The 53,489-nt window shown below is 48.8% G+C and overlaps 1 protein-coding gene across 2 annotated transcripts; it reads right to left on the reverse strand.

Annotated features, from left to right (window-relative positions):
• Window positions 1–510: 510 nt before the first annotated feature.
• mlx (MAX dimerization protein MLX) lies at window positions 511–51,418 on the reverse strand. Of its 2 annotated transcripts, none has more exons than XM_078224300.1 (8): window positions 51,350–51,418; window positions 43,706–43,742; window positions 24,298–24,399; window positions 21,053–21,162; window positions 20,839–20,938; window positions 18,940–19,039; window positions 1,961–2,162; window positions 511–734 (listed from the first exon to the last, which is right to left on the reverse strand). In XM_078224300.1, the coding sequence occupies exons 1-8, from the start codon at window positions 51,389–51,391 to the stop codon at window positions 678–680; spliced, it is 750 nt and encodes a 249-aa protein (XP_078080426.1). In that variant the 5' UTR covers window positions 51,392–51,418; the 3' UTR covers window positions 511–677. The 2 variants fall into 2 exon arrangements, with proteins under 2 accessions (XP_078080426.1, XP_078080425.1); XM_078224299.1 differs by having other exon boundaries at window positions 21,053–21,201.
• Window positions 51,419–53,489: the final 2,071 nt, after the last annotated feature.

Here is a 53,489-nt window from a genome sequence, read left to right on the forward strand (position 1 = left end):
CTTCTTACGATGTTGATTTTAGTTGGTTTGTTAAAAGTTTTGATAACTGAAATCTTGTCCTTTCTTTTTATTGGGGATTTTTAATCTCAATGGGTATTGTCTCAACATACACTAACAGAGTTCAGGAGAACGAGAAGTGATCACTCAGTGAAAGGAGATTCTGCCAGTGCTAAATCAGGTAAATGCTGAGAGATTGTTCCCCTGAACAAGAGTATAGTTTCAGTATAAGGTGAGAGTTTGGACTGATGAGAAATTTCTCCATTCAAAGGATTGACTCTTTGGAATTCTAAAGCCCAGAGGATTCTGGATGCCCTTTTATTGAATGTATTCAAGGGTGAGATTGCTAGATTATAGAACTCTAAGGAAATCATGGTATATGGGGATCTGGTAAGAAAGTGAAATGGAGAGCAAGTATCAGCCATGATCCTATTAAATGGCAGAGCAGGCTCAAGGGCCATAAGGCCTACTGCTGATCCTATTATATTATTATGAACCTTTTCAATACCAAAATTATAAACAATCCACAGCTTTAATTAACAAAAAAGTGCAACAAATCCTTTAAGCCATTTGCTTCACTATTAATATTTCTGTTGATAACAGAGTTCATATAACACTTCTGGAAATTTCCAGTGTATAAGCCTGCTCATGGTCCAGCAAGGCTAAATCATTCCGGCAACTCAATTCAGCTGACTGTTTAACTGCCGCAGTACACCAACCACGGTCTCTCGCAGAGTCTGAAACAGCAGAGAAAACAAACATTTTACATCCCAATGAAAGCTCATTCAAGACCATTGTTCGCACATTATCAAATCCACTTAGTAAACCCAACCCTTCCACAATAAACATCGAAATGTAGCAAGTCTGAAACTATGTTCTAATTGCAGTAGGTGACACAAAGACACGTGGATTCAGGTGGAATCTCACATGGTGGCATGAGTCACGTCACTGTTCTGAATCAACTGCAAGAGTCTTTTTCTACCTCTTACTGTGCCTCACCATCAAGTTGAGGTTGAAATTTTTAATTGTCAGCAAAACAAATCTAACATCATGCTGGCACCACAGATATAAATAAATATATCATAGTTTTCGGATAGAAAACAAGAGCTGCAAACTGAGCTTATTTTCTCCCTCTCTGATCTGTGGACAATAAGGCCAGTTGATTTCTTGTAGTAAAGATCAGGGATGAAAGCAGAGAGTTTTGTGTTCTGCCCTGAATCAATGACTCATTGAGATAGTGGGGGGTAGGGAAACATACCATACCACAGTGATAGTGGATAATTTAATTGAAAACAGTTTAAACCACTGATGTAATGGGTTAATTTAACAGGAGACAGGTTCCTTTTCTAAAATACATAGAATAGAATCCCTACAAAGCAGGAGGAGGCCATGCGGCCCATCGAGTCTGCACCGACCACAATCCTACCTAGGCCCCATCCTCATAACCCCATGCATTTACCCTACCTATTCCCCCTGACACTACGGGGCAATTTAGCTTGGTCAATCCACCTAATCAGCACATCTTTGGACTGTGGGAGGAAACCCATGCAGTCACGGGGAGAACATGCAGACTCCACACAGACATGCTCTCCCTCAGTTCCTGAGCAGAAGCAGCCAAATGTGGATCATGTCACTCAGTGTCCAAATCTGATTTTTGATTTCAGCTGATTACTAGTTGAGCATTAGATGATTATGGGATGTCGCTCGGTCATCACTTCATACCTGCATTTACTGACAGCACCACTGGTGCAAATAAAGGAAAGGTTTATTCTCACCCCTGGGAAATGGAAGGACAACAAATGTGAAACACTACCTGAAATGTGTAATTCAATCCAATTATTGCCAAGCGGTTTCCAATTTCAAAGGGCGGACAGCACTAACACAACCAATTCCACAGAGCACTAACACACTGACTAAGACAACTATCAGTCTCTCAAACTTGTGGATTGTGCTGGGCTCTGACCTGTGGTTTGCAATGTTCCTCAATCCAGCTGAAGACACAAGCTGACAACTCCTGGAAACTGGTCACAGAGATGCAAGCATTGAAGGTCTGAAATAGGGAGTCCATAACATTCTGAAATATACTGAATTTGACCTGGTCAGTCACCTGATCCTTGCCTTGGTGAGGATTATTCCGATGGACTTTTACAATTGCTTCATAATTCCTGAAAACAGAAAATTATTTTAATTCAAATTGCCATTATCTGCAACCCCACCATAGTCAGAATCACCTCCAGTGGCTTTCATTCCCACTCTTGCATCATTACCTCTGGTGTCTCCCAAGGATCCACACTTGGCTCCTTCTATTTCTCATCTATGGGATTCCCCAAATCATTAAAACATGTCAGTTTTCACACACAGATGGACAACACTACTTCATAGCATAAGAACTAGGAGCAGAGACTGAGCAGACTGGGACTATACTCATTGGAATTTAGAACAATGAGGGGGGATCTTATAGAAACATAAAATTATGAAGGTAATAGATAAGACAGAAATGGTTGTTTCCACTGGTAGGTGAAACTAGAACTAGGGGGCATGGCCTCAAAATAAAGGGGGAGCAGATTTAGGACTGAGTTGGGGAGGAACTTCTTCACCCAAAGGGTTGTGAATCTATGGAATTCTCTGCCCAATGAAGCAGTTGAGACTACCTCGTTGAATGTTTTTAAGGCAGTGATAGATAGATTTTTGAATAGTAATGGAATTAAGGGTTATGGTGAGCGGGCGGGTAAGTGGAGCCGAGTCCATGAAAAGATCAGCCATGATCTTGTTGAATGGTGGGGCAGGCTCAAGGGGCCAGATGGCCTATTCTTGCTCCTAGTTCTTATGTTCTTTACCTTGGCCATTCTTTCTCTTCACCACCTGGCGAAATGCTCTCTCAATCCCTCCACAAATGAGCAGAAATTTCCTTAAAGATTAGATTATGGTCCCTGTCACAAACTCCATTCTCTCACCCTGACTCTATCCCTCACCCATCCCACTGTCTGAGGCTGAACCAAGCTTCATAATCTGGTGCAATATTTCAATTCGAGATGAGCTTCTGACAACATTGAGAAACATTAATGTAGACAAGTCCCCAGGGTCTGATGGGATATACTCCAGAATACTGAGAGGCGCAAGGGAGGAAATTGCTGGGGCCTTGAGAGAAATCTTTGTATCCTCACTGGCTACAGGGGAGGTCCCAGAGGATTGGAGAATAGCCAATGTAGTTCCTTTGTTTAAGAAGGGTAGCAAGGATAATCCAGGTAATTACAGGCCAGTCAGCCTCACATCAGTGGTAGGGAAATTATTGGAGAGGATTCTTCGAGACAGGGTTTATTCCCAATTGGAAATAAGTGGACGTATTAGTGAGAGACAACATGATTTTGTGAAGGGGAGGTCGTGTCTCACTAACTTGATTGAGTTTTTCAAGGAAGTGACAAAGATGATTGATGAGGATGTTGCAGTGGATGTGGTCCATATGGACTTCAGTAAGGCCTTTGACAAGGTCCCTCATGGCAGACTGGTGTAGAAGGTGAAGTCGCATGGGATCAGAGGTGAGCTGGCAAGGTGGATACAAAACTGGCTCGGTCAAAGAAGACAGAGGGTAGCAGTGGAAGGGTGCATTTCTGAATGGAGGGCTGTGACAAGTGGCATTCCTCAGGAATCAGTGCTGGGACCTTTGCTGTTTGGAGGAAAATGTAACTGGTTGATTAGTAAGTTTGCGGACGACAGAAAGGTTGGTGGATTTGCGGATAGCGATGAAGACCATCAGAGGATATGGCAGGATATAGATCGGTTGGAGACTTGGGCGGAGAAATGGCAGATGGCGTTTAATCCGGACAAATGTGAGGTAATGCATTTTGGAAGGTCTAATACAGATAGGAAATATACAGTAAATGGCAAAACCCTTAAGAGTATTGACAGGCAAAGGGATCTGAGTGTACAGGTACACAGGTCACAAAGTGGCAACGCAGGTGGAGAAGGTAATCAAGAAGGCATACGGCATGCTTGCCTTCATCGGTCGGGGCACTGAGTTTAAAAATTGGCAAGTCATGTTGCAGCTTTATAGAACCTTAGTTAGGCCGCACTTGGAATATAGTGTTCAATTCTGGTCGCCACACTACCAGAAAGATGTGGAGGCTTTGGAGAGGTACAGAAAAGATTTGCCAGGATGTTGCCTGGTCTGGAGGGCATTAGCTATGAGGAGAGGTTGGAGAAACTTGGTTTGTTCTCACTGGAACGACGGAGGTTGAGGGGGCGACTTGATAGAAGTCTACAAGTCTTTCCACTTAGAAAGGAAACTAGAACTAGAGGGCACAGCCTCAAAATAAAGGGGGGTCAGTTTAGGACAGAGTTGAGGAGGAACTTCTTCTCTCAGAGGGTGGTGAATCTCTGGAATTCTCTGCCCACTGAAGTGGTGCAGGCTACCTCGTTGAATATGTTTAAATCACGGATACTTGGATTCCTGATCGGTAAGGGAATTAGGGGTTATAGGGATCAGGCGGGCAAGTGGAACTGATCCACTTCAGATCAGCCATGATCTTATTGAATGACGGGGCAGGCTCGAGGGGCTAGATGGCCTACTCCTGCTCCTATTTCTTATGTTCTTACAAGATTATGAGTGGCATGGACAGACTGGATAGTCAGAAGCTTTTTCCCAGGGAGGAAGAGCCAATTACTAGGGGGCACAGGTTTAAGGTGCGAGGGGCAAGGTTTAAAGGAGATGTACGAGGCAGATTTTTTACACAGAGGGCGGTGGGTGCCTGGAACGCGTTGCTGGGGGAGGTAGTGGAAACGGATACTTTTAAGGGGCATCTTGACAAATACATGAATAAGATGGGAATAGAGGGATACGGTCCCTGGAAGGATAGGGGGTTTTAGTTAATTCAGGTAGCATGGTCAGTGCAGGCTTGGAGGGCCAAAGGGCCATTTCCTGTGCTGTAATTTTCTTTGTTCTAACACCATAACCACATACTTCCACTTTCATAACATCTCCCAACTCTGGCCCTGTCTCAGCTCATCTGCTTTTGAAACCTTTGTTCATGCCTTTCTTACCACCAGACTTGATGATTCCAGTGTACTTCCACCCCTCTGTAAACTTACCACCTGTGCTCTGCACCAAGGTCCATTTATTTATCACCTATGGGAATTGTGGGAGATGTTAAACCCAAGAACAATGTCTAAAGCGGTAGTTCTCAAATTGTGGTTTGACAGAGCACTCCAGGTGTCCTGTTCCAAAATGCTGACATCCCACTGACACTGATGCACAATGTCCTGACCAAGACCAGAAACCTCATTGCACTACACTTGTGACATTACACAACCAGACCTCTCCTGCATGCATTGCACAAGTTGTTATAAATACAAGCAACAACAATGTAATTTTATAAGCAAGATTAATATTCCTGTCAATTTTGCTTGATCAATATTGATGCAAGATAATTTTGTTTCTCATATTATGATTTTATAACATGGTAGAATATTTTAGATAAACGTGTTCTCGCAGTATTACTGTTTATAATGTGAAAATGTCTATGCTTTGGGATGAATTAAGTTAAAGCGCATTAAGGTGGATAAATCCCCTGGGCCTGATCAAGTGCATCCTCGGTTCTTGTGGCAGGCTGGGGAAGAAATTGTAGAGACATTGCAGAGATATTTGATTCATCTCTTTCCACTGGCAAAATTCCAGAAGACTGGAGGGTGGTTAATGTTGTTCCATTGTGTAAGAAGAGTAGCAAAGAGCCAGGGAATTACAGACCGGTGAGCCCAAATTCAGTGGTGGGTAAGTTACTGGAGGGGATTCTGAAGGACAAGATCTACCAGTATTTGGATAGTCAAGGTCTGATTAGTCAGCACAGCCTTGTGCGTGGGAAGTCATGCCTGACAAATCTCTTGAGAGTTTTTTGCAGAGGTAACCAAGAGGATGGATTAGGGTAGGGCAGTAGATGTTGTTTATATGGACTTTAGCAAGGCCTTTAACAAAATCCCACATGACAGGCTAGTCTGGAAGGTTAGGTCTCATGGGATCCAGGGAGAGCTAGCAAATTGGATTCAAAATTGACTCAATGGTAGAAAGCAAAGGGTGATGGTCAAAGGTTATTTCTCAAACTGAAGGCCTGTGACCAGTGGTGTGCCTCAGGGGTTGGTGTTGGGATCCTTGTTGTTCGTTGTTGATATAAATGATTTGGATGTGAATGTACAAGGCATGGTTAGTAAGTTTGTGGATGATACTGAATTAGGAAGTATCGTTGATAGCGAAGAAAGTTATCAAAATTACAGGGGGAAGCACCAATTTCAACTTTTTTAAGCTGATAAATTTCTGTGGGATTGAGTGATTCCACTTTTCAAACATTAGCAAGAGATAACTTTGCATCCTTTACCACAGTTACTAATAGACATTGTAGCACTCAGCATTTTGTAAAGTTCCTCCTTGTGGTTGTGCCACTGATCAGGTATTTACTTCTTTTCCTTATGGTGGTCATCAGCCATTTGTTATAAATCTAAATGGGACCCCTGCTCTAAGTGTGGACTTTTCCATTCATTCAATACCATTGTGTTCCACTCTCACCATGCTTTCCCATGCAACTGTTTATATTGATCAGATTTATTCCAGTATGTAGCATTCCTCATTTTCTCTCCCATGGGAATGTTTGGTTCCAGTACAGCAGTGCTGTGATAATGGAGAATTATTTTCACCAGGTTACTAAAATCTGTAGAAACCTGAATGAACTTTTCATTAAGGTTAATTGCTTCTTTCTTCCTTTGTACCATTTTTAGAATTCAGCTTTTTCTTTTACTCTTTAGGAAAGCCTCCATTTACAAATCACAATATGGCACGGTTGCAGTCTCCTGGAAGCTTTGCAACCAATTACTAATGTTATTTTTAAAAAACATTCTCTGGTGGCTTAGTGAATTTGTCCAGTGAATAACTGAATCATCCAGACTGAAGTGCCTTGATTCCATCCACAGCTTTTGCTGCATTAGTCAGTTGCAGGCAGGGCACTGAATGTGGCTGGAATTGACTTCATTGTTTTGTCACTGTACTGCAAAGTGGATGTTTGGAGGTCAGTGGAACATAGGTAGTGTACCTATGGGATCAGACTCAGTTTTGATATCCCCAAGGCAGGGCTACCTGCTGACACATTCAAAGTTCACGTGTGAATGTTAAGCAGTTTTTAAAAATTCATTTATGAAATGTGGGCATTGCTGGCTGGGCCAGCATTTACTGACTGTCCCTAACAACCCTCAATTTCAGAGGGCATTTGAGAGTCGACATTGCGGTGGCTCTGGAGTCACATGTAGTCCAGACCAGGTAATGACAGCAGATTTCCTTCCTCTAAGGGACACAGGATCCCTTAGCGGAAGGAAGCCAGAGGGTGGTTGTAGAGGGTTGTTTTTCAAACTGGAGGCCTGTAACCAGCGGTGTGCCTCAGGGATCAGTGTTGGGTCCACTGTTGTTTGTCATTTATATTAATGATTTGAATGGGAATATAGGAGACATGGTTAGCAAGTTTGCAGATGACACCAAGATTGGTGGCATAGTGGACAGTGAAGAAAGTTATCTCGAATTGCAACGGGATCTTGACCAATTGGGCCAGTGGGCTGACAAAAGACAGATGGAGCTTAATTTAGATAAATGCGAGGTGATGCATTTTGGTAGATTGAACCAGGGCAGGACTTACTCAGTTAATAGAACATAGAACATAGAAAGTCACAGCACAAACAGGCCCTTCGGCCCACAAGTTGCGCCGATCACATCCCCACCTCTAGGCCTATCTATAGCCCTCAATCCCATTAAATCCCATGTACTCATCCAGAAGTCTCTTAAAAGACCCCAACGAGTTTGCCTCCACCACCACCGACGTCAGCCGATTCCACTCACCCACCACCCTCTGAGTGAAAAACTTACCCCTGACATCCCCCCTGTACCTACCCCCCAGCACCTTAAACCTGTGTCCTCTCGTAGCAACCATTTCAGCCCTTGGAAATAGCCTCTGAGAGTCCACCCTATCCAGACCCCTCAACATCTTGTAAACCTCTATCAGGTCACCTCTCATCCTTCGTCTCTCCAGGGAGAAGAGACCAAGCTCCCTCAACCTATCCTCATAAGGCATGCCCCCCAATCCAGGCAACATCCTTGTAAATCTCCTCTGCACCCTTTCAATGGCTTCAACATCTTTCCTGTAATGAGGTGACCAGAACTGCGCGCAGTACTCCAAGTGGGGTCTAACCAGGGTCCTATAAAGCTGCAGCATTATCTCCCGACTCCTAAACTCAATCCCTCGATTAATGAAGGCTAGTACGCCATACGCCTTCTTGACCGCATCCTCCACCTGCGAGGCCGATTTAAGAGTCCTATGGACCCGGACCCCAAGGTCCTTCTGATCCTCTACACTGCTAAGAATGGTACCCTTCATTTTATACTGCTGCTCCATCCCATTGGATCTGCCAAAATGGATCACTACACACTTATCCGGGTTGAAGTCCATCTGCCACTTCTCCGCCCAGTCTTGCATTCTATCTATGTCTCGCTGCAACTTCTGACATCCCTCCAAACTATCCACAACACCACCTACCTTGGTGTCGTCAGCAAACTTACCAACCCATCCCTCCACTTCCTCATCCAGGTCATTTATGAAAATGACAAACAGCAAGGGTCCCAGAACAGATCCCTGGGGCACTCCACTGGTCACTGACCTCCATGCAGAGAAAGACCCCTCCACAGCCACTCTCTGCCTTCTGCAGGCAAGCCAGTTCTGGATCCACAAGGCAACAGCCCCTTGGATCCCATGCCCTCTCACTTTCTCAAGAAGTCTTGCATGGGGGACCTTATCGAACGCTTTGCTGAAGTCCATATAGACCACATCCACCGCTCTTCCTTCGTCAATGTGCTTGGTCACATTTTCAAAGAACTCAACCAGGCTCGTAAGGCACGACCTGCCCCTGACAAAGCCGTGCTGACTACTTTTGATCATACTAAACTTCTCTAGATGATCATAAATCCTGTCTCTCAGGATCCTCTCCATCAACTTACCAACCACTGAGGTTAGACTCACCGGTCGGTAATTTCCCGGGCTGTCCCTGTTCCCTTTCTTGAATATAGGGACCACATCCGCAATCCTCCAATCCTCCGGAACCTCTCCCGTCTCCATCGACGATGCAAAGATCATCGCCAAAGGCTCCGCAATCTCCTCCCTCGCCTCCCACAGTAACCTGGGGTACATCCCATCCGGTCCCGGCGACTTACCAACCTTGATGCCATTCAATAGTTCCAACACATCCTCTTTCTTTATGTCCACATGCTCGATCCTTTCTGTCCTCCGCAATCCAGCAGTACAACCACCCAGATCCCTTTCCACCGTGAATACCGAGGTAAAGTATTCATTAAGCACCTCCGCCATTTCTAACGGTTCCGCACAAACTTTTCCCCCTTCACCTTTTAAGGGTCCTATGCCTTCACATCTCATCCTTTTACTCTTGACATATTTGTAGAAAGCCTTGGGATTCTCCTTAATCTTACCCGCCAAGGTCTTCTCATGACCCCTTCTCGCTCTCCTAATTTCCTTCTTAAGCTCCTTCCTACATCGCGTATACTCCTCTAAATCCTTAATGGTAGGGCATTGGGGAGAGTTACAGAACAAAGAGATCCAGGGGTACATGTTCATAGCTCCTTGAAAGTGGAGTCACAGGTGGACAGAGTGGTGAAGAAGGCATTAGCATGCTTGGTTTCATTGGTCAGAACATTGAATACAGGAGTTGGGACATCCTGTTGAAGTCTTACAACGTAAGAGTTTTAACAACACCAGGTTAAAGTCCAACAGGTTTATTTGGTAGCAAATACCATAAGCTTTCGGAGCGCTGCTCCTTCGTCAGATGGAGTGGAAATGTGCTCTCAAACAGTGCACAGAGACACAAAATCAAGTTACAGAATACTGATTAGAATGCGAATCCCTACAACCAGCCAGGTCTTAAAGATACAGACACTGTGGGGGGAGGAAGCATTAAGCACAGGTTAAAGAGATGTGTATTGTCTCCAGACAGGACAGCCTGAAAGTCCAGGAGGCAAGCTGTGGGGGTTACTGATAATGTGACATAAATCCAACATCCCGGTTTAGGCCGTCCTCATGTGTGGGGAACTTGGCTATCAGTTTCTGCTCAGCGACTCTGCGCTGTCGTGTGTCGTGAAGGCCGCCTTGGAGAACGCTTACCTGAAGATCCGAGGCTGAATGCCCGTGACTGCTGAAGTGCTCCCCCACAGGAAGAGAACAGTTTTGCCTGGTGATTGTCGAGCAGTGTTCATTCATCCGTTGTCGTAGCGTCTGCATGGTTTCCCCAATGTACCATGCCTCGGGACATCCTTTCCTGCAGCGTATCAGGTAGACAACGTTGGCCGAGTTGCAAGAGTAGGTACTGTGTACCTGGTAGATGGTGTTCTCACGTGAGATGATGGCATCCGTGTCGATGATCCGGCACGTCTTGCAGAGGTTGCTGTGGCAGGGTTGTGTGGTGTCGTGGTCACTGTTCTCCTGAAGGCTGGGTAGTTTGCTGCGGACAAAGGTCTGTTTGAGGTTGCGCGGTTGTTTGAAGGCAAGAAGTGGGGGTGTGGGGATGGCCTTGGCGAGATGTTCGTCTTCATCAATGACCTGTTGAAGGCTCCGGAGGAGATGCCGTAGCTTCTCCGCTCCGGGGAAGTACTGGACAACGAAGGGTACTCTGTCCACTGTGTCCCGTGTTTGTCTTCTGAGGAGGTCGGTGCGGTTTTTCGCTGTGGCGCGTTGGAACTGTTGATCAATGAGTCGAGCGCCATATCCTGTTCTTATGAGGGCATCTTTCAGCGTCTGGAGGTGTCTGTTGCGATCCTCCTCATCCGAGCAGATCCTTTGTATTCGGATGGCTTCTTTAACGTGTTTAGGGTGGAAGCTGGAGAAGTGGAGCATCGTGAGGTTATCCGTGGGCTTGCGGTAGAGTGAGGTGCTGAGGTGACCGTCCTTAATGGAGATGCGTGTGTCCAAGAATGCAACCGATTCCGGAGAGTAGTCCATGGTGAGTCTGATGGTGGGATGGAACTTGTTGATGTCATCATATAGTTGTTTCAGTGATTGCTCACCATGACTCCAAAGGAAGAAAATATCATCGATGTATCTAGTGTATAGCATTGGTTGAAGGTCCTGTGCGGTGAAGAAGTCTTGTTCAAACCTGTGCATGAAGAAGTTGGCATATTGAGGTGCGAATTTGGTCCCCATGGCTGTTCCGTGTGTCTAGATGAAGAACTGGTTGTTGAAGGTGAAGACATTGTGGTCCAGGATGAAGCAGATGAGTTGTAAAATTGCATCTGGAAACTGGCAGTTGACGGCATTGAGTACTGAGGCCGTTGCAGCAATGCCATCATCGTGGGGGATGCTGGTGTAGAGTGCCGAGACATCCATTGTGACGAGGAGTGCTCCTGGTTCAACTGCTCCACGTGCGTTGAGTTTCTGTAGGAAGTCCGTAGTGTCGCGACAAAAGCTGGGGGTTCTTTGTACAATGGGTTTCAAGATGCCCTCGACAAAGCCGGAGAGGTTCTCGCACAGGGTTCCATTGCCTGAAACGATGGGACGGTCGGTCTTACAAGACATCTTACAAGACGGTCTTACCAGTCTTACAAGACATTGTTAAGGCCACACTTGGAATACTATGTACAGTTCTGGTCACCCTATTATAGAAAGGATATTATTAAACTAAAAAGTGTGCAGAAAAGATTTACTAGAATGCTACCGGGACTTGATGGTTTGAGTTATAAGGAGAACATAAGAACATAAGAAATAGGAGCAGGAGTAGGCCATCCGGCCCTTCGAGCCTGCCCCGCCATTCAACAAGATCATGGCTGATCTGAAGCGAATCAGTTCCACTTACCCGTCTGCTCCCCATATCCCCTAATTCCCTTATCGATCAGAAAACTATCTACCCGTGATTTAAACATATTCAACGAGGAAGCCTCCACCACTTCAATGGGCAGAGAATTCCAGAGATTCACTACCCTCTGAGAGAAGAAGTTCCCCCTCAACTCTGTTCTGAACCGGCCCCCCCTTATTTTGAGGCTGTGCCCTCTAGTTCTGGTTTCCCTTCTAAGTGGAAAGAATCTCTCCACCTCTACCCTATCCAGCCCCTTCATTATCTTGGAGAGGCTGGATAGACTGGCACTTTTTTCCCTGGAGCGTAGGAGGCTGAGGAGTGATCTTATAGAGGTCTATAAAATAATGAGGGGCACAGATCAGCTAGATAGTCGATATCTTTTCCCAAAGGTAGGGGAGTTTAAAACTAGAGAGCATAGGTTTACGGTGAGAGGGGAGAGATACAAAAGTGTCCAGAGGGGCAATTTTTTCACACAGACGATGGTGAGTGTCTGGAACAAGCTGCCAGAGGTAGTAATAGAGGCGGGTACAATTTTGTCTTTTAAAAAGCATTTAGACAGTTACATGGGTAAGATGGGTACAGAGGGATATGGGCCAAATGCAGGCAATTGGGACTAGCTTCGGGGTTTAAAAAAAAAGGGTGGCATGGACAAGTTGGGCCGAAGGGCCTGTTTCCATGCTGTAAATCTCTATAACTTTAAATATTGATGTCTTGAGGCGTGTACGTACTATAGAGGAGGAGGTGCTGGAAGTCTTAAAGCGCATAAAGGTAGATAAATCCCCAGGACCTGATGAAGTGTATCCCAGGATATTGTGGGAGGCTAGGGAGGAAATTGCGGATCCTCTAGCAGAGATATTTGAATCATCGATAGTCACAGGTGAGGTGCCTGAAGATTGGAGGGTGGCAAATGTTGTGCCTTTGTTTAAAAAGAGCTGCAGGAAAAAGCCTGGGAACTACAGGCCAGTGAGCCTCACATCTGTAGTGGGTAAGTTGTTGGAAGGTATTTTGAGAGCCAGGATCTACGGGCATTTAGAGGACTGGTTCGAGGCAGTCAGCACGGCTTTGTGAGTGGAAAATCATGTCTCACAAATTTGATTGAGTTTTTTTGAAGTGTAAACGAAGAAGGTAGATGAGGACAGTGCAGTTGATGTTGTCTACGTGGACTTTAGCAAGGCCTTTAACAAGTTACCGCATCGTAGGTTGTTGCCTAAGGTTTAAAATCTTGATCAGTTAGGGAAGTGGGCCGAAGATTGGCAAATGGGTTTCAATACAGAACAGTGTGAAGTGTTGCATTTTGGAAAGTCAAACCAGGCTAAGATTTGTACAGTGAATGGAGTACAAGTACATGGTTTGTTGAAAGCGGCGTCACATACATGACGTTGCTCAATTGTGTGGTAGGCAGAATTACTTTTTGGACTGATGGCAGCATCCTATTAGTGGAAAGTACCAATTGTGTTCCCAATGCACAGTAGCAGCATTCAACTGCTTGCTTAACCTGTTATTTAAATTTTTGAGATACTGTGCCTTTCCAAGGGAGACCAGTTGCTTTTCAGGTCCAATAACAGATGTGTTGAGTATAGGGCTAACGGGAGGACTTTGAATAGTGTGGAGGAGCAGAGGGATCTAGGTGTATGTGTGCATAGATCCCTGAAAGTTGGGAATCAAGTAGATAAGGTTGTTAAGAAGGCATATGGTGTCTTGGCGTTTATTGGTAGGGGGATTGAATTTAGGAGTCGTAGCGTTATGTTGCAACTGTACACAACTCTGGTGCGGCCGCACTTGGAGTACTGTGTGCAGTTCTGGTCCCCACATTACAGGAAGGATGTGGAGGCTTTGGAGAGGGTGCAGAGGAGGTTTACCAGGATGTTGCCTGGTATGGAGGGGAGATCCTATGAGGAGAGGCTGAGGGATTTGGGATTGTTTTCGCTGGAAAGGCGGCGGCTAAGAGGGGATCTTATTGAAACATATAAGATGATTAGAGGTTTAGATAGGGTGGATAGTGATAGCCTTTTTCCTCTGATGGAGAAATCCAGCACGAGGGGGCATGGCTTTAAATTGAGGGGGGGTAGTTATAGAACCGATGTCAGGGGTAGGTTCTTTACCCAGAGGGTGGTGAGGGATTGGAATGCCCTGCCAGCATCAGTAGTAAATGCGCCTAGTTTGGGGGCGTTTAAGAGATCCGTAGATAGGTTCATGGACGAAAAGAAATTGGTTTAGGTTGGAGGGTCACAGTTTTTTTTTTAACTGGTCGGTGCAACATCGTGGGCCGAAGGGCCTGTTCTGCGCTGTAATGTTCTATGTTCTATGTTCTAAAAGTGGCAGCCTTTGAGCCGTTGGTGAGTTACACGTGATACACAGCGAACAATGACCTGATCAAGATCGCCCCTATCTTGTAAGATAACTTTGGTGTACTCTAATTCTGCATCAAACTTTCAAGGTGAACAAATGGGTGGGGTCCTACTTACAATAGTACTGGTAAGGTTAATTTTTAAGGAGTCGCGTATATCAAAGTTTGCAGATGACACAATGTTAGGAGCTTGGATTGATAAATGACACGCGATATTCATAGAAACTAGAAGCCATTCGATCCTTCGAACCTGCTCCGCCATTCATTTTGATTATGGCTGATCATTGAATTAAATATCCTGATCCTCCCTTCGTCCCATATCCCTTGATCCCTTTAGCTCCAAGAACTATATCTAATTTCTTCTTGAAATCAGACAACGTTTTGGCCTCAACTACATTCTGTGGTAACGAATTCCACACATTCACCACCCTCTGGGTGAAGAAATTTCTCCTCACCTCAGTTCTAAAGGGTTTACCCCTTATCTTCATACTATGACCCCTAATTTTGGACTCCCCCACTATTGGGAACATTCTTTCTGAATCTACCCTGTCTAACCCTGTTAGATTTTTATAAGTTTCTATGAGATCCCCTTTCACTCTTCTAAACACCAGTGAATATAATCCTAACCAACTTAGTCTCTCCTCATATGACAGACCTGCCATCCCAGGAATCAGCCTCGTAAATCTTCGCTGTACTCCCTCTATAGCAAGGACATCCTTCCTCAGATAAGGACACCAAAACTGCACACAATACTCCAGGTTTGGCCTCACCAATGCCCTGTACAATTGCAGCAAAACATCCCTATTCCTATACTCAAATCCTCTCACTATGAAGGCCAACATACCATTTGCCTCCTTTACTGCCTGCTGTACCTGCGCGCTTACTTTCAATGACCGGTGCACGAGGATTCCAAGGTCTCACTGAGTATCCACTTCTCTCAATTTACACCTATTCAAGTAATAATCTGTCTTCCTATTATTGCTACCGAAGTGGATAACCTCACATTATTCTGCATCTGCCATGCATATAAAGAACAAAGAACAGTACAGCACAGGAACAGGCCCTTTGGCCCTCCAAGCCTGTGACGATCATGATGCCTGTCTAAACTAAAACCATATGCACTTACGGAGTCCATATCCTTCCATTCCCATCCTATTCATGTATTCGTTGTCCCTTAAATGCCGCTATCATATCTGCTCCCACCACCTCCCTGGCCAGCACATTCCAGACACTCACCACCCTCTGTGTAAAAAAAACTTGCCTTGCACATCTCCTCTAAACTTTTCCCCATGCGCCTTAAACCTATGTCCCCTAGTACTAGACTTTCCACTCTGTCCATGCCACTCAATCTTGTAAACCTCTATCAGGTCACCCCCTCAACCTTCGTCATTCCAGTGAGAACAAACCGAGTTTATTCAACCTCTCCTCATAGCTAATACCCTCCAGACCGGCAACATCCTGGTAAACCTCTTCTGTACCCTCTCCAAAGCATCCACATCCTTCTGGTAGTGTGGCGACCAGAATTGTGCACAATATTCTAAATGAGGCCGAACTATGGTTCTGTACAGCTGCAGAATGACCTGCCAATTTTTATACTCAGTGCCCCGACTGATGAATGCAAGCATGCCGTATGCCTTCTCGACCACCTTCTCCACCTGAGTTGCCACTTTCAGTGATTGGTGGACATGTACGCCCAGATCTCTCTGCCTGTCAATACTCCTAAGGGTTCTACCATTTACTGTACAATTCCTGCATGCACTGGACCTTCCAAAATGCATTATCTCACACTTGTCCGGATTAAACTCCATCTGCCATTTCCTTGCCCAAGTCTCTAACCGGTCTATATCTTGCTGTATCCTCTGACAATCCTCTTCACTATCTGCAACTCCACCAACTTTAGTGTCGTCTGCGAACTTACTAATCATACCAGCTACATTTTCCTCCAAATCATTTATATATACTACGAACAACAAAGGTCCAGAACTGATCCCTGTGGATCACCGTTAGTCACAGCCTTCCATTCAGAAATGCATCCCTCTACTGCTACCCTCTGTCTTCTATGGCCACGCTAGTTCTGTATCCATCTTGCCAGCTCTCCTCTGATCCCGTGTGACTTCACCTTTCGAACCAGTCTATCATGAGGTACCATTGAGGTAGCTTTACTGAAGTCCATGTATACAATATCTACTGCCTTTCCCTCATCTATCATCTTTGTCACTTCCTCAGAAAACTTGATCAAGTTAGAGAGGCATGACCTCCCCTTCACAAAACCATGCTGTCTATCACTAATAAGTCCATTTGTTTCCAAATGTGAGTAAATGAGTAAAGGCTGATAGAAGTAGGGAACTCTGGATGACTCGGGATAATGAGGCCCTGGTCAAGAAGGAAACATTTGACATGCAAAGGCAGCTGGGGTCAAGTGGATCCCTTGGAGTATAGAGGGTGTCAGAGTAAAGTTAAGAGAGAAATCAGGAGGGCAAAATGGGGACACGAGGTTGCTTTGGCAGATGAGGCAAAGGAGAATCCAAAGAACTCCTACAAATATATAAAGGACATAGAGTAACCAGGGAGACAGTAGGGCCTCTTAAGGATCGACAAGATCATCTATGTGCGGAGCCACAAGAGAAGGATGAATTCCTAAATGAATATTTCTCATCAGTATTTACTGTTGAGAAAGGCATGGATGTTAGGGAACTTGGGGAAAAAATAATGATGTCTTGAGCAGTGTAGACATTACAGAGGTGGTGGTGCTGGAAGTCTTAAAGCACATCAAGATAGATAAATCCCCGGGACCTGATGAAATGGATCCCAGGACGTTGTGGGAGGCTAGGGAGGAAATTGCAGGTCCCCTAGCAGAGATATTTGAATCATTGACAGCCACAGCTGAGGTGCCTGAAGATCGGAGGGTGGCAAGTGTTATGCCTTTGTTTAAAAAGGGCTGCAGGGAAAAGCCTGGGAACTACAGGCCGATGAGCCTAACATCTGTGATGGGTAAGTTGTTAGAAGGTGTTCTGAGAGACAGGATCTACAGGCATTTAGAGAGTCAAGGACTGATTAGGGACAGTCAGCATGGCTTTGAGAGTGGAAAATCATGTCTCACGAATTTGACTGAAGGTGGATGAGGGCAGTGCACTTGATGTTGTCTACATGGACTTTAACAAGGCTTTGACAAGGTGATGCATAGTAGGTTGTTGCATAAGGTTAAATCGCACGGGATCCAGTGTGAGGTAGCCAACTGGATACAAAATTAGCTTGATGACAGAAGACAAGTGGTTGTAGAGGGTTGTTTTTCAAACTGGAGGCCTGTGACCAGCGGTGTGTCTTATGGATCGGTGTTGGGTCCACTGTTATTTGTCATTTATATTAATGATTTGGATGAGAATTCAGAAGGCATGGTTAGTATGTTTGCAGATGACACCAAGATTGGTGGCATAGTGGATAGTGAAGGTTATCTAGGATTGCAACGGGATCTTCATCAATTGGGCCAGTGGGCTGATGAATGGCAAATGGAGTTTAATTTAGATGAATGCGAGGTGATGCATTTTGGTAGACTGAACCAGGGCAGGACTTACTCAGTTAATGGTAGGGCGTTGGGGAAAGTTATAGGACAAAGAGATCATGGGGTACACGTTCATAGTTCCTTGAAAGTGAAGTCATAGGTGGACAGAGTGGTGAAGAAAGCATTTGGAATGCTTGGTTTCATTGGTCAGAACATTGAATACAGGAGTTAGGACGTCTTGAAGTTGCACAGGACCACACTTGGAATACTGTGTACAGTTCTGGTCACCCTATTATAAAGGATATTAAACTAGAAAGTGCAGAAAAAATTTACTAGGATGCTACCGGGACCTGATGGTTTGAATTATAAGGAGAGGCTGGATAGACTGGGACTTTTTTCCTTGGAGCGTAGGGGTGCTGTTATAGAGGTCTATAAAATAATGAGGGGCATAGATAAGGTAGATAGTTAACATATTTTTCCAAAGGTGGGGGAGTCTCAAATTAGAGGGCATAGATTTAAGGTGTAAGGGGAGAGATACCAAAGGGTCCAGTGGGGCAATATTTTTTTTTACATAGAGGGTGGTGAGTGTCTGGAACAAGCTGCCAGAGGTAGTGGTAGAGGCAGGTCTAATTTTGTCTTTTGAAAAGTATTTAGACAGTTACATGGGACTCACCTGAAGGAGCAGTGCTCCGAAAGCTTGCGATTCCAAATAAATCTGTTGGACTTTAACGTGGTGTTGCGAGACTTCTTATGGGTAAGATTGATATAGAGGGATATGGGCCAAGCGCGGGTAATCGAGACTAGCTTAGTGGTTAAAAACTGGGTGGCATGGACAAGTTGGGCGAAAGGGCCTGTTTTCCATGCTGTAAACCTCTGTGACTCTATGGACTTTGAGATGGGCTCAATGTGCACAAATCATCACAGTAAGAAGTGTTACAACACCAGGTTAAAGTCCAACAGGTTTATTTGGAATTCCAAATAAACCTGTTGGACTTTAACCTGGTGTTGTGAGACTTCTTACTGTGCCCATCCCAGTCCAATGCCGGCATCTCCACATCACAAATCATCATGATAGTAACGTTCACTATAATGCAACATTTCTGCTTTCAAGAATATTTAGATATTGTGTTCACAGAAAATTCAACTTGTAGATGTGTAATCGAAAAGGCTCCTGTCCACTGAAGTTAGTCCAGGTAGAAAATATATTGTTATATAATCTTACGCCTTCATGATCTTCAGAGCCATGACATCTTTGCGCAGAGTGGAGAGTTCCTCCTCCTGTTTCTTTTTTTCCTTATGCAAAAACTGGATATAATCAATAGCTGCAAAAAAAAAAAGAACAATTTTAACATTCTATCAAAATAAATGTCCCCTACTAGAGTCACTAACAGTTACAGGTTGGGTGAGTGGGCAAATCAATGGCAGATGCAGTATAATTTGGATAAATGTGAGGTTATTCACTTTGGAAGCAAAAACAAGGAGGCAGATTATTACCTGAATGGCTGTAAATTGGGAGAGGGGAGTGTGCAGCGGGACCTGGTGTCCTTGTGCACCAGTCACTGAAGGTAAGAATGCAGGCAGTAAAGAAGGCAAATGGTATGTTGGCCTTCATTGCGAGAGGTTTCGAGTACAGGAGCAGGGATGTGTTGTTGCAATTATACAGGGCCTGAGTGAGGCCACACCTAGAGTATTGTGTGCAGTTTTGGTCTCCTTTTCTGAGGACGGGTGTTCTTGCTTTCGAGGGAGTGCAGCGAAGGTTTATCAGGCTGATCCCGGGGATGGCAGGACTGATGTATGAGAAGAGATTGACTAGGTTACGATTGTTTTCGCTGGAGTTCAGACAAATGAGGGGGGATCTCATAGAGACTTATAAAATTCTAACAGGACTAGACAGGGTAGATGCAGTGCGGATGTTCCCGATGGTGGGGGAGTCTAGAACCAGGGATCACAATCTGAGGATTCAGGGTAGACCATTTAGGATGGAGGTGAGGAGACATTTCTTCACCCAAAGAGTGGTGAGCCTGTGGAATTCATTACCACAGGAAGTAGTTGATGCCAAAACACTGAATGTATTCAAGAGGCAGCTGCATATATAGCACTTGGGGCGAATGGAATCAAAGGTTATGGGGGAAAAAGCAGATTTAGACTATTGAGTTGGATGATCAGCCATGATCGTAATGGCGGAGCTGGCTCGAAGGGCCAAATGGCCTCATCCTGCTCCTATCTTCTATATTTCTATGTTACCCATCTTCCGAACTCTTGAACTAGGCCTGCTGCTCAAAGGAGACATGACCAGAACTCTATTCTATGAAAACTTTTGTATAAGAACAGAGATGATTTCTTTACTCTGACGAAGGGTCATCCAGACTTGAAACGTTGGCTCTATTTTCTTTCGATGTGGAGATGCCGGCGTTGGACTGGGGTGAACACAGTAAGAAGTCTCACAACACCAGGTTAAAGTCCAACAGGTTTATTTGGTAGCAAATTTATTTGGTAGCTCCGAAAGCTTATGGTATTTGCTACCAAATAAACCTGTTGGACTTTAACCTGGTGTTGTGAGACTTCTTACTGTATTCTATTTTCTTTCCACAGATTCTGTCAGACCTGCTGAGATTTTCCAGCATTTTCTGTTTTGTGGAGAATTTCTTTATGTTCTCCAGATCCAATTTGTAGATGTTAATTTCCACCCAAGTGATGGGACAGGATTGAAACCAAGACAACTTTAAATTCAGAGCTCTACCTCAAGGCCCATTCCTCTTATTTTATTACTTGTTTTGTTGCTAACTGGTTGAATTTAATAATGGGTTTGTGTGCTGTATTTTTTGACAATATTAAATGTGTTCAGTAATGTTTCCTTTCCCATTTGGAAATTGCTAAACTTGAGAATGTGCTTTCATTTTTTTTGTGCCAATTTGTTTAATATTTAGTTCCGTAGGTTTTAGGAATTTGCTGAATAACCGTATCCCACAAAGGAATGAGCAGAGGTCTGAGACAGAAGTAAGCTTCTGATCCATAACAGTGTTGCCAATTAGAGCTGTAGTAATGTTCAGAGGTAGAATATGTTTTCCATCAGGAAATACAGTAATGTCCACTAAACATTAAAAGGCAGAATCATACATACTTTTCTGTAGAACTGTGGCTTTACTCAGTTTCTGGGATCCAATCAAGAAATCTTGTTGTTGGCATGTCGGGACGATTGATTGTAAGTCATCATATCCTTTCTGTGAGACAGTCATTTAAAAATTGTTCAGATAGCCAGCTGATTAATTATAAATTTGCTGTACAAACCTTAGACTGAGCTTCAAAGCTGCAGTTTCTAAATTTAAATCTCGCACCTTAATGGCATCCCGTCTCTTTTGTTCAGCCTGTGTGTGAGCTTGTCTCCTTCGATCTTTATAAGTCTCTTTATACGCAAGTTCCTGCCTGTAGTCACTATCTTCATCATCTGCAGTTGGAGAACAATCATTGTCTGTCATGCATTCGGCTACAAGGAAAGAGAACGTTTCAATCACTTCCATAGAACCATAGAAAATTACAGCTCAGAAACAGGCCTTTTGGCCCTTCTTGTCTGTGCCGAACCATTTTATGCCTAGTCCCACTGACCTGCACTTGGACCATATCCCTCCACACCCCTCTCATCCATGAACCCGTCCAAGTTTTTCTTAAATGTTAAAAGTGACCCACATTTACCACTTTATCCGGCAGCTCATTCCACACTCCCACCACTCTCTGCGTGAAGAAGCCCCACCTAATATTCCCTTTCAACTTTTCTCCTTTCACCCTTAACCCATGCCCTCTGGTCTTTTTCTCCCCTAGCCTCAGCGGAAAAAGCCTGCTTGCATTCACTCTATCTATACCCATCAAAATCTTATACACCTCTATCAAATCTCCCCTCAATCTTCTACGCTCCAGGGAATAAAGTCCCAACCTATTCAATCTCTCTCTGTAACTCAGCTTCTCAAGTCCCGGCAACATCCTTGTGAACCTTCTCTGCACTCTTTCAATCTTATTTACATCCTTCCTGTAACTAGGTGACCAAAACTGTACACAATACTCCAAATTCGTTAACAGTGAAGATGTTTTTAGATCTTCCTCTAATTTTTTATATTTGGGAGTGACAGAAGATCATAAATATTGCTAGAGCCAATTAACTGCAATTAGCCTATCACAGTGTTTGGTCTACATTGTTGAAATCTTCAGTGGTTTACTAGATAAATACTCCACACAGCAGAAGGGTCTTCTGAACTAGCTTGGTGGAAATGAAGACATGACAACAAGTCTGGAGTCATCAACAGTTACCCATCTTCTGAACTCTTCAACTAGGCCTGCTGCTCAAATGAGGCATGACCTGAACTTCATTCTATGAAAGCTTTTATAGACAGAAGAGGACTCCTTTGTTATGTTGCCTAGATCCAATTTGTAGATGTTAATTTCCACCTGAGTGATGGAACAAGATCGAAACCAAGACAACTTAAAAAAAATCCATGCTCTGGTCACCCTATTATAGAAAGGATATTATTGAACTAGAAAGAGTGCAGAAAAGATTTATTAGGCTGCTACCGGGGCTTGATTATCTGAGTTATAAGAAGAGGCTGGATAGACTGGGACTTTTTCCCCTGGAGCGTAGGGGGCTTAGGGGTGATCTTGTAGAGGTCTATAAAATAATGAGGGGAAATAGATAATGTAGATAGTCAACATCTTTTCCCAAAGGTAGGGGAGTCTAAAACTAGAGGGCAAAGGTTTAAGGTGAGAGGGGAGAGATACAAAAGTGTCCAGAGGGGCAATTTTTTCACACAGAGGGTGGCAAGTGTTTGGAACGAGCTGCCAGAAGTAGTAGTGGAGGCGGGTACAATTTTGTCTTTCAAAAAGCATTTAGACAGTTAAATGGATAAGATGGGTATAGAGGGATATGGGCCAAATGGGACTAGCTTAATGGTAAAAACTGGGTGGCATGGACAAGTTGGGCTGAAGAGCCTGTTTCCATGCTGTAAATCTCTGACTCTATGAAAATAAATTTAGACTTCTACCTTGAGGACCCATTCCTCTTATTACTTGTTTTGTTGCTAACTGGTTGGATTGAATAATGGGTTTGTGTGCTGTATCTTTTGACAATATTAAATGTGTTCAGTAATGTTTTCTTTCCCATTTGGAAATCTCTGAACTTGAGAATGGTTCAGAACATCAGCTAGAGTGGCGGAAAGACAAAAATATTGAATCAAACAAGACTCCCACTCATGATCACTGTCTAGTAATCCCTGAGTAAAGTGTACTTGCAGAACAGTATAATCAAATAATCTCCAAGATTTTGGCCTAAATCACCTGCAGAATGATCAGTGTGTGCATGTAATGGGAAACTTTGGCAGCAACAGAAACTCCAAACCCAATACAAAATGATCTGTCGGCTGGTATTTAAAAATGATTAAATGTTATTTATAGTTTAAAATGAACAAAATGTTTTTAAAATTATCTTTCAATTGGATAAATACAGACTGACATAATATAAACACATTAACACCAAGCATCACTGAACCTAACATGTTATCTAATGAAAATACAGCTAAAGCTACCAGTCCCTCAGTCATAGGAAACACACACAGCTGGGGAATTGCCAAGAGTCAAAACACCTGGAAAACCCATCTGGAAAAAAATAGAAAAGCTACCTGGAAAACACTGGAAAAACCACCAGGAGAAAACACTAGATCCCAGAAACTGAATCAATCCCCTGGAGCCAGGTGCCTAACCCCTAAACATCTCTCCGAATAACACGATCTGAGCAGGATTAATCTTGGCATCTGCTCCCTGTGCTCTACTCTGAGGGTCTTTGATGACAGAGTCCAAACTTCTATCCAGAATACTGCTTCTGCTGACCATCATGCACCTCGTGTGTAGCTTCACTGGCACCTCCCCTGACTGCAATGAACAATACTGAAAACACTAACAGAGTAAAAAGAAAGTTTGACATCAGAAAATTGTGGGGGAGGTGGGGCAAAGAAATGAAAAAGAAAGAAGATGCACGGACTGTAAAATTAAGGTAGAAAATATTAAAAACAAAAGAGCTCAACATCCAGAGTGCAGGACAAACCAGCAGACTATACCGAACAGAAGGTTAATTCTACCTCCCCTTTCTCTGAATTCCCAAAATACCCACATCACCAATACCTTGCCCTGAAAAGTTAACAAAGGCCTGAAGTGAGTCAATGTTCCTCTAGCTGGTGTTGATACATTGGAGCTGGTGTAGGGAGTCACAGGCAAAGATCAGAATAGAATTCAAAGATGCAATTATAGTAACAAGTTGCATAAGGTTATTAAACCCCTTGGTTTGACCACCCATTGCTTCTTCCTATCTGTCCTACCCAAAACACCACAGGGCTACTTTATTTTGGGTTTTCAGTTCTGCTGAAGACAAAATTGAAAGAGAAAAGAAATTAACTTTTAAAGAGATTAATTTACTTGTTGTAAATTTCCAGCATTCCTTTTAATTTTTGTAGTAGGCTGGCGTGCAAAGCCCTGACTCTCCTGAACTGCAACCAGCCACCAGAAGAAGCAGCTGCAGAGTGCAATATAATTGTGAATTCATTACCTGTGTTAGGTACAGAGGAGGCACTGGTGGAGCCTGCGTTGGACGTTATGCTGTTTGCTCTTGACACGATGCCTCCTTTTCTAGTGCTGTCAGCAAAGAATCCTGGGAAAACAGATCAAGTTATTGAATACAAGTTGTCAGCTAATATGTCACACATAAAAGAGAACAGTCTGTAGTTAAATCTGACTTTTATATTTATATTATAAATAGCGAGTCAGGTTTACAAAGCACCTTTCACTAGCTTAGGACATTCCAAAAACTTTCCAGCTAATTAAGGCAATTTATTTGAATTGCAGTTACTGTTGTAAAGGAGGAAACATAACATCCAATTTTCAAATAACAATCTCTCACAAATAGCAAGATGATAATAACCATATACTGTGTTTTGGTGATTTGACTGAGGGATAAACATTGGCCAGGCAATGAAGGAAAACGTTACTGATTCTCTTCAAAATAATCTTCAAAGTAGAATTCACAAGTTTCATGCCAGAAATAAACTGTAACCTAGGTGCTAAAAACTCAGGAAATGAATATTAGCAGAGAAAAATTGCTGGAGAAATTGAAGGGATTACAATCAGACAAATCCCTGGGACCTGATGGCTTACACCGAAGGATTCTAAAAGAGAGAACTGCAGAAATAGTGGACGTGCTGGCTATAATTTTCCAAAATTACCTTAGGTCCAGAACGGTGTCATTAGATTGGAACAAAGAACAGCACAGGAACAGGCCCTTCAGCCCACCAGTCTGGGCTGCCACAGATGTCTCTCTAATGTAATATTTTCTTGCGTGGTCCATATCCCTCTAGTCTCTGCCTATTCACATATCTATCCAGATGCCTCTTGAACGTTGTTATAGAATCTGCTTCCATCAACTCCTCCGGCAGCACGTTCCAGGCATTCACCACCCTGTATGTGAAAAACTTGCCCCTTGCATCTTTTAAACTTTCCCCCTCTCACTTTCAACCTATGTCCCCGAGTAATTGACACCTCAACCCTGGTAAAAAGCCTTTGACTATCCACTCTATCCAAGCCTGTCATAATCTTGTAAACCTCTATCAGGTCTCCCCTCATCCTCCGACACTCCAATGAAAACAATCCAAGTTTGTTCAACCTTTCTTCATAGTCCATATCCTCCAAACCAGGCAACATCCTGGTAAATCTCTTCTGCACCCTTTCCAATCCATCAACATCCTTCCAGTAGTGTGGCAACCAGAATGGTAGACAATACTCCAAATGCGGCCTAACCAAGCATGCCGGTTGCCTTCTTCACCACTCTGTCCACCTGTGACTCCACTTTCAAGGAGCTATGAATCTGTACCCCTAGATCTCTTTGTTCTATAACTCTTCTCAACACCCTACCATTAGCTGAGTAGATCCAGCCCTGGTTCAATCTACCAAAATGCATCACCTCGCATTTACCTAATGCCATTCATCGGACCACTGGCCCAATTGATCAAGATCCCGTTGCAATCCTAGATAACCTTCTTCACTGTCCACTATGCCATCAATCTTGGTGTCATCTGCAAAACTTACTAACCATGCCTCCTAAATTCTCATCCAAATCAAAGTTTGTGCGACATGACCTCCCCTTCATAAAAACATGTTGCCTATCGCTAATAAGCCTATTTTCTTCCAGATGTGAGTGCATTCTGTCCCTAAGAATCTCCTCCAATAATTTCCCCACCACTGATGTAAGGCTCACAGGCCTGTAATTTCCCAGATTGTCTCTTCTGCGCTTTTTAAACAGAGGAACAATGTTAGCTACTCTCCAATCCTCTGGTACCTCTCCCGTGGCTAAAGAGGATACAAAGTTTTTGGCCAAGGCCTCAGCAATTTCTTCCCTCGCCTCTCTCAGTATTCTGGGATAGACTTATCTGGCCCTGGGGATTTGTCCACCTTAATGTTTTTCAAATCCTCCAATACCTCCTCCCTTTTTATCTCAATATGTACTAGAATGTCAATATCTTCCTTTCTACATTCACCATCTACCACATCCTTCTCCTTTGTGAATACTGATGCAAAGTACTCGTTAAGGACCTCACCCACCACATCTAGCTCCACACACAAATTCTCTCTACTGTCCTTGAATGGATCCACCCTTTCCTTAGCTAGTCTCTTCCTCCTCACATACGCTTAAAAGCTTTGGGATTCTCCTTAATCCTGCCTGCCAAAGACATTTCATGGCTCCTTTTAACCTTCCTCAGTCCCTGTTTAAGTTCTTTCCTGCTCTCTTTGTATTCCTCAAGAGCCTTATCTGTTTTCAATTTCCTGAAATTTATGTACACCTCCCTCTTTTTCACTAAGCTCACAATCTCTCTTGTCATCCAGCATTCCCGAATCTTGCCATCTTTATCCTTCATTTTTACAGGGACATACTTGTCCTGAATTGTTAACAACTGACTTTTAAAAGACTCCCACACATCAGATGTGGATTTACCCTCAAACAGCCGCCCCCACTCAACATTCCCGAGAGGCATAGATCGGGTGGACTCTCAGAGGCTTTTTCCCAGGGTGGAAATGTCTGCTACGAGAGGACACAGGTTTAAGGTGCTGGGGGGTAGGTACAGGGGAAATGTTAGGGGGAAGTTTTTCACACAGAGGCTGGTGGGCGAGTAGAATCGGCTGCCGTCAGTGGTGGTGGAGGCAAGCTCAATAGGGTCTTTTAAGAGACTCCTGGATGAGTACATGGGACTTAATAGGATGGAGGGTTACAGGTAGGCCTAGAAGGTAGGGATATGTTCGGCACAACTTGTGGGGCCGAAGGGCCTGTTTTGTGCTGTAGTTTTTTCTATGTTTCCTGCCCAATACTGTCGTAATTAGACTTCCCACAGTTTAGTACCTTCACTCTGGGATTAGAAACATAGAAGCAGGAGTAGACCATTCGGCCCTTCGAGCCTGATCCGCCATTCGTTTTGATCATGGCTGATCATCGAATTGAATATCCTGATCCCTCCCCTTCCCCCCATATCTCTTGATCCCCTCAGCCCCAAGAACTATATCTAATTTCTTCTCGAAATCAGACAACATTTTGGCCTCAACGACATTCTGTGATAGTGAATTCCACACATTCACCACCCTCTGGGTGAAGAAATTTCCCCTCACCTCTAAAAAGTTTACCCCTTATCCTCAAACTATGACCCCTAGTTGTGGACTCCCCCACCATTGGGAACATTCTTTCGGAATCTACCCTGTCTAACCCCATTAGAATTTTATACGTTTCTATGAGATCCCCTCTCATCTTCTAAACTCCAATGAATGTAAACCTAACCGACTTAATCTCTCCTCATATGACAGACCTGCCATCCCATGAATCAGCCTGGTAAATCTTCGCTATGCTTCCTCTATAGCAAGGACTTCCTTCCTCAGATAAGGACACCAAAACTGCACACAATACTCCAACACCCTGTACAATTGCAGCAAAACATCCCTATCCCTATGCTCAAATCCTCTCACTATGAAGGCCAACGTACCATTTGCCTTCTTTACTGCCTGCTGTACCTTCTTGCTTACTTTCAGCAACTGATGCACGAGGACACCAAGGTCTCGTTGAGTATCCACCTCTCTCAATTTACACCTATTCAAGTAATAATCTGTCTTCCTATTATTGCTACCGAAGTGGATAATCTCACATTTATCCACATTATGCTGCATCTGCCAGTGCCCACACACACAACCTGTCCAAATCACGCTGAAGCATCTCTGCATCCTCCTCACAGCTCACCCTCCCACCCAACTTTGTATCATCTGCAAATTTGGAGATAATACGTTCAGTTCCCTCATCCAAATCATTAATATATTACGTGAACACTTGAGGTCCTAGCACAGATCCCTGCAGAACTCCACTCGTCACTGACTGCCAAACAGAAAAAGACTCATTTGTGCCAACTTTTTCTTCAAAGAACAATAGAGCACAGGAACAGGCCCTTCGGCCCTCCAAGCCCACGCCGCTCCCTGGTCCAAACTAAACCATTCTTTTGTATCCCTCCATTCCCACACCGTTCATGTGGCTATCTAGATAAGTCTTAAACGTTCCCAGTGTGCCCGCCTCCACCACCTTGCCTGGCAGCGCATTCCAGGCCCCCACCACACTGTGTAAAATATGTCCTTCTGATATCCGTGTTAAACCTCCCCCCCCCCCTCACCTTGAACCTATGACCCCTCGTGAACGTCACCACCGACCTGGGGAAAAGCTTCCCAACGTTCACCCTATCTATGCCTTTCATAATTTTATACACCTCTATTAGGTCTCCCCTCATCCTCCATCTTTCCAGTGAGAACAACCCCAGTTTACCCAATCTCTCCTCATAACTACGCCCCTCCATACCAGGCAACATCCTGGTAAACCTCCTCTGCACTCTCTCTAAAGCCTCCACGTCCTTTTGGTAGTGTGGCGACCAGAACTGGACGCAGCATTCCAAATGCGGCCGAACCAACGTTCTATACATCTGCAACATCAGACCCCAACTTTTATACTCTATGCCCCGTCCTATAAAGGCAAGCATGCCATATGCCTTCTTCACCACCTTCTCCACCTGTGACGTCACCTTCAAGGATCTGTGGACTTGCACACCCAGGTCCCTCTGCGTATCTACACCCTTTATGGTTCTGCCATTTATCGTATAGCTCCCCCCTACATTTGCTCTACCAAAATGCATCACTTCGCATTTATCTGGATTGAATTCCATCTACCATTTCTTTGCCCAAATTTCCAGCCTATCTAAACCTTCTGTAGCCTCTGACAATGTTCCTCACTATCTGCAAGTCCAGCCAATTTCGTGTCGTCTGCAAACTTACTGATCACCCCAGTTACACCTTCTTCCAGATCGATTATATCAATCACAAACAGCAGAAGTCCCAATACAGAGTCCTGCAGAACACCACTAGTCACAGGCCTCCAGCCGGAAAAAGACCCTTCCACTACCACCCTTCTGTCTTCTGTGACCAAGCCAGTTCTCCACCCATCTAGCCACCTCCCCCTTTATCCCATGAAATCCAACCTTTTGCACCAACCAACCATGAGGTACTTTGTCAAACGCTTTACTAAAGTCCATATAGACGATATCCACGGCTCTTCCCTCGTCAACCATTCTAGTCACTTCTTCAAAAAACTCCACCAGGTTAGTGAGGCATGACCTCCCTCTCACAAAACCATGCTGACTATCATTAATGAGTTTATTCCTTTCTAAATGCCCATACATCCTATCTCTAAGAATCCTCTCCAACAACTTCCCTACCACGGACGTCAAGCTCACCGACCTATAATTACCCGGGTTATCCTTCCTACCCTTCTTAAATAACGGGACCACATTAGCTATCCTCCAATCCTCTGGGACCTCACCTGTGTCCAGTGACGAGACAAAGATTTGTGTCAGAAGCCCAGCGATTTCATCTCTCGTCTCCCTGTGCAGCCTTGGATAGATTCCATCAGGCCCTGGGGATTTGTCAGTCTTTATATTCTCTAAAAAACCTAACACTTCCTCCCTTGTAATGGAGATTTTCTCTAACGGTTCAACACTCCCATCCGAGACACTCCCAGTCAACACATCCCTCTCCTTTGTGAACACCGACGCAAAGTATTCATTTAGGATCTCCCCTACTTCTTTGGGCTCTAAGCATAATTCCCCACTTTTGTCCCTGAGAGGTCCGATTTTTTCCCTGACAACCCTTTTGTTCCTAACGTATGAATAAAATGCCTTGGGATTCTCCTTAATCCTGTCTGCCAAGGACATTTCATGACCCCTTTTTGCCCTTCTAATTCCTTGTTTGAGTTCTTTCCTACTTTGTACTCCTCCAGAGCTCCCTCCGTTTTTAGCTGCCTGGATCTAATGTACGCCTCTCTTTTCTTTTTGACCTATCCATCTCAAGACATTACCTGCAATCCCATGTGCTTTACCTTTACATAGTAGCCTGTTATGTGAGACCTTGTTGAAAGCCTTCTGAAAGTCTAAATAAACCACATCCACTGGTTCTCCTTGGTCAACTCTACTAGTTACATCCTCAAAAAATTCCAATAGATTTGTCAAGCATAATTTCCCTTTTGTAAATCCGTGCTGACTTTGTCTGATTGTATCATAGCCTTCCAAATGCTGAGTTATGAAATCCTTGATAATAGACTCCAGCAACTTCCCAATACAGACATTAGGCTCACTGGTCTATAGTTCCCTGTTTTCTTTCTACCTCCCTTTTTGAATAACGGGCTTATATTAGTTACCCTCCAATCTACAGGAACTATTCCAGAGTCCAAAGAATTTTGGAAAATAACCACCAATGGATCTACTATTTCCAGGGCTACTTTCTTAAGTACTCTTGGATGAAGGTTATCAAGACCTGGAGATTTATCCACTTTCACAGAGTCATAGAGGTTTACAGCATGGAAACAGTCTCTTGAGTCCAACTTATTTATTAGTCACAAGGGGTACATTACCCTGCAGTGAAGTTACTGTGAAATTCCCCTCGTTGCCACACTCCAGCCCGTTTGGGTCAATGCACCTAACCAGCACGTCTTTCAGACTGTGGGAGGAAGCCGGAGCACCTGGAGGAAATCCATGCAGACATGGGGAGAACATGCAAACTTCACACAGTGACCTAAGCCGGGAATCGAATCCAGGTCCCTGGTGCTGTAAGGCAGCAGTGCTAACCACTGTGCCACCCTATTTTCTGAGGATGTAACTAGTAGAGTTGAACGAGGAGAGCCAGTGGATGTGGTTTATTTAGACTTTCAGAAAGCTTTCGACAAGCTGTCACATAACTTGTCCATACCGCCACTAGTTTTTACCACTAAGCTAGTCCCAATTGCCCGCATTTGGCCCATATCCCCTCTTTACCCATCTTACCCATGTAACCGTTCAAATGCTTTTTAAAAGTCAAAATTGTACCCGCCTCTACTACTGCCTCTGGCAGCTCGTTCCAGACACTCACCATCCTAAGTGAACAAATTGCCCCTCTGGACCCTTTTGTATCTCTCCCCTCTCACCTTAAACCTATGCCCTTTAGTTTTAGACTTCCCTACCTTTGGGAAAACATCTATAAAGATCACCCCTCAGCCTTCCACGCTCCAGGGAAAAAGTCCCAGTCTATCCAGCCTCTCCTTATAACTCAAACCATCAAGTCTCGGTGGCATCCTAGTAAATCTTTTCTGCACTCTTTCTAGTTTAATAATATCCTTTCTGTAATAGGGTGACCAGAACTGCACACAGTATTCCAAGTGTGGCCTTGTGCAGCTTCAGCAAGACATCCTAACTCCTGTATTCAATGTTCTGACCAACGAAACGAAGCATGCTAAATAACTTCTTCACCACTCTGTCCACCTATGACTCCACTTTCAAGGAGCTATGAACCTGTAACCCTAGATCTCTTTGTTCTATAACTCTCCCCAGCGCCCTACCATTAACTGAGTAAGTCATTACTCTAATGTAATATGTGGGAGGCGAGGGAAGAGATTGCAGAGCCTCTGGTGATGATCTTTGCGTCGTCGATGGAGACGGGAGAGGTGCCGGAGGATTGGGAATGTGGTTCCTATTTTCAAGAAGGGGAATAGGGATAGCCCAGGTAATTACCGACCGGTGAGTTTAACCTCAGTGGTTGGTAAACTGATGGAGAAGATCCTGAGGGACAGGATATATGAGCATTTAGAGAGGTTTAGTATGCTCAAGAATACTCAGCATGGCTTTGTCAAAGGCAGATCGTGCCTTATGAGCCTGGTGAAGTTCTTCGAGAATGTGACTAAACACATTGACGAAGGGAAGGCGGTAGATGTGGTTTATATGGATTTTAGCAAGGCGTTCGATAAGGTCCCCCATGCAAGGCTTCTGGAAAAAGTGAGAGGGCATGGGATCCAAGGGGCTGCTGCTCGGTGGATCCAGAACTGGCTTGCCCAAAGGAGTGGAGATGCCGGCGTTGGACTGGGGTAAACACAGTAAGAAGTTTAACAACACCAGGTTAAAGTCCAACAGGTTTATTTGGTAGCAAAAGCCACACAAGCTTTCGGAGCTGCAAGCCCCTCCACTCACATTGCTGCTCTCTCCACTCACATTGTTTTGTTTCTTAAAGACTTGATTAGTTGTAAGTATTCGCATTCCAACCATTATTCATGTAAATTGAGTTTGTGTCTTTATATGCTCTGTTTGTGAACAGAATTCCCACTCACCTGAAGAAGGGGCTTGCAGCTCCGAAAGCTTGTGTGGCTTTTGCTACCAAATAAACCTGTTGGACTTTAACCTGGTGTTGTTAAACTTCTTACTGTGTTTGCCCAAAGGAAGCAGAGTGTGTGTATAGATGGGTCTTTTTCTAAATGGAGGTCGGTCACCAGTGGTGTGCCCGAGGGATCTGTTCTGGGACCCTTGCTGTTTGTCATTTTCATAAATGACCTGGATGAGGAAGCAGAGGGATGGGTTGGTAAGTTTGCCGACAACACGGGGCGGCACGGTAGCAGTGGTTAGCACTGCTGCTTCACAGCTCCAGGGACCTGGGTTCGATTCCCAACTTGGGTCACTGTCTGTGTGGAGTTTGCACATTCTCCTCGTGTCTGCGTGGGTTTCCTCCAGGTGCTCCGGTTTCCTCCCACAGTCCAAAGATGTGCGGGTTAGGTTGATTGGCCAGGTTAAAAAAATGCCCCTTAGAGTCCTGAGATGCGGAGGTTAGAGGGATTAGTGGGTAAATATGTGGCGGTAGGGTGGGTATGTCGGTGCAGACTCGATGGGCCGAATGGCCTCCTTCTGCACTGTAGGGTTTCTATGATTTCTATGACACGAAGGTTGGTGGGGTTGTGGATAGTCTGGAGGGATGTCAGAAGCTACAGAGGGACATAGATAGGATGCAAGACTGGGCGGACAAGTGGCAGATGGACTTCAACCCAGATAAATGCGTCGTGGTCCATTTTGGTAGGTCAAATGGGATGAAGGAGTACAATATAAAGGGAAAGACTCTTAGTACTGTAGAGGATCAGAAGGACCTTGGGGTTCGGGTCCATAGGACTCTGAAATCAGCCCCGCAGGTGGAGGAGGTGGTTAAGAAGGCATATGGTGTGCTGGCCTTTATCAATCGAGGGATTGAGTTTAGGAGTCCGGGGATAATGATGCAGTTATATAAGACCCTCGTCAGACCCCACTTGGAGTACTGTGCTCAGTTCTGGTCGCCTCACTATAGGAAGGATGTGGAAAAGATTGAAAGGGTGCAGAGGAGATTTACAAGGATGTTACCTGGATTGAGTGGCATGCCTTATGAGGATAGGCTGAGGGAGCTCGGTCTTTTCTCCTTGGAGAGACGAAGGATGAGAGGAGACCTAATAGAGGTGTATAAGATGTTGAGAGGCATAGATCGGGTGGACTCTCAGAGGCTTTTTCCCAGGGTGGAAATGTCGGCTACGAGAGGACACAGGTTTAAGGTGCTGGGGGTAGGTACAGGGGAGATGTTAGGGGTAAGTTTTTCACACAGAAGGTGGTGGGCGAGTGGAATCGGCTGCCGTCAGTGGTGGTGGAGGCGAACTCAATAGGGTCTTTTAAGAGACTCCTGGATGAGTACATAGAGCTTAATAGGATGGTTATAGGTAGGTCTAGAAGGTAGGGATGTGTTCGGCACAACTTGTGGGCTGAAGGGCCTGTTTGTGCTGTTGTTTTTCTATGTTTCTAAGTCCTGCCTTGGTTCAATCTACCAAAATGCATCACCTCGCATTTATCTAAATTAAACTCCATCTGCCATTCGTCAGCCTACTGGCCCAATTGATCAAGATCCCGTTGCAATTGGAGATAACTTTCTTCACTGTCCACTATGCCACCAACCTTGGTGTCATCTGCAAACTTACTAACCATGGCTCCTATATTCTCATCCAAATCATTCATATAAATGACAAATAACAGTGGGCCCAGCACCGATCCCTGAGACACACCACTGGTCACAGGCCTGCAGTTTGAAAAGCACCCCTCTACAACCACCTTCTGGCTTCTGTCATCAATTTTGTATCCAATTGTGACTGTGACGACTTCTCCCAGAATGCTCCTTGGTGAAGGGTCTCTGCCGCCTCTGTGCGACTACTTCTATCCTTTTCTACAAGTATTTTGTAACTTATGGAATTGTGATCCCTGTTCCCAAAATGGTCCCCCACTGAGACATCAATCACCTGACTAGGCTCATTTCCCAGAACCAGGTCTAAGATAGTCCCTTCCCGAGTTGAACTATCTACATATTGCCTCAAGAAGCAATTTGGACACACTGAACAAACTCTGCCCCGTCCAAGCCCCTGGCACTAAAGGAATCCCAGTCTATGTTGGGGAAGTTAAAATCGCCTATCACAACCACCCTGTTGTTTTTACATCTTCCCGTAATCTGCTGACATATCAGTTCCCCCACGTCACGCTGGCTGTTGAGAGGTCTGTAGTACAACCCCAACAGTGTGAGTGCACCGCTCTTGTTCCTGAGTTCTACCCATATGGCCTCACTGCACGACCCCACCAAGGTGTCCTCCCTCTGTATAGCTGCGACATTCTCCCTAATCAGTAAAGCAACACCCCCACCTCTTTTGTCACCCTCTCTAACTTGCCTGAAGCATCTAAATCCTGGAATGCTAAGATGCCAGTCTTGCCCTTCTTCCATCCAAGTCTCCATAATTGCCACATCATAGTTCCATATAGTAATCCAAGCCATCCGCCTTACCTGTCATACTCCTTGCGTTAAAGCAAACACACCTCAGTCCATCTGTCCTGTCACATTTTGTACACTCTCCCTGTATTTTATTTCTTAGCCTCATTTGACCCATTCACTGAGTTCTCCACAGTCTCTGTACTTTGTACTGTGGCCCTTTTTGATTTTTGTCTTTGGTTTCTCTGCCTTCCACTTTTCCCTTACTGCCAAATTGATCCATAGGGATATCATGCGCCAGTCCTGGAATTGGACTTGAACCACAACCTTCTGTTACCCACTGAGCTACAGCAGATATTGAGACAACCAAAATGGTTTTGACAGTTGGCAGGGGGACTGAACAAGATATGGCAAGAAAGGGGAGCAGAGAAGGGTGGAGGAGCCAAAGGGTGGAAAGAAGGACAAGGTGTGAGGGAAGGTATTGGGAGGTGTTGGCAGCCTTAAAAGTGGATAAATCTCAAAGTCCAGTTGAATTGTGCCCTCGGCTGCTGTGGGAGACAAAGGAAGAGATTGCAGGGGCTCTGCCTAAATTTTCAATTCCTCTCTGGTCAGACAATTGGAATAAGAAGTCTAACAACACCAGGTTAAAGTCCAACAGGTTTATTTGGTAGCAAAAGCCACTAGCTTTCGGAACAGGCTGTCCCTTTGTCAGGTGGGTGGAAGTTCTGATTACAAACAGGGCACAAAGACACAAACTCAATTTACAAGAATAATGATTGGAATGTGAGTCTTTACAGTTAATCAAGTCTTAAAGGTACAGATAATGTGAGTGGAGAGAGGGTGAAGCACAGGTTAAAGAGATGTGTATTGTCTCCAGACAGGACAGCTAGTGAGATTTTGCACATCCAGGCAGGTTGTGGGGGTTACAGATAGTGTGACATGAACCCAATATCCCGGTTGAGGCCGTCCTCATGTGTGCGGAACCTGGCTATCAGTCTCTGCTCAGCGACTCTGCGCTGTTGTGTGTCGTGAAGGCCGCCTTGGAGAACGCTTATCCGGAGATCGGCGTTCATAGAATCATAGAAACCCTACAGCACAGAAAGAGGCCATTCGCCCATCAAGTCTACACCGACCACAATCCCACCCAAGCCCTACCCCCATATCCCTACATATTTCCCCACTAATCCCTCTAACCTACACATCTCAGGACACTAAGGGCAATTTTAGCATGGCCAATCAACCTAACCCGCACATCTTTGGACTGTGGGAGGGAACCGGAGCACCCGGAGGAAACCCACGCAGACACGAGGAGAATGTGCAAACTCCACACAGACAGTGACCCAAGCTGGGAATCGAACCCAGGTCCCTGGAGCTGTGAAGCAGCAGTGCTAACCACTGTGCTACCATGACGCCCATGGCATTCTCCAAGGTGGCGAAAAAACTCAAAAGAGGTGCAAGAATAAGAAAAGTTAAAGGTGACAGGGCAGGGCAGGGAGAGAATGTGGCTAAAAAGGCATACAGGATCCTGGGGTTTATAGTGCCAGAGAGTACAAAAGCAGGGAAATTACGATGAACCTTCATAAAACTTTGGTTCATCCTCAAAATATTATTTCCAATTCTAGGACCACACTTGAGACAGGATATGAAGCCTTTAGAAAGGGTTCAGAAAATGTTCACAAAAATTATTCCAAGGCTGAGGAACATCCATTATGTGAATAGATTGGAGGAATTGGGGTTGTTCTCTTTTTGATATTTTGAGGCTGAGAGGAGATTTGATAAAGGTTTTGAAAATTTTGACCAAGTAGATAAAGAGAAACTGTTCCCATTGGCAGTAGGGTTGAAAATCAGAGGCACTAGTTTAAGATGATTGCCAAAAAAAAAAGTATTTTATATGAACTTCCAAAATAAAGTCCCACATAAGAGACTGTTAGCTACAACTGAATTAAATCCAAATCAATAACCTAGTTAGATTGGCTGGAGACAGAGAAAGGAAATAGGCAAATACTCTAATGGGCAGGATGTGACTAAGAGTTCTGCAAGGATTTCAACTACGTGCCTCATGGGAACTATTTATTTGGATTCAGGACCCTAGTTTCAGATTTAACTACTTCACTCTCCATCTTAATGGAGAATTCTATCATAATATAGTCACTCTTCCCCAAGGGACAAGATTGCTTATTAATCCTTTCTCATTGCACAGTACCCAGTCTAGAATAGCCTGTTCTCTGGTTGGTTCCTCAACATATTGGTTTAAAAAAACTATCATGTGCACATTCCAGGAACAACTCCTTCACTATATCATTGCTAGTTTGGTTCATCCAATCTATCAGTAAATTAAAGTCACCCATGATTGCAGTTGTACCCATGAATGTCTGATTCCTTGTTTAATACCTTCCCTTACATGATTTTTATTAATGACTTAGAGGAGGGGGCTGAAGGGTGGATCAGTAAATTTGCTGATGACACCAAGATTGGTGGAGTAGTGGATGAGGTGGAGGGCTGTTGTAGGCTGCAAAGAGACATAGATAGGATGCAAAGCTGGGCTGAAAAATGGCAAATGGAGTTTAACCCTGATAAATGTGAGGTGATTCATTTTGGTAGGACTAATTTAAATGTGGATTACAGGGTCAAAGGTAGGGTTCTGAAGACTGTGGAGGAACAGAGAGATCTTGGGGTCCATATCCACAGATCTCTAAAGGTTGCCACTCAAGTGGATAGAGCTGTGAAGAAGGCCTATAGTGTGTTAGCTTTTATTAACAGGGGGTTGGAGTTTAAGAGCCGTGGGGTTATGCTGCAACTGTACAGGACCTTGGTGAGACCACATTTGGAATATTGTGTGCAGTTCTGGTCACCTCACTACAAGAAGGATGTGGAAGCGCTGGAAAGAGTGCAGAGGAGATTTACCAGGATGCTGCCTGGTTTGGAGGGTAGGTCTTATGAGGAAAGGTTGAGGGAGCTAGGGCTGTTCTCTCTGGAGCGGAGGAGGGTGAGGGGAGACTTAATAGAGGTTTATAAAATGATGAAGGGGATAGATAGAGTGAACGTTGAAAGACTATTTCCTTAGGTGGATGGAGCTATTACAAGGGGGCATAACTATAGGGTTCGTGGTGGGAGATATAGGAAGGATATCAGAGGTAGGTTCTTTACGCAGAGAGTGGTTGGGGTGTGGAATGGACTGCCTGCAGTGATAGTGGAGTCAGACACTTTAGGAACATTTAAGCGGTTATTGGATAGGCACATGGAGCACACCAGGATGATAAGGAGTGGGATCGCTTGATCTTGGTTTCAGATAAAGCTCGGCACAACATCGTGGGCCGAAGGGCCTGTTCTGTGCTGTACTGTTCTAAGTTCTATGAAAGTCAAGAATGATAATGGGAGTTTGTTTATCTTGGTTACAGTCACATAGGATGTGATCTATGAGTTTGATGAGAGCTCTTGCAGTACCTTGTCATAGAGTCATAGTCATACAGTGCAGAAAAGGCCATTCAGCCCATCAAGTCTGCACCGACAAAATCTAAAGGTGCGCCAATCCCATTTTCCTGCACATATCCTTGAATATTATATTTCAAGTGCCCATCCAAATATTTTTTGAATGTTGTAAAGTTTCCAGCCTCCACTACTTTCCCAGGCAGCAGATTCCAGATTCTCACCATCCTCAGTGAAAACATTTTTTCTCTAATCACCTCTGAACCTCCTGCCCCTTACCCTAAACTATGCCCCTTCTTGATTGACCCCTCAACCAAGGAGAACAGCTGTTCCCTACTCTCACGATCCATACTTCTCATAATCTTATACACCTCAATCATATCCCCCCTCCCCCACCACCAGCTTTCTCTGCTCTAAAGACATCCAAGCCTATCTAGTCTTTCCTTATAACTCAAATGCTCCATCTCTGGTGAACCTCCTCTGTACCCCCTCTAGAGAACAAAGAACAGTACTTTCCAGGGAGAACAAGCCCAGTTTACCCAATCTCTCCTCATAGCTAAGACCCTCCATACCAGGCAACATCCTGGTAAACCTTCTCTCCACTCTCTCTAAAGCTTCCACGTCCTTCTGGTAGTGTGGCGACCAGAACTGGACGCAGTACTCCAAATGTGGCCTAACCAGCATTCCATACAGCTGCAACATCAGACTCCAGTTTTTATACTCTATACCCAGTCCTATAAAGGCAAGCATACCATATGCCTTCTTCACCACCTTCTCCACCTGTGCTGCCACCTTCAAGGATTTGTGGACTTGCACACCTAGGTCCCTCTGTGTTTCTATACTCTTGATGGCTCTGCCATTTATTGTATAACTCCCTCCTACATTAGTTCTTCCAAAATGCATCACTTCGCATTTAGAGCTATCACATTTTTGTAGATTGAACCAGGGCAGGACTTACTCAGTTAATGGTAGGGCGTCGGGGAGAGTTACAAAATAAAGAGATCTTGGGGTACAGGCTAAAAGCTCCTTGCAAATGGAGTCACAGGTGGACAGAGTGGTGAAGAAGGCATTCGGCATGCTTGGTTTCATTGGTTAGAACATTGAATACAGGAGTTGGGACATCTTGTGGAAGTTGTACAAGACATTGGTATGGTCACACTTGGAAATCTGTGTACAGTTTTGGTCACCCCATTATAGAAAGAATATTATTAAACTAGAAAGAGTGCAGTAAAGATTTACTAGGATGCTACCGAGATTTGATGGTTTGAGTTATGAGAGGCTGGATAGACTGGGACTTTGTTCCCTGGAGTGTTGGAGGCTTAGGGATGATCTTATAGAGGTCCATAAAATAATGAGGGACATAGATAAGATAGATAGTCAATATCTTTTCCCAAAGGTAGGGGAGTCTAAAACTAGATGGTACAGTTTTAAGATGAGAGGGGAGAGATACAAAAGGGTCCAGAGGGGCAATTTCTTTCACTCAGAGGGTGGTTGGTGAGTGTCTGGAACAAGCTGCCAGAGGTAGTAGTAGAGGCAGGTACAATTTTGTCTTTCAAAAAGCATTTAGACAGTTACATAGATAAGATGGCTAAGAGGGATTTGGACCAAATGTGGGCAATTGGGACTAGCTTAGTGGTAAACACTGGGTGGCATCGACAAGTTGGGCCGAAAGGCCTATTTCCATACTGTAAACCTCTTTGACTCTATCCTTCCTATAGTGAGATGACCAGTCAGGTATGAAAATTCAACTGCAGCAATTTAAACATGTAAGAGGAAAGATGGGCAGTGGAATGTCAATCCCAGGTGATGTCATCAAGTTGCACAATGTAGATAAGGATTAGGAAAATAGAAACATAGAAGATAGAAGAAGGAGGCATTTGGCCCTTTGAGCCTGCTCCGCCATTCATTACGATCATGGCTGATCGCTCAACTCAGTAGCCTAATCCTGCTTTTCCCACATAACCTTTGATCCCATTCGCCCCAAGTGCTATATCCAGCCACTTCTTGAATACATTCAATGTTTTGGCATCAACTACTTAGGGGCGGCACGGTAGCACAGTGGTTAGCACTGCTGCTTCACAGCTCCAGGGACCTGGGTTCGATTCCCGGCTTGGGTCACTGTCTGTGTGGAGTTTGCACATTCTCCTCGTGTCTGCGTGGGTTTCCTCCGGGTGCTCCGGTTTCCTCCCACAGTCCAAAGATGTGCGGGTTAGGTTGATTTGCTATGCTAAAATTGCCCCTTAGTGTCTTGAGATGGGTAGGTTAGAGGGATTAGTGGGTAAATATGTAGGGATATGGGGGTAGGGCCTGGGTGGGATTGTGGTTGGTGTAGACTCGATGGGCCGAATGGCCTCTTTCTACACTGTAGGGTTTCTATGATTCCCTGTGGTAATGAATTCCACAGGCTCACCACTCTTTGGGTGAAGAAATGTCTCCTTACCTCTGTCCTAAATGGTCTACCCTGAAAACCCAGATTGTGACCCCTGGGGTTCTGGACTCCCACCATTGGGAACATCCTCCCTGCAGCTACCCTGTCTAGTCCTGTTAGAATTTTATAAGTCTCTATGAGATCCCCCCTCATTCGCCTGAACCCCAGCGAAAACAATCCTAACCTAGTCAATCTCTCCTCGTACATCAGTCCCGCCATCCCCGGAATCAGCCTGGTAAACCTTCGCTGCACTCCTTCAAGAGCAAGAACATCCTTCCTCAGAAAAGGAGACCAAAACTGCACACAATACTCTAGGCCCTGTATAATTGCAACAACACATCCCTGCTCCTGTACTCAAAACCTCTTGCAAAGAAGGCCAACTTACACTTGCCTTCTTTACCGCCTGCTGCACCTGCATGCTTAACTTCAGTGACTGGTGCACAAGGACACCCAGGTCCTGCTGCACACTCCACTCTCCCAATTTACAGCCATTCAGGTAGTAATCTGCCGCCTTGTTTTTGCTTCCAAAGTGAATGACCTCACATTTATCCCAATTATACTGCATCTGACATTGATTAGCCCACTCACCCAACCTGTCCAGATCATTCTGAAGGATCTCTACATCCTTGTCACAGTTCACCCTTCCACCCAACTTGGTATCATCTGTAAACTTTGAGATGTTATATTTTGTTCCCTCATCCAAATCATTAATATATATTGTGAATAGCTGGGGTCCCAGCACCATCCCTGTGGACCCCACTAGTTATTGCCTGCCAATTTGAAAAGCACCCATTAATTCTTACTTTGTTTCCTCTCTGCCAACCAGTTTTCTATCCATCTCAATACACTTCCCCCAGTCCCATGTGCTTTAATCTTGCACGATCATCTCTTATGCAAGACTTTGTCAAATGCTTTCTGAAAGTCCAAATATACCACATCGACTGGCTCCCCCTTATCAACTCTACTAGTGACATCTTTAAAGAATTCCAACAGATTTGTCAAGCATGATTTCCCCTTCATAAATCCATGCTGACTCTGTCTGATCCTGCCACTGCTTTCTAAATGCTCCGCTATAAAATCCTTGATAATGGATTCGAGAATTTTCCCCACTACCGATGTTAAGCTTACTGGTCTATAATTCCCTGTTTTCTCTCTACCTCCCTTTTTGAATAGTGGAGTGACACTCGCTACCCTCCAATCTACAGGGACTGTTCCCGAGTCTGCAGAATCCTGGAAGATGACCACCGATGCAGCCACTATTTCTCGAGCCACTTCCTTAAGTACTCTGGGATGTAGATTATCAGACTCTGGGGCTTTATTTGCCTTCAATTCCATCAATTTTCCCAGCACCATTTCTCTACTAATATTGATCTCCCTCAGTTCTTCCCTCTCACTAAATCTTGCATTCTCCAACATTTCTGGCATCTGATTTGTGTCCTCATTTGTGAAGACAAAACCAAAGTATGTATTCAGTTGCTCGGCCATTTCTTTGTCCCCGATTATACATTCCCCCGTTTCTGTCTGTAGGGGACCTACATTTGTCTTCACCAACCTCTTTTTTTTCTATAGAAACTCAAGTGTCGATCTTTATGTTCCCTGCAATCTTACTTTCGTACTGTATTTTCCCCTTCTTAATCAATCCCTTGGTCCTTCTTTGCTGAATTCTAACCTGCTCCCAATCCTCAGACCTATTATTTTTCTTGGCCAATCTGTATGCTTCTTCCTTAGATCGGACACTCTCTCTAATTTTCTTTGTAAGCCATGGTTGGCCCTCTTACCCATTTTGCTTTTGTGCCAGACAGGAATAAACAGTTGCTGCAGTTCCCCCATGCGTTCCTTGAATGTTTGCCATTGCCTATCCACTGTCATCCCTTTAAGTAACTCTCCCCAATCTATCAAGGCCAACTTGCGCCTCAGTTTCCTTTATTAAGATTCAGCACCCTAGTCTCCAAATCAACTACTTCACTCTCCATCTTGATAAAAAAATTCTATCATGTTATGGTCGCTCATTCCCAAGGGGTCTCGCACAGCTAGATTGGCAATGTTTCCCTTCTCATTACACAGCACCCAGTCTAAGATGACCTGCTCTCTAGTTGGTTCCTCCACATATTGATCAAAAAAACCATCCCGTAAACACTCCAGGAATTCCTCCTCTACGGCATTGTGGCTAATTTGATTTGCCCAATCTATGTGCAGACTAAAATCACCCATGAGAACTGATATTCCCTGATCACATACACCTCTAATTTCGTGTTAATGCCATTCCCAACATCACCACTGCAGTTTGGGGGTCTATATATGACACCCACTAATGTTTTTTGCTTTCCCCTGGAAGGTCATTCCCCACAACAGTATCCAAAGCGGTATATCTGTTTTGCAGGGGAATGGCCACAGGAGATTCCTGCACTACCTGCCTATCTCTCATGCTCTGTCTGATGGTCACCCATTCCCTTCCTGCCTGCAGAGTCTGAGCCTGCGGTGTGACCATCTCTCTATATGTGCTATCCACATTACTCTCTGACTCACTAATGCTCCACAGTGTCTCCAGCCGCTGCTCCAGCTCTGAAACTCAAGCCTCCAGGATCTCTGGCTGAAGGGGATCAGGAATGGACCCTACAGTAACCCAGTTGCAATAGGTGAAGTCATTGGTGGTAAACCGAGTTTGGATAAGAAGGAGCACAAGTAGTTTAGGAGAATTCTTCCATTTAGCTAAAGCATTGGATGGAACATAACAAAGGCAGCATAAGAGGAAATATGTCGGGGAGCTAGGGAATAAAGACACGCATCTTATAATGAAAGGGGCAATTTGAAAAGGAAGTTAGGATTTCTCAGAGGTGAAACACTGAAGTGGTAGCAGATGATCTGGCTTGTTGAGTTGGCAACGGTAGAAGAGGAGTCAAACATGACATAAACCTTAGGTGGGAGGGTGGGTAACGACACCCTCTCACCCTGCAATGCGTTGTGGAATAGACGCTGCACTCACCAGAATCAAAGCCATTGTCACTGAATGAGGAGTCGGTCTGAGGCCAGGCGAAGATTCAGAAGCAGAGGAAAAAAGGAGATTTACTGAGACATTTTGAGAACACATTCCATACCCCAGGAACAGAATGGTCCCTCCCTCCCTGATTAAACCCACCAGGGAACGGTCACCGTCACTGGACTCCCCCACCGACCCCCCCCACCCCCACCCGCGGGACTCCCTCACACCCCCCAGCCCCCCCCCGGACTCACTCCCACACCGACCCCCCTCCCCGCACTCCCCCCTTCCCTTCCCTCCCCCACCCCCCCCACGCGTGGACTTCCTCCTTCCATCCCCCTCCCCCCCGTTCCTCCCCCTCGCCATTCCTCCCCCTCCTCCCCATTCCTCTCCCCCTCCTCCCCATTCCTCTCCCCCTCCGCCGTTCCTCTCCCTCCCCCCGTTCTTCTCCATCCCTCCCTCACCCTCCCCGTTCCCCCCCCCCGTTCCTCCCACCCCACCCCCGTTCCTCCCCCTCGCCGTTCCTCCCCCCCCGTTCCTCTCCCTCCCCCCCGTTCCTCACTCCCTCCCCCCCGTTCCTCACTCCCTCCCCCCCGTTCCTCACTCCCTACCCCCCGTTCCTCCCCTTCCCCCTCCGCCCCCGTTCCTCCCCTTCCCCTCCTCCCCCACCCCCTCCACCCCCGTTCCTCCCCTCCCCCCCGTTCCTCCCCTTCCCACCCCCAGTTCCTCACCTCCCCCCCCGTTCCTCACCACCCCCCGTTCCGCACTTCCCCCCGTTCCTCACTTTCCCCCCCCCCGTTCCTCACTCCCCCTCCGTTCCTCACTCCCCCTCCGTTCCTCACTCCCCCCCCCGTTCCTCACTCCACCCACGGTTCCTCACTTCCCCCCCCCCGTCGTTCCTCACTCCCCCCCCGCCGTTCCTCACTCCCCTGTCCACCGTTCCTCACTCCCCCCCCGCCGTTCCTCACTCCCCCCCCCCGCCATTCCTCACTCCCCCCCCCTGCCGTTCCTCACTCCCCCCCCCCTGCCGTTCCTCACTCCCCCCCCGCTCCTCAACCCCCCCGCCGTTCCTCACTCCCCCCCCCGCCGTTCCTCACTCCCCCCCCCGCCGTTCCTCACTCCCCCCCCCGCCGTTCCTCACGCTCCCCCCCCCCGCTCCTCACTCCCCCCGCCCGGCCGTTCCTCACTCCCCCCCCCCCCCGCCGTTCCTCACTCCCCTCCCCCGCCGTTCCTCACTCCCCCCCGCCGTTCCTCACTCCCCCCCGCCGCCGTTCCTCACTCCCCCCCCACCGTTCCTCACTCCCCCCCACCGTTCCTCACTCACTCCCCCCCCCACCGCCGTTCCTCACTCCCCCCCCGCCGTTCCTCACCCCCCCCCGCCGTTCCTCACTCCCCCCCCCGCCGTTCCTCACTTCCCTCCCCCCCGTTCCTCACTCCCCCCCCCCCGTTCCTCACTTCCCCCCCCCCGTTCCTCACTTCCCCCCCGTTCCTCACTCCCCCCACGGTTCCTCACTCCCCCCACTGTTCCTCACTTCCCCCACGTTCCTCACTTTCCCCCCACGTTCCTCACTCCCCCCGTTCCTCACCCCCCCCGCCGTTCCTCACTCCCCCCCGCCGTTCCTCACTCCCCCCTCCGCCGTTCCTCACTCCCCCCCCCCGCAGTTCCTCACTCTCCCCCCGCCGTTCCTCACTCCCCCCCCGCCGTTCCTCATTCCCCCCCCCACCGTTCCTCACTCCCCCCCCGCTCCTCAACCCCCCCCGCCGTTCCTCACTCCCGCCCCCGCCGTTCCTCACTCCGCCCCCCCCGCCGTTCCTCACTCCCCGCCCCCCCGCCGTTCCTCACCCCCCCCCCCACGCTCCTCACTCCCCCCGCCCGGCCGTTCCTCACTCCCCCCCCCCCCCGTTCCTCACTCCCCCCACGGTTCCTCACTCCCCCCACTGTTCCTCACTTCCCCCCCGTTCCTCACTTTCCCCCCACGTTCCTCACCCCCCCGCCGTTCCTCACTCCCCCCCGCGCCGTTCCTCACTCCCCCCTCCGCCGTTCCTCACTCTCCCCCCGCTCCTCAACCCCCCCGCCGTTCCTCACCCCCCCCCCGTTCCTCAACCCCACCCGCCGTTCCTCACTCCCCCCCCGTTCCTCACTCCCCCCCTCCCCCCCCCTTCCTCACTCCCCCCCCGTTCCTCACTCCCCCCCCGTTCCTCACTCCCCCCCCCGTACCTCACTCCCCCCCCCGTTCCTCACTCCCCCCCCCCCGTTCCTCACACTCCCCCCCCCGTTCCTCACACTCCCCCCCCGTTCCTCACTCCCCCCTCCCCTCGTTCCTCACCCCCCCCCGTTCCTCACTTCCACCCCCCGTTCCTCACTCCCCCCCCCGTTCCTCACTCCCCCCCCCCCCCGTTCCTCACTCCCCCCCCCGTTCCTCACTTCCCCCCCCGTTCCTCACACCCCCCCCTCACTTCCTCACACCCCCCCCCTCACTTCCTCACTCTCCCCCCGTTCCTCACCCCCCCCGTTCCTCACACCCCCCCCTCACTTCCTCACTCCCCTCCCTCACTCCCCCCCCTCACTTCCTCACTCCCCCCCCCGTTCCTCACTCCCCCCCCGTTCTTCACTCCCCACCCCCCGTTCCTCACTCCCCCCCCGTTCCTCACCCCCCCCCCGTTCCTCTCCGCCCCCCGTTCCTCACTCCCCCCCCCGTTCCTCACTCCCCCCCCCCCGTTCCTCACTCCCCCCCCCCCGTTCCTCACTCCCCCCCCCCGTTCCTCACTGCCCCCCCCCCCCGTTCCTCACTTCCCCCCCCCGTTCCTCACTCCACCCCCCCCCGTTCCTCACTCCCCCCCCCGTTCCTCACTTCCCCCCCCCGTTCCTCACTCCCCCCCCCGTTCCTCACTCCCCCCCCCCGTTCCTCACTCCCCCTCCCCCCCCGTTCCTCACTCCCCCTCCCCCCCCGTTCCTCACTCCCCCCCCGTTCCTCACTTCCCCCCCCCCCCCGTTCCTCACTTCCCCCCCCCCCGTTCCTCACTTCCCCCCCTCCCCCGTTCCTCACTTCCCCCCCCCCCGTTCCTCACTCCCCCTCCCCCCCCGTTCCTCACTTCCCCCCTCCCCCGTTCCTCACTCCCCCCCCCTCCCGTTCCTCACTTCCCCCCCCCCGTTCCTCACTCCCCCCCCCCCGTTCCTCCTTCCCCCTCCCCCGTTCCTCACTCCCCCCCTCCTCACTCCCCCCCCCCCCGTTCCTCACTTCCCCCCCCCCCGTTCCTCACTTCCCCCCCCCCGTTCCTCACTCCCCCCCCCCGTTCCTCACTTCCCCCCCTCCCCCGTTCCTCACTCCCCCCCTCCCCCGTTCCTCACTCCCCCCCCTCCCCCGTTCCTCACTCCCCCCCTCCCCCGTTCCTCACTCCCCCCCTCCCCCGTTCCTCACTCCCCCCCCCCCCGTTCCTCACTCCCCCCCCCCCCGTTCCTCACTTCCCCCCCCCCGTTCCTCACTTCCCCCCCCCCCCGTTCCTCACTCCCCCCCCCCCCCCGTTCCTCACTCTCCCCCCCCCCCCGTTCCTCACTCCCCCCCCCCCCGTTCCTCACTCCCCCCTCCCCCCGTTCCTCACTCCCCCCCCCCCCCGTTCCTCACTTCCCCCCCCCCGTTCCTCACAACCCCCCCCGTTCCTCACAACCCCCTCCCGTTCCTCACTTCCCCCCCCCGTTCCTCACTTCCCCCCCCCCCGTTCCTCTCTTCCCCCCCCGTTCCTCACTCTCCCCCCCCCCCGTTCCTCACTCCCCCCCCCCCCGTTCCTCACCCCCCCCCCCCGGTTCCTCACTTCCCCCCCCCCGTTCCTCACTCCCCCCCCCCCCGTTCCTCACTCCCCCCCCCGTTCCTCACTCCCCCCCCCGTTCCTCACTCCCCCCCCCTCCGTTCCTCACTCCCCCCCCCCTCCGTTCCTCACTCCCCCCCCCCCGTTCCTCACTCCCCCCCCCCCCCGTTCCTCACTCCCCCCCCCCCCCCGTTCCTCACTCCCCCCCCCCCGTTCCTCACTCCCCCCCCCCCCCGTTCCTCACTCCCCCCCCCCCCGTTCCTCACTCCCCCCCCCCCCGTTCCTCACTCCCCCCCCCCCGTTCCTCACTTTCCCCCCCCCCGTTCCTCACTCCCCCCCCCCGTTCCTCACTCCCCCCCCCCCGTTCCTCACTCCCCCCCCCCCGTTCCTCACTCCCCCCCCCCGTTCCTCACTCCCCCCCCCGTTCCTCACTCCCCCCCCCCCCGTTCCTCACTCCCCCCCCGTTCCTCACTCCCCCCCCCCCCCGTTCCTCACTTCCCCCCCCTTTCCTCACTCCCCCCCCCCCCGTTCCTCACTCCCCCCCCCCCGTTCCTCACTCCCCCCCCCCGTTCCTCACTCCCCCCCCCCCGTTCCTCACTCCCCCCCCCCCGTTCCTCACTCCCCCCCCCCCCCGTTCCTCACTCCCCCCCCCCGTTCCTCACTCCCCCCCCCCCGTTCCTCACTCCCCCCCCCCCCGTTCCTCACTTCCCCCCCCCCCCGTTCCTCACTCCCCCCCCCCCCGTTCCTCACTCCCCCCCCCCGTTCCTCACTCCCCCCCCCGTTCCTCACTCCCCCCCCCCCCCGTTCCTCACTCCCCCCCCCCCGTTCCTCACTCCCCCCCCCCCCCGTTCCTCACTCCTCCCCCCCCCCGTTCCTCACTCCTCCCCCCCCCCCGTTCCTCACTCCCCCCCCCCCGTTCCTCACTCCCCCCCCCCCGTTCCTCACTCCCCCCCCCCCGTTCCTCACTCCCCCCCCCGTTCCTCACTCCTCCCCCCCCCGTTCCTCACTCCCCCACCCCCCCCGTTCCTCACTCCCCCCCCCCCGTTCCTCACTCCCCCCCCCCCCCCGTTCCTCACTCCCCCCCCCCGTTCCTCACTCCCCCCCCCCGGTTCCTCACTCCCCCCCCCCCCGTTCCTCACTCCCCCCCCCCCCCCGTTCCTCACTCCCCCCCCCCCCCGTTCCTCACTCCCCCCCCCCCCCGTTCCTCACTCCCCCCCCCCCCCCGTTCCTCACTCCCCCCCCCCCCCCGTTCCTCACTCCCCCCCCCCCTGTTCCTCACTCCCCCCCCCCCCCCCGTTCCTCATTCGACCCCCGTTCCTCACTTCACCCCCCCGTTCCTCACTCCCCCCCCCCCCGTTCCTCACTCCCCCCCCCCCCCCGTTCCTCACTCCCCCCCCCCCCGTTCCTCACTCCCCCCCCCCCCCCGTTCCTCACTCCCCCCCCCCCCCCGTTCCTCACTCCCCCCCCCCCCGTTCCTCACTCCCCCCCCCCTGTTCCTCACTCCCCCCCCCCCCCCGTTCCTCATTCGCCCCCCCGTTCCTCACTTCACCCCCCCGTTCCTCACTCCCCCCCCCCCCGTTCCTCACTCCCCCCCCCCCCGTTCCTCACTCCCCCCCCCCCCCCGTTCCTCACTCCCCCCCCGTTCCTCACTCCCCCCCCCCGTTCCTCACTCCCCCCCCCCGTTCCTCACTCCCCCCCCCCCGTTCCTCACTCCCCCCCCCCCCGTTCCTCACTCCCCCCCCCCCCGTTCCTCACTCCCCCCCCCCCCCCGTTCCTCACTCCCCCCCCCCCCGTTCCTCACTCCCCCCCCCCCCGTTCCTCACTCCCCCCCCCCCCGTTCCTCACTCCCCCCCCCCCCCGTTCCTCACTCCCCCCCCGTTCCTCACTCCCCCCCCCCCGTTCCTCACTCCCCCCCCCCCCCGTTCCTCACTCCCCCCCCCCCCCGTTCCTCACTCCCCCCCCCCCCGTTCCTCACTCCCCCCCCCCCCCGTTCCTCACTCCCCCCCCCCCCCGTTCCTCACTCCCCCCCCCCCCCCGTTCCTCACTCCCCCCCCCCCGTTCCTCACTCCCCCCCCCCCCCCGTTCCTCACTCCCCCCCCCCCCGTTCCTCACTCCCCCCCCCCCCGTTCCTCACTCCTCCCCCCCCCCCCGTTCCTCACTCCCTCCCCCCCCCCCCCGTTCCTCACTCCCTCCCCCCCCCCCCCGTTCCTCACTCCCTCCCCCCCCCCCCCGTTCCTCACTCCCTCCCCCCCCCCCCCGTTCCTCACTCCCTCCCCCCCCCCCCCGTTCCTCACTCCCTCCCCCCCCCCCCCGTTCCTCACTCCCTCCCCCCCCCCCCCCCCGTTCCTCACTCCCTCCCCCGTTCCTCACTCCCCCCCCCCGTTCCTCACTCCCCCCCCCCCCCCGTTCCTCACTCCCCCCCCCCCCCGTTCCTCACTCCCCCCCCCCCCCCGTTCCTCACTCCCCCCCCCCCCCCCCCGTTCCTCACTCCCCCCCCCCCCCCCCGTTCCTCACTCCCCCCCCCCCCCCGTTCCTCACTCCCCCCCCCCCCCCCCCGTTCCTCACTCCCCCCCCCCCCCCCCGTTCCTCACTCCCCCCCCCCCCCCCCGTTCCTCACTCCCCCCCCCCCCCCCGTTCCTCACTCCCCCCCCCCCCCCCGTTCCTCACTCCCCCCCCCCCCCCGTTCCTCACTCCCCCCCCCCCCCCCCCGTTCCTCACTCCCCCCCCCCCCACGTTCCTCACTCCCCCCCCCCCCCCCCCGTTCCTCACTCCCCCCCCCCCCCCCCGTTCCTCACTCCCCCCCCCCCCCGTTCCTCACTCCCCCCCCCGTTCCTCACTCCCCCCCCCGTTCCTCACTCCCCCCCCCGTTCCTCACTCCCCCCCCCGTTCCTCACTCCCCCCCCCCCCCCGTTCCTCACTCCCCCCCCCCCCCGTTCCTCACTCCCCCCCCCCCCCCCGTTCCTCACTCCCCCCCCCCCCCCGTTCCTCACTCCCCCCCCCCCCCCCCGTTCCTCACTCCCCCCCCCCCCCCGTTCCTCACTCCCCCCCCCCCCCCCGTTCCTCACTCCCCCCCCCCCGTTCCTCACTCCCCCCCCCCCCCCCCGTTCCTCACTCCCCCCCCCCCCCCCCCGTTCCTCACTCCCCCCCCCCCCCCGTTCCTCACTCCCCCCCCCCCCCCCCGTTCCTCACTCCCCCCCCCCCCCCCCGTTCCTCACTCCCCCCCCCCCCCCGTTCCTCACTCCCCCCCCCGTTCCTCACTCCCCCCCCCGTTCCTCACTCCCCCCCCCGTTCCTCACTCCCCCCCCCCCCCCCCGTTCCTCACTCCCCCCCCCCCCCCCCCGTTCCTCACTCCCCCCCCCCCCCGTTCCTCACTCCCCCCCCCCCCCCCCGTTCCTCACTCCCCCCCCCCCCCCGTTCCTCACTCCCCCCCCCCCCCCCCCCGTTCCTCACTCCCCCCCCCCCCCCCCCCGTTCCTCACTCCCCCCCCCCCCCCCCCGTTCCTCACTCCCCCCCGTTCCTCACTCCCCCCCCCCCCCGTTCCTCACTCCCCCCCCCCCCCCCCCCGTTCCTCACTCCCCCCCCCCCCCCCCCCGTTCCTCACTCCCCCCCCCCCCCCCCGTTCCTCACTCCCCCCCCCCCCCCCCCCGTTCCTCACTCCCCCCCCCCCCCCCCCCGTTCCTCACTCCCCCCCCCCCCCCCCCCCGTTCCTCACTCCCCCCCCCCCCCCCCCCCGTTCCTCACTCCCCCCCCCCCCCCCCCGTTCCTCACTCCCCCCCCCCCCCGTTCCTCACTCCCCCCCCCCCCGTTCCTCACTCCCCCCCCCCCCGTTCCTCACTCCCTCCTCACCTTCCCCCACGGTTCTTCCCCGCCGCCGCCCGGCTCCGTCATGGCGCCGCTCTGACCTCTTACTCCGTTCACAGCGACATCCGGCGGCTCCAGGGGGAAACAGCAGCGAGAACTCAGATCCAAAACCAGAACTGGATCCAGATCAGGATCCAAAACCAGAACTGGATCCAGATCAGGATCCAAAACCAGAACTGGATCCAGATCAGGATCCAAAACCAGAACTGGATCCAGATCAGGATCCAAAACCAGAGTTTTTTGTTATAATCCACAACCTCTAACATAGAACATCACAAGAAGAAAATTTGCACCGAGTCGGGATTTTGTTTCATTGAGAAGTTGGAAAAAAATTGTGGGTCCTTCATACTTCAAATATTAGAGGGCTGAGGAGAATCAACAACAGGATTGAAGCATGGAGTGAAACGACAGGGACAGGAGCAAGAAAAAAACTGTTTGGTTTTAAAAGGGGGTTTTCCGATCATGTAAGGGTGAGATTTCAGGCAGTATCTGGGATATTTGAAAAGAGGAATGTTTTACTGTACAGCTGGGACCATTTGAAAGAAAAAATACTTCAAGTCAATGGCCTCCAGGATAAGACGGGGTTTACTGGGAAAACAATAAAAAATATTATGCCTTAGGGAGAAGACAACCAATAGCTTTTGCTTCGTGCAGTCTGACTGGCACTGAATCTAACTCTGCTCAGCTAGAAAAAGAAGCATTGAGTGTAATTTTTGCCAATGCATTATCACGCTTACCTTTACCTACTGAGCAAATGCGACCAACTAGTTTTGCTAATATTCTTTATTTTTCACCAGTAGATCATTTGCCTGTGACAGCTTCTCAAGTTCAGAGACATACCAGTAATGATCCCATGATGGGGAAGGTGATAGATATGGTATTGAAGGGAATGAGAGCTGGAATGTATTATAGGAAGAATTGAGGCGTACACTATTTTTTAAATGGGGAGAGAATTCAGAAATCGGAAGTGCAAAGGACTTCGGATCCCTTGTTCAGGATTGACTTAAGGTTAATTTGCAGGTTGAGTTGGTAGTTAGGAAGGCAAATGAAATGTTACCATTCATTTCAAGAGGACTAGAATACAAAAGCAGGGATGTACTGCTGAGGATTTATAAGGCCTGGTCAGACTACATTTGGAGTATTGCAATTTTGGGCCCTGTATCTAAGGAAAGATATTAAAACCCCTAACCCCTAACATAGTTAGAACATCCCCACTTCTGACATCATGATGAAAGGAAGATCACTGATAAAACAGCTGAAGAGGTTGAGCCTCGGAACGACCCTGAGAAACCCTTGCAATGATGTCCTGGAGCTGAGATAATTGACCTCCAACCACCACAACAATCTACCCTTTCTCCAATCCCCATTGGCCTCATTTTTGTTAGGACTCCTTGATGCCAAATGCTGCCTTGATATCAAGGGCAGTCACTTTCACCTCATGTCTAGAATTCAGTTCTGTTGCCCCTGTTTAAATCAAGGCTGCAAAGGGGTCAGGAGCTGAGTGACTCTGGTGGAACTCAAACTGAGCTGGTTATGTTGCAGCTGTATAAGGTGCTGGTGAGGCCACACCTGGAGTACTGTGTACAGTTTTGGTCTCCTTACTTGAGAAAGGATATACTGGCACTGGAGGGGGTGCAAAGGAGATTGACTAGGTTGATTCCGGAGTTGAGAGGTTTGGCTTATTAGGAGAGATTGAGTAGACTGGGGTTATACTCATTGGAATTTAGAAGAATGAGGGGGAATCTTATAGAAACATATAAAATTGTGAAGAGAATAGATAAGATAGAAACAGGGAGGTTGTTTCCACTGGTAGACGAAATTAGAACTAGGGGGCATAGCCTCAAAATAAGGGGAGGCAGATTTAGGACTGAGTTGAGGAGGAGCTTCTTCACCAAATTGTGAATGTGTGAAATTCCCTGCCCAGTAAAGCAGTTGAGACTATCTCATTGAATGTTTTTAAGGCAAAGATAGATAGATTTTTGAACAGTAAAGGAATTAAGGGTTATGGTGAGTGGGCGGGTAAGTGGAGCTGAGTCCACGGAAAGATCAGCCATGATCTTATTGAATGGCGGAGCAGGCTCGAGGGGCCAAATAGCTTACTCCTGCTCCTAGTTCTTATGTTCTT

Source organism: Mustelus asterias, chromosome 11, assembly GCF_964213995.1.
Source record: "Mustelus asterias chromosome 11, sMusAst1.hap1.1, whole genome shotgun sequence".
Taxonomy (NCBI): domain Eukaryota; kingdom Metazoa; phylum Chordata; class Chondrichthyes; order Carcharhiniformes; family Triakidae; genus Mustelus; species Mustelus asterias.

What these genes read in the sequence shown, in the direction of transcription:
- mlx (XM_078224299.1), bottom strand. Translation starts at nt 51,391, where the DNA reads ATGACGGAGCCGGGCGGCGGCGGGGAAGAACCGTGGGGGAAG. An exon ending in AGCCACAGTTCTACAGAAAA is followed by an intron (nt 19,040 to 20,838) that starts GTATGTATGATT and finishes TTTTTTTTGCAG; the next exon opens with CTATTGATTATATCCAGTTT. An exon ending in AGGAACATTGCAAACCACAG is followed by an intron (nt 735 to 1,960) that starts GTCAGAGCCCAG and finishes CTGCTGTTTCAG; the next exon opens with ACTCTGCGAGAGACCGTGGT.